This window comes from Amblyraja radiata, chromosome 8, assembly GCF_010909765.2.
Source record: "Amblyraja radiata isolate CabotCenter1 chromosome 8, sAmbRad1.1.pri, whole genome shotgun sequence".
NCBI classification, from domain to species: domain Eukaryota; kingdom Metazoa; phylum Chordata; class Chondrichthyes; order Rajiformes; family Rajidae; genus Amblyraja; species Amblyraja radiata.
In genome coordinates this window covers 35,000,300-35,072,388 of record NC_045963.1, presented here as the reverse complement: position 1 = coordinate 35,072,388, position 72,089 = coordinate 35,000,300, and the positions used below count along the sequence as shown (strand labels likewise).

Genomic DNA, 72,089 nt, shown 5'->3' with positions numbered 1-72,089 from the left:
AGATAGACATATTGGTCTCTGTGGTCCTTCACCAGGTGTGCATGATTGTCTTTATACATTGCCAAAGCAGGCCTCACTCTCCAATTAAAGTAGTTTAGAATGTGCATACAAATTTTACATCACTACATGTCCAATGGGTTCCACGTGTGCGGATATCACATGCAGAGTAGACCTTGATCTTGACCATGGAAATATGTTAACCGTGATCAGATTTTAGATAAAATTAATTCACGTAGCACATTTTAAAAAAAACCAACCCACAATACCTAGAAGAATTTAGACCCCATAAACCTCAGCATCTACTGTAAAAAATCCAAACAGTAAATATTATAAGTAATTCAATAGCTCAGGAAGTGTTGAGGAACGTTCTGCAAAACCACAATGTAACTTAAAGTGTTGCTGTTCACTGCTTCTCTAAAAGGACTAAACCACGCTTTCAAAGTAAGATAAAACAAATTATATATCATTTAGCAATGACCTGATTTGCTGTCAATTAATTTGCTATCACTAAAATTTGAAGCTCATTCATTACAATCAACATTTAGAAATGTAACTTCTTTAAAATGAATCACGAACTCCAAATTATATATTTCAGGCTGAGCATGGTTCATAAAGGAAGTTGGAACCACTGCAAAACATTCCATTCAACCCCTTAGTTTCCAGCCATAATATCTTTGCAGCATCCCTCTCCAGTATTGTCAGGTCATTGAACATGGACAGGTGACATCTTGGATCGAGACCATTAATGTCTCGACCAGAAACGTCACTTGTCTATGTTCACCAGAAATGCTGGCTGACCTGCTGAATTAATCCAGCACTTTGTGTCCCTCTGTCCGTGCTGCTGCCAGCCTTCCCCTGGTGGGACAACTCCTACCTTCTCATCCCTTCCCCTTCCCCCCATGATTCATCCCTCTGCAGGTAGGTTTTCTGTGGGAAATTGCAAAGCAGTAGATCAGGTCAGAGATACTTACTCCAGGCTTTCAAAACAAGAACACTGCAACCTCCTCCTTGCCCATAGTTTAGGATAGGCCCTTGAACATATATGAGAATGGTAATTGTCATTTCTTTTTTCAGACAAATGCAACATCAAAGATGAAAAAGGACTTATCTAATTGTTACATTCATTGCATCTTTTTCTTTCCACAGCGCTTGATAACAACGTATATATACAAGAATATCATGACCTTTGGTGGCTGTGGTGATGACTTTATGCTTATAGTTGGAAAGCCAGCAGAAGGTGCCTGTACAAAAGACAAACCATTGCAAAAGCTCCTGTTTGCCTTGTCAAAACCAAAGGTTTGTGTATTAAATTTTCACGCCAACTGTGCAGGAACCCACTGATGTTTGTGCCCAACTAATGTGCTGTAGTAATAAATCGGTCATCCATCTTATATTTTTGAAAAACATATGAATCTATCCAAACAATTGACATTTATTCAGCACCATTAACTTGACAAATAAAACCCAAAGTATTTGACAGGGTACGAGGATTACCCATGGGTAGCCCTTGCTACCCCTATTTGAGGTGAAATATCAAAGCTATGGCCAAGAAAGCACACCATTGGGCAAAAGGTATAGAAGTGTGAAACGCACAGCTCCAGATTCAGGTACACTTTCTTCCCAGCTGCTATCAGGCAACTGAACCATCCTACCACAACTAGAGAGCAGTCCTGAACTACTATATCATTCGAGACCCATCTGCTTTCCATCATTTTGATGATTGAGAATTGACTGATTTGATAGTAAATTGCAGAAGCAATGAACTGCAGAGGTTGGTTAATACAGAAAAGGACACAAAGTCTGAAGAAGAGTCTCGACCCAAAACGCCACCGATCCATGTTCTCCAGAGATGCTGCCTGACCTGCTGAGTTACTCCAGCACTTTTTGGCCTTTCAGTAGTAAGTTACTGGCTTGAACTTTCCACATCCTCCACTGGGGTCTCCAGCACAACATCCATACATCTCAGGGTGGATAGGGCGGTTACCGAATCAGTCATCTTCTCCATATTTAGACACACATTGAATGTCATAATGTGAGACAGACACGTGATACACAAGGTCAGTACAGTGGCGTGACTGGCAGAGCTGCTGCTTCATAGCACCAGAGACACAGGTTCAATCCAGATCTCAGATGCTGTCTGTGTGAAGTTTGCATCCTCGCTCTGTGACACCGTTGGTTTCCTCTGGCTGCACCAGTTTTTCCCCCAACATGCCAAACATGTACAGGCTTGTAGGTTAGTTGGACACCATGCATTTGCCCCTAGTACGTAGGAAGTGGTTGCGACATGAAACTCGTAAGGTGATCAATGGTCACATGGACTCCATGGGCCGAAGGGCCTGTTTCAATGCTGTATTTTTTATACTAAACTAAACAAAACAATTTTCCCCACATTGTAGCACACTAACTGTTCCCGAGATTTTTTTTTAAATCCACTATTTGCAATAGGTAGGCACATGTGCACAGGGACATATTAAACGGATTGTTAGGATGTTTGTTATTCTTAATTAGCACTCGGGACTGCAGCAAAAATAATACAGCCATATATTTATCACTTGTTCATAGCAATAGTTATATTAGAAATAAAGGCAGACAAAGACACAAAGTGCTGTAATTCAGTGGATCAGCAGATGGAGAACATGGATAGGCGACGCTCGGGATGGGAACCTCCGTCAGACCCCATGTGTTCTCCTTCAAACATGTTCTCTGGAGATCCTGTGACCCACTGAGTTACTCCATCATTGTGTGTCTTTTTTTTTTAAAGTCAAGCATCTGCAGTTCTTTGTATCCACACTCAGAGAAATAAAGGCAGTTTGCTTTGGTGCTAACACTTGGAATGTTATAGCTGGACAGTATTATTCATTGAGAAAGTAAATGTTGTCATTAACTTAGACTCATCAATTTTAATCTTTATTTTTACAGATCCTAGAAATGGCTTTGCTCATAGTCAGTTACATCAATAGTTTCCAATCCCAGAAAGGGATTGTTCACCACATGTTGCTTCCATCTTCGCTTTCTGCCCAGACGGCAGGGCAAAAATTAAAGGACATGGGAAGTCAATCGTTACTTTCACACGCCAGGCCAACCAAAGGACCAACTTTGTTATAATGATGATAGTAATGAACCTATTGATATTATCTGTACAAAAGTATACTAAAATGCATCTTTAGCTGCATAGAAAAAACGTTTTAAAGGGTTTTTTTGCACAAAATGTAGCTGCATGTAAAGATTTAATTAACAACATTAAGGCCTTCAGTATACAAGCATTTGAACAACAAAGCAATATTCTATTAAAAAAGGCTTTTGCCCACATGGATAGATGGCAACCTATTCAAGTGTCCAGCTGTGCACATGACCACTGAGCAACAGTTACATTCACTGTTAAAATAATTAAGGGATTGCTCAACATTAACAGTTATTAAGTGTTATTAAGATTAAAATTGATATTATTTATTATAGTTTTTTAATAGATATATCAAATGACATTTGGTGTTTTTTGGTGGTCAAGTTATTTAAACCAAAAGTAACAGTTTCTGTGTTGTCAAATAACCACTTTCTATCTTTTTTACAGATTTATTTTTATCTTATGACCATTCAAATAATATTTTAAAGTGTTTGCATTTTCATCTCTAGCCATAAAGTATATCTTTGTTTAATAATAAGCAAAAAATTGAATTAGACAATAGGTGCAGAAGTAGGTCATTCGGCCCTTCGAGCCAGCACCGCCATTCACTTGATTCAGCTTGCACCCTATATCCAGGCTACTGTTTGGGGGCCTGTAGATAAGTCCCATTAGGGTCTTTTTACCCTTACAATTCCTCAGTTCTATCCATACTGACTCTACATCTCCTGATTCTACCCTCACAAGGGACTGAATTTCAATTCCTTACCAACAGAGCTACCCCACTCCCTCTGCCCACCTGTCTGTCTTTTCGATAGGAGGTATACCCCTGAATGTTCAGTTCCCAGCCCTGGCCCTCTTGCAGCCATGTCTCTGTAATTCCCACAACATCACACTTGCCAATTTCTAACTGGGCCTCAAGCTCATCCACTTTATTTCTTATACTTTGCACATTCATATACAACACTTTAACTTCGGTATTCACCTCCCCTCTCACACCAGTCACTATTGGCCCTGACCTTACTCTTTTATCCCATCTAGAACTTTACTTCCCATTAATACGGGAGTCTTTTGTAACTTTTCATGTACTAACATCCCCTTTAACTCCATCTTCATACTTCAAATTTGTCAACCCCTCCCTCCTGCTTTTTAGTTTAAACCCACACGTGTAGCACTAGCAAACCTGCCGGCCAGAATGTTGGTCCCATTCTAGTTAAGGTGTAACCCATCCCTTTTGTACAGGTCACCCCTACCCCAGAAGAGATCCCAGTGATCTATGAATCTAAATCCCTGCTCCCTGCACCAGCCCCCCAGCCACACATTCAGATCCCCCATCTCCCTATTCCTGCCCTCACCAGCACGAGGTACAGGAAGGAATCTAGAGATAACCACCCTAGAAGTCCTGCTTTTCAGTCTTCATCCTAACTTTCTAAACTCGCGTTGCAGAACCTCCTCCCCCTTCTTCCCGACGTTGTTTGTGCCCACGTGCACAACTACTGCCGACTGTTCACCTTCCCTCTCAAGGATGTTCTGAAATCGGTCCGTGACATCTTGAACCCTGGCACAAGGGAGGCAACAGACCATCCTCGAGTCTCGCCTGCCGCCACAGAATCTCCTGTCGGCACCTCGGACAATGGCGTCACCCACCACTATGGCTCTGCCCGACGTCGGTCTCGCCGGTCGAATGTCATCGCTAGGATTGGAGCCGCCGACCTGTCCGCCGCTCGGACTGGAGGTGTCGTCTGCCCCGACACCTCCCAAGAGAGTGTACCTGTTTTCATGAGGCACACTCACCGGGGTCTCATGCACTCCATGTTTACTCCTCTTTCTCATAGTCGCCCACCTTCGCTATTCCTGTATCCTTGGCGTGACAACCTCACTGTAGGTCCTGTCCAGTTAACTCTCATTTTCCCGGATGGCCCTGAGGTCATCCAGCTGCTTGTCCAGTTCCCCAACACATTCATTCAGGAGCTACACCTGGACACAATTTCTGCAGGTGTAGTTTCCAGAAGCTCCAGCGGCGTCCCTGACTGCCCACATCCTGCAGGATACACATTGCCCCAACTTGTAAGAAGTATAAGTAACACTAAGTCGTATAACTTCATAAAAGGTACTTTATTAAGAATACATGCAGAGACCATTGCATTGGCATCTACAAGTTATGGCATCGTAGATTAAAACTGAGGTATTAGCTAATCGCACACCACCAGATGGTATAGTGGAAACCCGGCATGGATTATGGATCGGGTTGGCAATAGTAAAACCAGACATGGATCAAATCAGCAATAGTGATTGATCTACATCTCCTTAGGCTTTTGCCTCAGAAGCTAAAATCTAAGCATGCAAAACATCATATATATATATATGTAAAAATTAACTACAAACTACAGCGGAGCATATAATGTAAATTATGAGAAAGTAATGTCAGTTAGAGTCCAAAGATTGCATCTTGACATTGTATTTGTATCTGGGATTTGGTTTACTGACCCGTCCTGCACACGCCGGTACAGCCCCTCAGTGGCATAGTTTGCAGGTGAAATTGCTACTGGTACAACCCTCGCAGGGAGCTTCTTCACAGGCGATGACTCAACCAGCACAGGTTTCACGAGGAATTTCTCAACAGGCCATACAGGAGATTTCACCATCGGCACCGGCCCCACTGGTGGTTCTTTCACTGGTGTAGAGACAAATTCCTGATCCCGGAACTGTCTATTGTTACATGTCCATCCTTTAAACAAGCAGTTCCATCTTCTGTCCACAACACGTCATCTGGGTCGTCATATAGGACTTGCTGCAATGGCACCGGTTCATTCATTGACAGGATATGTCTCTGGTTACGTCTATAAAGACCTCCTTCCGACTGAACCAAATAGGATCTTGACTGGGCAAATCTCCTTGACTGTGCATAGGCAATCATACCCCTTCAGGGTCTGCAGCTGGACAGTCTGCCCCTCTGTTAACGGTTGGAGTGATCGACTGGATCGTTCGTAGCACGTCTTTTGAGTCAGCCTGACCAACCTGAGGCTCATACACACGTGGTTGAAGCAATTCCTTTGAGACGGGAAGAGTGGTGCGGGACTGTCTGGACATCAGCCGCTGAGCCGGAAAACCAAGTGTGGAGTCACGCGGAATATTACGGAGATTGAGGAGGTCTAATAATATGTCAGAACCGTCTCTGCTGGACTTTTCTAGGGCTTGTTTTGGACTGCATACAGCGTGCTCAGCCAGTCCATTTGATTGTGGATATTCTGGATTGCTGGTGATATGCTGAAAGTCCCATTGTTTTGCAAAGTCTTTAAACCGCTGGCTCGTGAACTGTCCAGCATTGTCCGACATGAGAGTATGAGGCGCCCCATGGACTGAGAAGTGTCTTCTAAGTTTCAGGATAACTGCCGCTGCAGAGGTCGAGTGGAGCAAATCGATTTCATACCATCCGGAGTAAGAGTCTACCTGAACCAGGTATTGATGACTGCCAGCCAATGTCAGTAGCTACTAGGGACCAAGGCAGGTCAGGGACAGGGTGTAGCAAAAGCAGTTCTTTTTGTGGGTGTGGTGACATGCTGTTGCCTGCCATTTCTTCAGTGGGCAAAAACCACAAATTTCAATCAAGTGTAGCCTTACCTCAGCCTCCTCGCCGAAGACTCTCAAACCAAAGACTCACACTTTACTCACCAAGACACTTCACCTCAACAAGGTCGCTCCTCTACAGCTTCATTTCTTTATCTGTTACCTAATCAACTAATTTAGGGCTAATTTGTAAATTACTCGAACCTGGGGCTTTGCCGCTTTTTAAAAATCTTCTTTCCCTCTGACTCACCTACTTCCAGCCAATACTCACTCTCGCTGCTTCTGGCTGCTGCTTCTCTCTGACCTTCACAAAATTTATGTACCACCCCTGTAGCATATGGTTCTTTCATAAGAAACAGGAAATATGGAAGGCAATACTAACAGGGTTGGATAATGGTCCAGCGTGCAGAGTTTCTGCCTCACAGCTCCAATGACCCGGGTTCTATCCTGATCTTCAATGCTGTCTGTGTAAAGTTTGTATGTTCTTCCTGTGACTGCATACATTTCCTCTGGGTTATTTAGTTTCTTCCCACATGCCAAAAAAAAAAGCAGTTTAGTAGGTCAATTGGGCACTATAAAATGCCCCTAATGTGTAGCCAAGTGATAGATTCTGAGAGGAATTGATGAGCATGTGGGAAGAACAATGTGGCAAGAGTGTAAATGGGTACATGGACCTGATGGGTCTAAGGTCCTGTTTCCATACTGTATGATTCTACAAATATATTTCAATTTCCTGCACAAAGATACTAGTAAAATTTGAATGGATAAGGCAATCTAAAGCATGGTTTCTGTCGATGTTGCAAGCCATGAAATAATTGCTTTTTACCTTATCCTTCAAGGGAGGTCCTAAAATTCCCCCAGCACGGCATCCATTAATTTTGTGAATATTTCCAAGATTTATTTCCACTGCTACTCTGCCTAAACGTTTTTCCATGTTACTCACTCTGCATGAAAAAAATCTTCCTGATATTAAAACTCTTCATTTGTTTAATCTTCCTGTAATATTGAAACTATGCTGTAGATCGCTCTCATGTATCACTAAACTTCTGTATAGGGACACTTTTTGTCTACCACCTGACTTCCTTGCTTCTCCTGTCTTTCCTTGCACTTTGTTGAGGCTCACAACTGTCCCCATTACTGAAGACTCTACTGTCATTTGGTAGCTAGTATTTAAGATGTGAAGTATGGCATAAGGAATATGTGGAAGTATGGCTTCCATCAATTGCATCCTTTTCAATATTCCATTTGATCTGTTGAATAATGCACTGCAACAAATAAACATCTTAATTTTACTTTTTTTTCATATCTTTTGATCATTTTCAACCATCATCTATAATTTTAACTTCAAAAATTGGGTATGCTGCCAATTTAGTTTTTTCTGAAATACTTTCTATTTATTATCTACTAAAACCAGGGTGAAAGGTTAGTTAAATGACAATTGAATTGTGTCATTGTATGTGACATATATAAAAGTTGCACAAATTGTGAAGTTGCACCAAACTTCAAAATATGAGAATTAATATGTTTGCAAGGTACTTCACAATATCATTTTACTCAACCTGTCCTTCACTCCACATTTAATGTATTTGTGCCCTCGTAGATTGGTCAATTATGTTTCCAATTGTATAAGGCATCTCTGTCCCTTCCAATCTATCATCATATCTGGCATACAGCTGGTTTATGCACCAGGTCTAGCTAGACCACATCATGATCCCCTATACAGTGCAAAAACAACCTACTACCCTTGGGGGGGGGGGGGGGGGGGGGGGAGCACTGTTTTCTCCACAAACCCCCATCCTCTTAATCACCTATGCCCCGTACCACGTGTCCTCACACAGCAACAGAGCAATCTGTGAATGTCATTGAGCATGAACTCATCCTTCCAGCTATCCCTGCTATTTAGTCACTTCCCCAAGACAATCTAAGAAAACGTCTGTGCAGCCTCGCTCTGCTCTGCTTCATTCCTGTTTACTCTTTGTCTTTATCTTGTTCCTTTTTCATTGCATCACCCACCTTCCCACAGCTCCTTGAAGCCAACAGCATTCAGAATTCCATTTCTGGCACACAAGCTATCTGACGTTGTAATGTGCTCTGCATGGTTTGTTACGTTTACATTTTGTAATCAGCTTTAGAACTTTATAGATAAAATCTTTTTTCCTGGCTATTGCTACTAATTTATTGTGCGGACTTCTCTCTCAAAAGGCACAGTAGTACTCTGCTGTAGTAGAGCTAATGTTACATGGGTATTATACATATGCTCCCATCTTACACATTCAGGTAGAGGAACAGAATAAGACCCTTGATTATTGTGTCTAAAGGCCTTAAAACCCCAGTGAATAACCAAATACGGGAAATAAAAACTGAGCTAATTAAGGCAGCTTATTACGAATAGTTTCAGAGCTGAAATGTAAACTCTGTTCTTTCTATAGATGTTGCCCAACCTGGCTCCAGCATTTTTTTTGTTTTTATGTCAGATTTTCAGCAAATGCATCTTTTTTTTTCAAAAAGAAATATTGGCCCAAGGTCTGTCCATTTTTTTTACCAGTGTCAACTGCTTGAGTATAAAATGAAGGGTTGACCAGAAATACCAAGGTAGCATGTCAAAATATATACTATAACTTATACCCACATTGCACTGTAGTAAGTTGATTTATTTATAAATATGTCCAAGCATTTTTAAAATTCTGTATAGTAAATATATTTTCCATTGTAAAAAAAATATTTTTATCTCCCGTTTCTTCAATATTATTTGATAGAAAGTATTAAGGTAACAGGATAGAAACCAAATTGAAAACAATCATGGAACTGAAGCAGAATATTTTTTTAATAAATTATACAAAGCTCAGCATAATCATATTATTTAGCCATGTGTTCTGGATCTTGCTATTAGAGGCATTCTGCCAGTCGTATAGCACTTTCTCTAATGCAGTGTAATCGAGGAAAGGTTAACACATACTGACTATGTGCTCAGGGCTTTCTAATGACATGGATTCATGGAGTCATACAGGGTGGAAACAGATCCTTTGGCTCAACTTGCCCACACTGACCAATATGTCTCATTTACACTAGTCTCATGCGCCTGCGTTTGGCCCATATCCCTCTGAACCTATCCTATCCATGAACCCGGCTAAATGCTTCATAAAAGTTGCGATAGTACCTGCCTCAACTACTTCCTCCAGCAGCTTGTTCCATAGTGCACCTTTGCACAAAGCAGTGCACCTTTGTGTAAAAAAGTTATCCCTCAAGTTCCTATTAAATCTTTCCCCCCCTCACCTTAAGCCAATGTCTTCTGGTTCTCGATTCCCCTACTGTGTGCAAGAAACTGTATTTACTCTATTCCTCATGATTTTTACACCTCTATAAGATCACCCCTCACTATTCCTGTGCTCCAAGGAATAGTCCTAGCCTGCTCAACGTTTCCCAATAACTCAGGCCCTCGAGTCCTGGCAACAACCTCGTAAATCTTCTCTGCACCCTTTTCAGCTTTACAATATATTTCCTATAACATGATGCCACAAACTGAACACAATACTCTAAATACTTTAAATGTGATCTCACCAACATCTTATATAACTGCAAAATGACCTCACAACTTATATACTCAATATGACATGTCTCATAGAAGTTCCTTTTATGGTCCCAAGAGTGCCGCCTGTCCAATTAACTTGAGAGGAAGAAAATAACCTCATGCTATTCTTGAAAAATTCCATTTGTTACAGATCACGTTGTCCTTGTTGTCATTCCCACATTTAATTACAGAAATCCTCTGGTATAGTGTGCGATCAGATCGGTTCTTCTACAGCATGGTAACACATGAGCCAGAAATTTGTTCAATTGAGCACTGTACTTCTAAGTAAGAATTTAAATAATTGTACTCTACTTAGTATCTACATTGAACCAACTTAAAATTCCAAGTATTTAACTTAATGGAGAATAATAACTGTGTCCATAAAGTAACTAGCCAAGACATCTTTTGGAATAATTGCTGTTGTAAATATCTTGCCATTAATAGAAATGGAGGAATCATTTAAAGGAATTTATTTTCTTTCATTTTATGTTCTTGTCTTTAGATATATTATCAACATTTTCTGTGCTCCTCTGAGTTTTCAAGCCAAACAAATAAACATCCTTGGAATTTCAATACAATCTCAATACCCACAGACATCTGTGTACAAAACTGAAACTCATTGCAGTTCCTCTCTGTATCTCATCCATTTTAGTTCCACACATCAGCATAATTCTCCCTTACTGGCAGATTCCTTGGGATTTTAAAATCCAATTTTTTTTAATCCTTGGAGCTCAACGAAGCATTCTTGTCCATTATTTAAACATACCTCCTGGCTTCCCTCATCTCTAATAGTACTAAAATTATGGTTAATTATTGTTAAATAATCAGTGTTTCCCAAAACCCAGTCCTTCACTTGGGACCCCACCAAAAAAAAAATGCATTTGCTTATTAAATTAAGTTCTGAAACATGATCAGCTTCATAAATTTCAACACAAGATAAATACTTAAAGAAAATAGAAATTGAATAAAGGTCCCCATCCGAAACATTGCCTATTTATGTGCTCCAGAGATGCTGCATTACCTACTGAGTTACTCCAGCACTTTGTGTCTTAAAAAAAAAAGATATACAGCCCTCTTTTGAGTACTTAATCAATACACTGTAACTGTTTTTACTGTAGGCTAGTCCATGCATATCACTCTCTTGTAAACGCAAGTATTTTCTGACCGCCAAACTCGTTTGTCGAAAAACAAAACAGTCGATGCTGAAAATTTGAAATACATTTTGAAAATGATGGGCATATTCTCCAGGCTGGGCAGCATCTGTAAAGAGAGAAACATAATTAAAGTTTCTGGTGAAAAGACATCAATCTGAAACATGAACTCTCCAGTTTCTTTCTCCAGCTATCCTGCCTGACCTGCTAAGAATTTCTCTGAAGAGTTAATCTAGTTCTCTTTGTTATTGTGATTTAAGATCACCTTCACTCAATAGCTCCACTAATAGCCAAGACTTATCTTGTTTACACTGCATGGCTGAAACTTGAATGTTCTTGCCTGAAAGAGGAGTTGGCACACTTTGACCTGCATGTGTGCACTTACCTACTTGTTTGGCATTTAAATCTGAATATACCAACAACAGTATTTTCACTGCAAACATACTTAGATAAATCATTATCAATTTCAAGGATAAGTACACTTTAAACCAATGCATTGGATATAACCTTAGTTTAAAGTCAAGCAGGACTAATGTGAAATTCATTCTTTGAGGAATTGTGACCGGATTTTCAGTTCTAAATGTGCACTTCTTTAGCAATGATGAATATCAATATTAAATTGTGTAAATACATTCCTAAATCATTTACTATCTTTATTAATCTCACATTTCTGAGCAGTAGAAACACGTTTTCTTCAATAAATACAGTTCTTAACGTCTCTGTTATTTAATAAACTTTATTTGTTTAAGTTCCAGAATCCTTTTTGCTCCAAGGATTTAAGGTTACAGAGAGTTCTAGCAACCTATTGTAGTTTGTAACAAAATACCCCGAGGGTAAATCTTGGAACTTGGCCATTTCATCAATAACAATGTTATGAGTGGTAATAATCCCATAATTAGATCGTTTATTTCACCTTTGCTAATGTCACATAAAAATATTACAATTCTTTCTTTTTAATACAAATTCATAACTATATTGATTTGTGTTTTCCGTGCTTATATTCACAATCAGATGGTACATTAAGAGGGAATTCTTCTTTCCAAAACTTTTGACGTAAGGAATTTTGATATTTTAGAATATCAAAACTTTTTTTATAACATACTATTGTGTTCAGCATTTCTGTCATAATGTTCCATGTTATATTGCATATCAAAATTCATATCACATCAAGATCATAAAAATTCATAACATTGTACCAGTGTGCCAGTTTATTTGCAATATTACTACAAATATTTATGAAAAAGTATAGTTATCTCACCATAAAAAGGTTGCTCATTATCTCCTCTGACCTTTTCAATTTTAAGTTAGCAAAGTAACTATTTTTAAATTATTCTATTAACCTAGTAAATGTCATAATTAAATAGTGCAAGATGATCCGGCATACATCTCCACATAGTAGTATTTTCTTAGAACAAAGATTTTTTTTAAAGTGAGTATTCTATTTAATGTAGAAACGTACAATGCCTATGTTCAGTTATTTATAATGCTATATATTTGAATAAAAAATGTAACTGGTTATTTCACAGAGTTATTTAAGATACAATAAACAATGCACTGTTAACTTCAAACTAATTTCCATTTGTTTTTAATATTCCTTAAAATATGCAGAGAAACCACTGTCTGAAAACAAAAGGTTTGTCCCACTGAGTTACTCCAGCATTTTGTGCCTACCTTCGATTTAAACCAGCATCTGCAGTTCTTTCCTACACATTTTGTCTCAAAACAAAATATACACAGTAGAATTTATTTCATACATCCACAATTCTTTCCTATTTGGCCCATACTTCCTATTTGGCCCATCTCTCTGTTCTATAACACTCTCAGGGCTTTGACATTTATTGTTTGAATGCTGCCCTGGATTAATTTCCCAAAATGCATTACTTTGCACTTGTCGACAAACTACATTAAACAACGTTCTTCCCTGTCCACTATTCCACCAATTTTGCATACTTATTATGTTACCTGCATTCTCATCCAAATCGTTAATATATGACAGACAACAGTGGACCCATCACCGATCCCTGCGGCACACCACTGGACACAAGCCTGCAATCTGAAAAGCAACCCTCCACTACCACCCACTGGCTCCTTCTTTCAAGCCAAATGTTTTTGAAATTTACGAGCACACCCTGTAATCTCTCCTTCTGGACCAGTCAAGGAGGAGTTTTATATTATCCATTTGGTTCATGGTGGGATGCAAGCCATGATCTGAACCAACAGATTGCAAAGAATGGCTGCGTTGTTACCTTGACACACTCTCATTCTCTCTTGCTGCAATGGTGCACCGCAGCTACAACAAGCTGCATGCCCAAATGAAATTGGGTATAAAGGTATTGAGTATAGAAGTTGAGATGTTATGTTACATACAAGATGTTAGCGAGGGTGCATTTGGAGTATTGTGCTCAGTTTTGTGCCCCTTGCAATAGGAAGGATGTTATTAAGATGGCAAGAATGCAGAGATTTATGAGTATGTTGCCAGGACTTGAGGGTCTGAATTATATGGGGAGGTTGGGCAGTCTAGGACTTTATTCCTTGGAGTGTTGAAGGCTAAGGGGTGATGGCAAGATTGTTAAGGGTTTGTACATGCTAGAGGCAGGAAACATGTTCCGGATGTTGGGGGAGTCCAGAACCAGGGGCCACAGTTTAAGAATAAGGCGTAAGCCATTTAGAACGGAGACGAGGAAGCACTTTTTCTCACAGAGAGTAGTGAGTCTGTGGAATTCTCTGCCTCAGAAGGCGGTGGAGGCAGGTTCTCTGGATGCTTTCAAGAGAGAGCTATATAGGGCTCTTAAAAATAGCAGAGTCAGGGGATATGGGGAGAAGGCAGGAGCGGGGTACTGATTGGGGATGATCAGCCATGATCACATTGAATGGCGGTGCTGGCTCGAAGGCCCTTGATTTTTCATTAGCTCTGCTTTGGAGACTAGATGTACATACAGCAAGCACTTCATAGTACTGGACTGTGTATGGTCAGTTTTTCTCCGTGGCCACTTTCCCAGCATTGAGGCCCTCGTCACACTCAGTTGGCTATGACAAGCGCCAGACTCAATTTTGAACTCTATTACAGGAATAGATTAGCAAATAGAAAAAAAGACATGGGGGATTTTCTCAAATCCTCCTTGGAAAAAGGTGCAGCATCATCAGTGACTCCTGAGACTCTGGTTCACAACTCAACGTGGAGAAGCAGCAGTCAAGATGACACTGATGTTGGGTGTCCATGCGTGTGCTCCCAACACAGTCCAAAGGTAGTGAACGGAGTGCACCACCTCCCAAGCTAAACACTTGCCACCTTCTACCCTTGCAAAGGTCTTTCTGCCCTACCTGGTGCAAAATTTGCAGATCCCATATTGGTCGTTTTGGTCACTTCAAACCTACAGAATGACAGTGGAAGCAAATCATTCTAAACTCTGCCTAAAAAGAGGGGACAGTTACATTTAAGGGAAAATTAGATAAATACATAAGGGGTACAGAAATATTAATTGTGTGGAGCAAATAACCTAATCAAACGTTCAGCCTAATGACTAGTTTCTGTGATGCAATATCCCAGTACTCATTGCTTTTCTATTCCTATTCCTTTTCCTTTTTCTCCAGAGAACAGATTTGCTGCCTGATCTGCTGAGTTACTCCAGCATGTTGTGTCTATTGTATCTCTCATTATCAATGTAGTCTCCATATCAACAGTAAAACCAAATAAATATAAATTATTTCAAACTATTCATTTATATTAGCTGTGCCTGTACATTAAGGGGTACAGTTTCAAAATGAACACAATTTCTTTCCAGTGAGTAGCCATAAAAAAGAAGGAAAAAATGAGCAATGCTTTACACTGACTTCAATCCTTTGGTTCTGTCAATGTACCAGCTTCTGCTGCCAAAGTGTGAGGCGATCTTTTCTTCCATCAGGCGGGCTCAAATCCAAGTCCAGCTGATGGCAGAACTGACTGGGGCCATCATCTCTTTTTGCTGCACATAGAAATTGCTACATTTATGCCAATAGCAGTAAGACATTTTTATACATGCAGTTGGCAATCCGTTTGCAAAAGCAATACTGTAAATTAACACTGGTAACTATATCATCAGTGCAGGATTAAAGAACTGCTGATGCTGGTTAATGCAGAAAAGGACACAAAGTGCTGGAGTAGCTCAGAGATAGCGTCTCTAGAGAACAAAGATAGGTGACGTTTCGAATTGAGAACTTCTTCAGGGGTGCGGGTAAGGGGAGGGGGAGAAAGCAGGAAAAGCGAAGTGGTAGAACAAAGGGTGGCAGGTAATAGGTCAACACAGGCAAGGGGGATTTTTTGACAGGCCGATAGTTGGAACAACGACTAAAGATAAGAATAGGTGTGAGGCATGTTAGAACAATGAATGAATGAATACGTTTATTGTCATTGCACAATACTGTGCAACGAAATGCCATTACATCTCCTCCGGTTAAAAAAAATACAAACACGACAACCATTAACACATATGTACACTTATTAGTAAAAAATAAATAGGTATTTTAAAAGAATTTAAAATAATTTAAAAGAATTTGGCGGCATTTCTTGGAATTACATTTTGCTTCCCCAGCGTTCTCTGTTGGAATTTAGCTCTTTTATCGCACATGGGTAGAAACTATTCTTTAGTCTACCGGTGCGAGCCTTCAGAGTCCTGAATCGCCTCCCAGAAGGTAGCAGAGTAAAAAGGTGGTTGGCAGGGTGGGATGTGTCCTGCTTGATATTTGTGGCCCGGCGCAAGCATCGGGCCCTATATATGTCATCCAAGGAGGGCAGTTGGGCGTTTGTAATGTTCTGCGCAGTTTTTATAATTCCCTGCAACGCCCTCCTCTCAGCCACAGTACAGCTAGCAAACCACACCAGGATTCCATAGGAGAGGATACTCTCCACGGCGCATCGGTAGAAGGACAACAGCAGCGGCTGTGAGACGTTTGCTCTCCGCAGAGACCTCAGGAAATACAGCCGCTGATGTGACTTCTTCACGAGAGTGACGGTGTTCATTTGCCATTTGAGGTCCTGGGAGATGTTTATTCCCAGGAACTTAAAGCCAGTGACTCTCTCCACCATGTCTCCTTTGATGTATAAGGGAGCAGGTTCCTCTCTCCTCTTCCTCCTGAAGTCAACGACCAGCTCTTTTGTCTTTGATGGATTGAGTACCAGGTTGTTTTTGGTACACCAGACAGTCAGTTTTTGGACTTCATCCCTGTATGCAGACTCGTCGTTGTTGTTTATCAGTCCCACCACAGTCGTGTCGTCCGCAAACTTGATGATCCTGTTTGTACTGTGTGTTGGTATACAGTCATAAGTGTATATTGTATACAAGATGGGACTCAGCACACAACCTTGTGGCGCTCCTGTGCTGAGCGTCAGGACTGGGGAGTAATTGGACCCCATCCTGACAGTCTGTGGGCGATCTGTTAAAAATTGCGATTGTGAAGCCATGGGGAGGAAAGTAGCGAGGGTGAGGGGTGGAATAGGTGGGTGTCCAGGTGGGCCCAGGGAGGGAAGGTGTTTGACGTTACCTAAAATTGAAGACTTCACCGTTCATTTCACTGGGTTGTAAGCTACCCAAGCAGAAGATGAGATGTTATTCCACCAGTTTGTGTCTGGCCTCAATCTGGTAATGGACGAGGTCTAGGACAGAAAGGTCGGTGTGGGAATGGGAGGGTTAGTTAAAATAATTAGTAACTACGAGATCCAGTAGGTCTTCTTGCAGACCCTGTGCAAGCGTTCAGTGAAATGGTCGCCGAGTCTAAGCTTGGTCTTGACGATATACAGGAGGCCACATCGGTAACACTGGATGCAGTAGATGAGGTTAGAGGAGGTGCATGTGAACCTGTCTCACCTGGAAAGAGTGCTGTGCTAGGGTCCCTGGATGGAGGTGAAGGAGGAGGCTGACAAAAACAGGAAGCATTCAGCAGATTAGGCAGTATCTCTGTAAGTAGAAATAGTTAACATTTCTGATTGATGATCTATTATCAGAACTAGGTAACTATTATCAGAACTTGGTTCATTTTATGTTGCCGTGAGGGTGAATGGATCAATGGAACAGCCAGGATTGTCAGGAAATGTTTGATATTTACAGCTATTTGGTTAATAGGTTAACAAGGGAAGTTAAAGAACAAAGATGGAGACATGTTAAAGCTGTGAATGTCATTGGAGCTGTTGAAGCAATCCTACCTTCTCCCACCCTCTAAAAGCCTTAAAACAAATTAATTCTCTTGCGTTCCTGATCATGATGAATGGTCTCCACTTCTCTGTCCAAAGATGCTGCCTAATCTGTTGCGTTCTAACATGTTATAATTTTAATTTGCGATTTTGAGCATTGAATGAGCACAGCACCAAAAAAAGCAGCCTTCCGTCTACCATGACCGCACCTTTTTGCCCAGTTACATTAATCCCATTTTTGTCATATATTTTCTAGCTTGATACTTTACATGTAGCAATTATATCTGATTCCAAAACTTCCTTTGCTAGAAATAGGTATTGACCTATTCTGTGTAAACAGAAAAACTTTCCCCTCAAATCTCCTTCCTCTTACCTTAAACTCTATGGCCTCTTGTTTTTTTAATATCTCTACAGTGGGAATAAGATTCTGACTACCTACCCTACCTGTCTCGTATAATTTTACATACTACTATCAGGTCACTCTCAGCCTTCTTCGCTGTAGGGATAACAAGCCCAGCATATCCAATCTTTCACCCCTACGAAAGTTCCCACGTGAATCTCCGCTGTACTCTCTTTAGTGCAATCCTATTATTTCCTACAGTGTGGCTGAACTGCACACGATACTCCCAAGTATGGTCTAACCAGTTGCAACATGTAAAGTTGCAACATAACAACCCAACTCCAGCCTTATTTCTCCAAACTACTTTTATATTATATGTCGCAACCTACGAAGGCCTTCTTCACCACCCTATCTATCCATGTTGCCACTTTCAGGGAACTACATACTTAAACCACAAGGATTCAACAATTCTTTGCATCCTACCATTTACTGCAGAATATATGCAGTTTTGGTTTTTTTCATTCAAGGACTTTGTTTAGAGCCATTCCTTTTAACATCTGGTGGTGCATTATTTACAACTTTTTTCTGGTTCACTACCTACACTCTTATTGTGGATTGTGGTCAGCTTTAGGAAGGTATCTGTTTCAGCGGATTATTAATTGATTGGAATGTCTTACATGAGTTACTCTCAAGAGTGATATAAAAAGTGACTGCACATAAATAAAGCAACCAGCTAAGCAGCATATCACTGGACAATTACCATTTCAACTACATTTCCCTTTCACAAAATCAATAATCTTCCAATTTCTCATAATCTTCAAGGGATTTAAAGCAGAGATAGAGGGAAACAATCTCCTGGAGGAAATCAGCAGGTTGAGCAGCATCTGTGGGCAGAAAGTAATGGTCGACGTTTGGGGTCAACGCCCAAAATCATGACTGAGAATGGAGATGGAAGATAGAGAGGGGGAACGGTGAGACAAGCGAGATGTGATTGGTGAATCAGGGAAGGGTGAAGCAGGAAAGGTATGTATAGCCAGCTAGTGGGGGGAAATGGAGTTGGGATACAGCAACAGCTATGGGCATTACTAGGGGCATTAGGTGTAAATTATGTAAGAGCCTCTGTGCCTATGATGATGCTGCAAACAAGGTTTTCACTTTACCCGTACCTCACCATACTTCTTCTTGGTTTCTTGGTTTCTTGGTCCTCCAAAATATGGAATTTAAACTGGAGGTGGTGGAGGGAGGACTTAAGCCAGAAGGGGTTTTTGGGAAGAAAGAGCTACCTTAAATTTAGTTGCATCTGGTTGGGTAACTATGGTAGGGTGGAGATTATTCCATGCTTTAATTGTGCGGGGGAAGAACGAATTGGTTTACACATCTGTCTTGGTAGCTGGAATCACAAATTCCATCGAATGCCCTCGTCTGCTCCTAATTCGTTTGGGTTTGGTGTGGGTCTTGTAATCTATGTCGAGCTGACCATTTAACATTTTGTGAAAACAGGTCAAACAGTGAGCTTCACGTCTGTCTTGGAGAGGGTTCCACCCCAGAGAATTCAGAAGTTTGGTAACACTCGCTTCTCTCTCATAGGTGTTAGTAACAAATCGAGCTGCCTGTCTTTGGACACGTTCGATGGAAGAAACGTTTTTATTTGTGTATGGGTCCCATGCTGCAACTGCACAGTCCAAATGAGGTCTAACGAGGGTGAAGTATAGCTTCTCCTTGACAGAAGTTGAACAATGATGAAAGTTGCGCCTCAGAAAATTTAGGACACCTGTTGCTTTCATCGTTGCATGATGAGTCTGACCATTCCAATGCAGATCATTCTGCAATTTGATGCCAAGATACTTGGTTTGTTTGGATTCTTCAAGGGTGGCACCAAGTATATTGTAAGATGTTTCACCTGGATTCCTCTTTCTGGTGATACGCATGGTTTCACATTTGGAAGGGTTGAGCTGCATGCCCCATTGTTGTGTCCACTCAACCATTGTATTGAGATCATTTTGGAGAGCATCTTCATCATCAGCTGACTTAATTGGACGGTACAGCAAACAATCATCAGCGAATAGTCTGGTCGTACATGCGACTTTTTCATGGATGTCATTTATGTAAAGTTATGTTATGTTATGTATACTTGTTTTACAATAAACACTGGACTTGAGGATAAAATAGATAGAAAATGCTGGAGTAACTCTGTGGGTCAGGCATTATGTCTGGAAAACTCAGATAGGCCACATTTCAGGTCGGGACTTTTTTGAAGATGGTCTGTTGCACCATCTGCACGCTCATGTTTCAGCAATTCAGAAGAGCTTTTGTTTTATGCATAGAACATATAGATTTAGATGATTCAAGCTCAAGCTCTGAGCAATTTAGGATAATGAAAATGTATTCGCTTGACCTTTGACCATCTCTCCTCCAAAGAGCTAAAGCTGTTCAGTCCTTCAGTGTATTCAAGTATACAATTGAAATAAATTTGTAAAGAAAACAAATGTAAATGAGGAGAGGAATTCCAGGTTCTGATGAAAGAGCATCAGCATTGTGATATTAATTCTATTGTTCACGCTACAAATGCATCTTCATTTGTAGCTGAGGATTGAGGAGGAATTTCTTTGGCTAGAGGGTGGTGATTTCTGATGAATACATTGCAACTGGCGGCATTGGAGGCCATATTTGAGTATTTTTAAAACAGAGATTGATAGATTTTTGATTAATAAGGGTGTGAAAGGCTACGGGGAGCAGGCAGAATGGAATTTAGAGGTAGAATAGACTTGATGGGTCGAATGACGCAATTTCTGCTCCTATTTATTATGATCTTGTTGCACGTTCTACAAATTCTGCAGCTTCACTTCCTGAGAATTACTCTTTACAAATGCAGCTTCACTTGTATGAGTGGAGTCAGAGTTCTGGAGTAACATAACGGGTCGGGCAGCATCTCAGGAGAACATGGATAGGCGACATGTGCAGGAAGGAACCCAGCTGAAGGATCCCAACTCCAAACGTCGGCTATCCGTGTTCTCCTGAATTACTGCCTGACTTGATGAGCTACTCCGGTACTTTGTGTCATCTTTTGTAAATAAGTAGGTATGTTATAAAACTTACCTTCAGCGGCGCTGCAATTCTGCCACTGGCCGTGTGCACGATTTTGGTGCGTTTGAGGAGGGGGGGCGGGGTTAAAACAGGGTTTTTTTTTCCCGACCTGGTCCTGAATTATTTGTTGGAGTGCAAGATGTTGCTAAAGAATCGTTCCTACGGCCGTTCTGTGTGGGTTTTTTTTAAATTCACCCGACAAGTTAATCGCTGGAATGATTTTAAAATCAGCTTCTAAAGCCGTCAATGCCGACAACTGGGACGGATTTTATGGAGGACCAGGTAAAAGAAAGTAGTTTATTTTTATGTAAAAAGTGTTTCTTAAGATGTATTTAATTCACATTTTAAGTTGCGAAACGGTGATTTTTTCCCCCGAAGAACTGGCAGTGTATTTGCTGCCGATATGGGGGACTAAATTCACCGGAACCTGGACGTTCCAAATGGTCCCGTTCCAGAAAATCCCACTCGCAAGCTGATTTAAATGGCCATTAATTTACAGGTATTAAACATTCCTTCCATTTGGCCTATAAACCCATGACAATGAGATTTAAAAATTATGTTATATTCTGAATTCTTGTGTGAATGTTATTTGGACACTTAGGCTATTTAAAAATGTTAATCTATTCTTAAGAAATGGATAGATGTTTAGATCTAGTAATTGAATTTTGTAATTAGCTACAATTAGGTAACTAACTAATTATATGCTTTAATTTCAAGTCATCTAAGTAAGATTGTTTCATATTTGTTTCAGAATGCTTCAATCTATAATAACTGAAATTTTCTTTCAGTTCTCTTAAATTTTAAGAAAGTTATCGGCTTTTAAATGTTCTCGATCACAGCTTTTGTGTTGTCATTGAAAAAGCAATAGGGAACAAGATGCCAATTTCCGAGTATGAAAATGGCCATAACCTTTTTAATACTGAAAATATGAAAGTGAATTAGGTGTCAAATTAAACTTCTTTTTATGCTTTATCTGATGGGATAAATTGCAGACTTGATTTTTTAAATCTCAAAATTTTGTAACATTGCTAAAATAAGCATCTGTAGTTCCTTGTTTCAGCATTTCACTTGCTCACTCTATTAGTGCAGCTTAATTTGCTGATTATTGCTCACTCTACAAATGCAGGTTCACTTGCTGGGTATGGCATATTTGTTGTAGTTTTTTACATGTACATTTGCACCACGATTTATCCCAGCTCCCGCTGCACATGCCCTTCCCGGCAACATTCCCTGGGGATGTGGAGATGGGGGCGGGGCGACCGAGCGCCGCTGCCCCGGACACACACACACACACACACACGTGGCAAGCGTGTAATTCCGCCCCGCACGCCAATCACCTGCCGGGGGAGGCGAGGGGGCGGATCTACGTGGGTTCCATGGGGATTCCGCCTCCGCGAGTGACGCGACGCTGAGCTGCCGGCGGAGTAATAACGGTCGCGGCGCGCGGGCGGACGGGGAGCTGCGGACGGCAGAGGGGCGACAGGCGGTAAGCGGGGGGCGCGCGGGGCGACGACGGCGGCCATCTTCTGCAGCGTCCACCACGTCTGTCGCTGCACTTTTCCCCAACGAAGCGGGTTTGGGCGCTCGAGCGTTGTCGGCCGTATGTATTGGCCTGTGTCGTGTGTGTGTTGGTCTGTGTGTGTTGGTCTGTGTGTGTTGGTCTGTGCCGTGTGTGTGTGTTGGTCTGTGCCGTGTGTGTGTTGGTCTGTGTGTGTGGGTGTGTTGGTCTGTGTGTGTGGGTGTGTGTTGGTCTGTGCCGTGGGTGTGTTGGTCTGTGCCGTGTGTGTGTGTTGGTCTGTGCCGTGTGTGTGTGTTGGTCTGTGCCGTGTGTGTGTTGGTCTGTGTGTGTGTGTGTTGGTCTGTGCCGTGTGTGTGTGTTGGTCTGTGCCGTGTGTGTGTTGGTCTGTGTGTGTGTGTGTTGGTCTGTGCCGTGTGTGTGTGTTGGTCTGTGCCGTGTGTGTGTTGGTCTGTGTGTGTGTGTGTTGGTCTGTGCCGTGTGTGTGTGTTGGTCTGTGCCGTGTGTGTGTTGGTCTGTGTGTGTGGGTGTGTTGGTCTGTGCCGTGTGTGTGTGTTGGTCTGTGCCGTGTGTGTGTGTTGGTCTGTGCCGTGTGTGTGTTGGTCTGTGTGTGTGTGTGTTGGTCTGTGCCGTGTGTGTGTGTTGGTCTGTGCCGTGTGTGTGTTGGTCTGTGTGTGTGTGTGTTGGTCTGTGCCGTGTGTGTGTGTTGGTCTGTGCCGTGTGTGTGTTGGTCTGTGTGTGTGGGTGTGTTGGTCTGTGCCGTGTGGGTGTGTTGGTCTGTGCCGTGTGTGTGTGTTGGTCTGTGCCGTGGGTGTGTTGGTCTGTGCCGTGTGTGTGTTGGTCTGTGCCGTGTGGGTGTTGGTCTGTGTGTGTGGGTGTGTGTTGGTCTGTGCCGTGTGTGTGTTGGTCTGTGCCGTGTGGGTGTGTGTTGGTCTGTGCCGGGTGTGTGTTGGTCTGTGCAGGGAGTGTGTGTTGGTCTGTGCCGTGTGGGTGTTGGTCTGTGCCGTGTGGGTGTTGGTCTGTGTGTGTGGGTGTGTGTTGGTCTGTGCCGTGTGTGTGTTGGTCTGTGCCGTGTGGGTGTGTGTTGGTCTGTGCCGGGTGTGTGTTGGTCTGTGCAGGGAGTGTGTGTTGGTCTGTGCCGTGTGGGTGTTGGTCTGTGCCGTGTGTGTTGGTCTGTGCCGTGTGGGTGTGTGTTGGTCTGTGCTGTGTGGGTGTTGGTCTGTGCAGGGAGTGTGTGTTGGTCTGTGCCGTGTGTGTGTTGGTCTGTGCCGTGTGGGTGTTGGTCTGTGCTGGAAGTGTGTTAGAAACAGAAATTAGGTGCAGGAGTAGGCCATTCGGCCCTTCTAGCCTGTACCGCCATTCAATATGATCATGGCTGATCATCCAACTCAGTATCCCGTACCTGCCTTCTCTCCATACCCTCTGATTAACTTAGCCACAAGGGCCACATCTAACTCCCTCTTAAATATAGCCAATGAACTGGCCTCGACTACCCTCTGTGGCAGAAAGTTCCAGAGATTCACCACTCTCTGTGTGAAAAAAGTTCTTCTCATCTTGGTTTTAAAGGATTTCCCCCTTATCCTTAAGCTGTGACCCCTTGTCCTGGACTTCCCCAACATCGGGAGCAATCTTCCTGCATCTAGCCTGTCCAACCCCTTAAGAATTTTATAAGTTTCTATAAGATCCCCTCTCAATCTCCTAAATTCTAGAGAGTATAAACCAAGTCTATCCAGTCTTTCTTCATAAGACAGTCCTGACATCCCAGGAATCAGTCTGGTGAACCTTCTCTGCACTCCCTCTATGGCAATAATGTCCTTCCTCAGATTTGGAGACCAAAACTGTACGCAATACTCCAGGTGTGGTCTCACCAAGACCCTGTACAACTGCAGTAGAACCTCCCTGCTCCTATACTCAAATCCTTTTGCTATGAAAGCTAACATACCATTCGCTTTCTTCACTGCCTGCTGCACCTGCATGCCTACTTTCAATGACTGGTGTACCATGACACCCAGGTCTCGCTGCATCTCCCCTTTTCCTAGTCGGCCACCATTTAGATAATAGTCTGCTTTCCTGTTTTTGCCACCAAAATGGATAATGGTCTGTGCCGTGTGTGTGTTGGTCGCTGTGTTACGCAAAGATGCTTATGCTCTATAATCTTTGGTGTTATGTGCGCTGTGGCGTCGGGGTGGCATGTGACGTCGGGGGATTCCCTGACCGACGCTCCCCTCCCTCAATCGGCGCTGCCGGCGTCATAGACAATGGAGCGGGCGAGCCAATGGGCGAGGGTGTGGGCGGGGTGGATGTACCGGGGAGGCGGGGCATCTGATGACAGCTCATTGCAGCGCAGGCACACGAGTGCGGCGGACTGTTGAGCGTCAGCTTGTGGCCTCTGTGAGTTGTGGCAATAACTATACAGGCAAGCATCACTGGCAAAGGGACTAGAGCATCGCACATGCAAGGGACCAGCTAGGGTTCAAGGGTTTCAAGGTCAGTTTATTGTCACACGTACCAATTAAGGTACAGTGTAATTTGAGTTAGCATACAGCCATACTAAGTGAAAAGGAACAAGACACACAACCGCATCAAAGTTAACATAAACATTCACCACAGTGGATTCCACATTCCTCACTGTGATGGAAGGCAATAAACTTCAAATTTCTTCCTCTTTGTTCTCCTGGGGTCGGGGCAGTCGAACCATCTGCAGTCGGGGCGATCAAAGCCCCCGTCGGGGTGATTGAAACTCTCTCCGCGCAGCATGAAACTCCCAAGTCGGCCTCTTCTTACCATAGGCCGCGGGCTTCACTATGTTAAAGTCCACAGGCCCCACGGTTGGAGCTTCGACCCCCGCCAAAGGGATCGCAAGCTCCGCAATGTTTAAAGTCCCGCAGACTCCCGCGGCTTGGAGTCAGTCTCCAGGAAAGGCTGCAAACTCCACGATGTTAGGCCGCAGTGCGGACGGAGATACGATACGGGAATAAATCGCATCTCCGTCGACGTAAGAGATTGAAAAAAGTTTCCCCCAACCACTACCCTCCACATAAAACAAACCAAGGAACACTAAAACATTCTTTTTAACACGTACTAAAAATAACAACAGAAGAAAGGACAGACAGGCTGTTGGCGAGGCAGCCACTGCTGGTTGCGCCACCTGGTGTGGCAGTGGGGTAACTGTACAGGCAGCATCACTGTGGTAAAGGGAGTGCAGAGCAGTGCCCCAACTCATGCAGGGGACCAGTTAGTGTGAGTTGTGGCAGTGGGATAACTGTACATGCTGCATCACCGTGGTAAAGGGACTGCAGAGCTTCGCCTCAGCTCAAAGATAGACACAAAAAGTTGGACTTACAGGCAGCATCTCTGGAGAGAAGGAATGGGCGACGCTTCGGTTCGAGACCCTTCTTCAGTTCATCGCCCACCTCATGCAGGGCATCGGCCATGGCCGCAGTGTGAGTTGTGGCAGCGGGGTAACTGGGATAACTGTACCGGCAGCATCGCAGTGGTAAAGGTACTTTGGAACTAAGCCAACCCCCATAACAGATTCAATTATTAACCCAAATGTTGGAGTAATTTAAAGGATTGGGACACTATGTTTCTTCAGCCAGATCTGTGATCTCCAGAGATGCTACCTGACCTGCTGAGCTCCTCCAGAACTTTGTGTCCTTTTTGTGTAAAAGGACACAAAGTGCTGGAGGAACTCAGCAGGTCAGGTAGCATGCTTGTTGACATCATCAACCAGTAAACATTGTCTTTTCAATTAACACCTCAGTTAGAGAACGACTCAATTGTTCATTTGGAGAAGGATCCCGAGCAGAAATGCCACCCGTCTATGATATCTGGAGATGCTGCCTGACCAGCTATTAGTATTTTGTAAAACGGTTATTGCAAATTGCTCTGTGTATAGGTGAGGCTGAGGAGAATTGGGAGGAGTTGGTGAATGCAAGGGAGATTAAATTAAAGGATTAGTAAAAGTATGTGGAATAGATGGGACAATGGAAGATAGCACTACCTTTGTTATCAGGAAATATGTTGGCCTTCATAACAAGAGGAGTTGAGTATAGGAGCCTGGTGAGTATAGGAGCCTGGTGAGTATAGGAGCCTGGTGAGTATAGGAGCCTGGTGAGTATAGGAGCCTGGTGAGTATAGGAGCCTGGTGAGTATAGGAGCCTGGTGAGTATAGGAGCCTGGTGAGTATAGGAGCCTGGTGAGTATAGGAGCCTGGTGAGTATAGGAGCCTGGTGAGACCACATCTGGAGTACTGTGTGCAGTTTTGGACTCCAAATTTGAGGAAGGACATTCTTGCTCTTGAGTGCAGTGTAGGTTCACGAGGTTAGTTCCCGGGATGGCGGGACTGTCATATGTTGAGAGAATGGAACGACTGGGCTTGCATACACAGGAATTTGGAAAATACGGATTTTTAAAAAATCAGCCCGACTTCCTGTTTCATCTTGCTGCTTAAAAAATGCAAGGATATAAAAAGTCATACTGTACCTTTAAAAATTATAACAGATTAAATCTATTAGTATTTTAAATTTCAAGATCTGGATGATTATTTTTGTAAGCTTTGATCTGCCTGTCCCGCTCCAGGTTTAAACAGCTGTCAGTTTAGCGCGTGGGAATTTAAACGACGAGCTGTCGGCTACAGCTCTATGGGTTCTAAATATAGCGCTACCGGATGGAGCGCTATGGGCTTTACACATAGGGCTATGGATCACAGACTGTTCGGGGAGGGAGGGAATAAGAGAGGGAGGGAGAAACAAAAGAAGGAGAGAGGGAGGGGGGGAGGGAAAGAGAGGAAGGAGAGAGGGAGGGGGGGAGAGGGAGGCTTCCAAAATGGCTTGTACATCATCATATGGTGCTAAAAGCAGGAAGCAGCCGTTCAAACAGCAGTATACAAAGAGATGGCAATGAATGCACTGTCAAGAAAGGTGCATAGAAGACATGTCAATTGGTAGCAAAATTATGCATTCTTATACTCTTACATGGGTATGACCACATTTTAAAAAACTTTTTCAGCAAAATGGCACCGCGTAAAAATACTGATTTCCTCTGCAAATTACTGATTTTCAGGTACTAGAATACTGAATCGCTCTGACAAAACTTGGCAGTTCTGACATTATCTATTGTCTACTCTAACCTTGTTCACCAATTCTTTGCAGGATCTTATTGAAAACCGTTTGAAAATCCAAATGCAGCACATTCACTGGTTACTTTTCATTTTCTCTACTAAATGCACCTTCAAAAATCTGTTGCAGATTATCTTTATCACAATTTATAATAGAATCCAGCATCTTCCAGTAATTTATGTCATATTAACATTAATATTCAGTTGTCCTTCTGTATCTTCTCCTAACTGTCCAATCTGTGTCAACTATTCCAGAGCAATAGAATTTTGGAAGCTGAACAACAGAGAATCTATTATTTCCATATCCATTTCTTTCAATACTCCGGGAAGTAGATTATCATTTTTCAAGCTCATTGTCTTTACTATTACTTTATTTCCTCATTTGTTCTGGACTGTTCTCCGGTAATACTGGGAGGTGTTTGTGCCTTTCATGGACACTGCTTTTTAATTCCTCTGCCATTTATGTTTATTCCATCAAAAATTATCCAGTTTGTTCCCAAGATACCCACATTTGCCTGTAAGACACAAAGTGCTGGAGGAACTCAGCAGGTCAGGCAGCATCCCTGTAGAACATGGCTAGGTGGTGCTTTGGGTCAAGACCCTTTTTCAGACAAGTTGAGACACTTCTCAAGTGCGACTTCTTATCCATTTTTCTATTTTAAATTAGTAATAGTAAAGAAGAGATAATGTAGATTGTAATAATTGAGATTGAAATAGACTCAAACTGGGACTTCGGTCAGTCACTTGAACTCTGCGCACCTCTCAGCTTGGTTGAAACGCAAGCTTTGAGTTGTGTCCACTATTTCTGAGTTTGTCAGTGCATGCAACAATTCTATATGGCCTTGTGTCTTTGGGGGGGAAAAAACTATGACCAAACATTTTGGTCAACAGTTCAGCAATCATTTTAAGAAACTCAGTAACACTCGTGTTTTAAAAGTGCTATTGAAGTGCTATTGATACTCACATTATCGTTAATGCAAACTGAAATAGTAAACAAGCAAACAAAATGCTGATTGGTAAGAAATTGTACAGATTTTATCTTGCAGTGCTATCAGGGTAATTTCAATTAAAGAAAACTTTAAGCCATTTGCAAGTAAACAATCAATTCCCTTGTGTTTAATATAATTACATTTTTGAAAAGTAATCAAACAGAATTCTCATCTTTGTTATTTTTTTTTAATTGAGCTTATGCTTTGTGTTATCTATTACAATATATCAGTATTTAATCATCTGCACAAAGTTAAAGATTTCAATTATTCAATATCCCTTATTGAAATCTCCATTTTTATGCAGGTTTGTCATCATGGAATACAGCAATAGAATTGCAAGGAGTTGTTTCATAGGGTTTGTGTGTCTTGTACTGTCAGGCAGGCATAACCTGGTGTCAGTTCGATCTCAAGCACATCCACCACATGATTCTGAAATTACTGAGGGTCATCGACCAAACATTCGTCTGGATAAGAACCTTGTTCAAGATAAAGAGTACGTATCTCGCTTTCTGCAATTAGGCCAAATATGTTAAACTAAAGCAGTTTTCTCTCATTGTAATTCCTTTCTAATTTACTAGTTGTGCCTAAATTTAAACTTTTTTTTACATGTAAGAAGTGTGCAATAAGTTGGAACTTTGCAATTTGTTTTGATGTGATGTCTTAAATAATTTGCTTCTCCCATTGTAGCATTTTTTTGTCCCCATTCAATTCCCATGCCTTATATAAGCAGACAAGGAACAGGACTGCTGCTCAGTCTTTATTTGTTGATGTAAAGCCATGGTCACAGGCACTTTATAATTGTTCTGAAGCATGACGTGCACATTTTGAACTTAGCTGTATTTTCCATTTTAATGCATGATTGTTGCAGATATTTAGTCCCTAGTGCACCAGATATATTGGCCATCACCGAATGAGAACATATGGTAGGAACATTTCAATCCTTATTAAGGTTGCTGAAACTTCACTCCCTCTAGCAACAGGCTATTATTATTCTGGCTTCAGCAAATGCCAGAATAATAAAAGTGGGGGAAGAAAAAGAAACAACGTGCTGGAGTAATTCGGGTCAAGCAGCATCTCTGACGAACATGGATAGGTCACGTTTTGTGTCGAGGCCCTTCTTCAGAACTAACCCAAAACGTCATCTATCCAGGTTCTCCAGAGGTGCTGTCTGACTTGCTGAATTACTCCAGCACTGCATTATTTTGTAAAGCAGCATCTCTAGTTCCTTGTTTAACATAGTAAAAGTAAATGTCGGACTCCAATCCACTGTCCTTGGAACACAGGAAAAGAGACTGCTAACTTTGTTTCCCCCTTAAATACAAGGGAGACTCTTTATCCCACACTCTATATTAAATTCAAGTTCAATTATCACTCAACCAAATAAATTGACTTTATTGTTCAGGTTCATAGCTTAAATGCTGTTTTAAAAATGATTGGGTCAACTGTTTTTTCAGATTTTTTTCTTGTCAATATTTCTGTGATTAATTGGATCTTTGGATTTGTGACCTTTATTTTTATCCAAACCAAGTTGCGTCACTAGGACTGGTTTCAACTTAATAAAATGAATTTCAACTACTAAAAACCCGAGCAAACGACTACTTTATTATTATACTTATGTTTGGGGGAAAACCCAAATGTCAGATACATGTGGATGCGAATCATTTTTGAATTTTATTTAAAACATACCTATTGAATATTGTCAGTGCCTCTTACCTAAATATTTAACTTTGTAGGATTAGCATTGTGGCTATTAATTATGCTTTGTAATGTTGCACCTCTGTATTAACATTGTCCTGACTGTGCTTGTCTGAAGTAGCTGGAGCGATGATAAATAGGTATTGGAAGCTGGGAAATATTATTTCCTTTGCTTTTCTATGATGAAGGTATTGCTAGTGTATCATTGGAAGTCCATACCTTGGAACTCCTGATGAAATGTTGATGTTTTTCCTGCGATATTTGAAAATGTTTTGTTGTAGTCCACTGAGAAAGCTATTTGTTTGCAGTGTATCGTTCATTTTAAGGTTGGCTCTGGAAATATCAATCTTTCAAACAATAAATATGTTGTTAAGTCACTCTATTTTAAATGGATCCAATATTTGTAACAAATCGTTTCATTAATTTTACAGTCATATAATGGAGCATTTAGATGGTGTGATAGACAAACCAGAATCTGAGATGACGCCACAAGAACTTCAACTTCATTACTTTAAAATGCATGATTACGATGGGAATAACCTACTTGATGGATTGGAACTAATTTCAGCCATTACGCATGTACACAAAGAGGTAAATATTCAGTTTTCATCAATAAGCGAGTTTGGTATCTCGATAAACGCAAGGAATCATGGGATTTGTCAAATGTCATTCGGGATAAAAATAAAGCGAACGCAGTGCTGCATAAACTGTATATAAGTTGTTAACTATTCTACCAAGGAATTAATCTAGAATTCTGTCAACTCAATTCTGTCAATTTCCTTTCTTGTTCTGCTGTTCACACACTAATTACACAGTCCCAGTTCTAGTTCTAGTTCAGTTCATTAAACTGCAATTATGAGATATTCAAAAAGTTAAAGAATTTATTATTTTCATTGAATGCTTAATGTGTTTGCTACTGGAATAAGAACATGTGTTTGAAACATTTTCTTATCATTATAAATAAATTATTCATAATTTATGTGTAATAATATATTTAATCTGAGGAAGGCAGCAACTGCATCAGTGTGATGTGGGCTGATGCTTTATCTACAGGTGGTGTGAATGTACCGTTAAGGCAAAGATTACTCTGCGAGGAAAACTGAGTACAGGGTTGGCCCTGTGAAGGAGCCGCCAATCCGATATAAGACATTTAACTGTGAAATGCCTGCCCTTTAGTATTGGATAGATTGAATAGAGGGTCTGTGCTGTTCCAAGTTTGCAGTGGTTGTGGTGCGTATCCCCCAGCCATCTCGCCCATTGCATGTTGACTAGCACAGTTCGCCTGCCCTTGTTTGCAGAGGCTCTTTGTGCAGGTGTTCCCCGAGTGGCCGAAGGGCAGATTTTAATGGGTCGTTATTAAACTGTTCCGTCTGTGCGGCATCGCCATCTCTCCCAGATCCCCCACCCCAACTGTCGACAAAATCTGACTGAGAAAATGCTTCCACTGATATTACGGGTTGGCTCCACGTTTGCCCACTCGCTGAGGCAGGCGGCACCTCCTTCAAAGAGAGCGAGAACAGGTCCCGTCAGCAGGGGAGCTGTGACCCACTCCTGAGTGAAGCCTCTATTTTGGCTGCGGTTCAAATGGCTGGCCCTGACAGACTGGAACCAGCCCCAGAGGTTAAAGCGACAGCATCTTTATTTAAGTCAACCTTGAAAGTTTAACCAGCCTGTTCAAATCCAATCCGAACACAGCACATTCTCATTGTTTCCTTCAATCCAGGAAGGTTGTTTAGATAGGAATGTAAGGGCTATATCAAATTAGTTGACCACACAACTTGTAATTCATGTAAATCAGTATCAAATTTGAATGGCTGTGACTTGGGCTAATGCCAGGGATTTGATAATTGACAGGTTCGTTCCAGGCATTCCTGCGTTTTCAAGGCTCGTGTTGTATTGAGTCAATAATTTAAATGGATACAATTGTGGATTTGTGCAGCCTGAGAGTACGCTGTGGCCAACTGCTGACATATTTGACTGATAAATTTATTTATAAATCTCATTGAAATGAATACGCAGGTCTGTACACGCACACATACAGTAGCTCAGCTGGCGAGAATGTATATCCCGACTGACCTATGACCTGGGCATGCACAGTTGTAATACTGAACTCGTTTATTATCTCTGGCTTAGCTGATGAGCATTATACTGATTGGAAACTGGTACAGTAAACCCTGATTTTAACCGACCACCGTATAATAATGGATTTTGGTTATCACGGACAGACCTACTGATGCTGCCACGCCCACTCTGCAAGGTGTACCAGCGAGCCCTTCACCAGCTGCCCACACCATCTGGCTGATACAATACAATACAATACAATACCTTTTATTATCATTTGAACCTCACATGAGGTTCAAACGAAATTTGGTTTCTGCAGCCATACAAAAAAAGAACCAAGACACACACCAACACAATTCAATTCACATAAACATCCATCACAGTGAGTCCTCCTCACTGTGATGGAAGGCAAAACTTAAACATATCTCTCCCCTGCACTCCCCTCTCCCCCCCATGTCAGAGTCAAAGACAGAGTCAAAGCCCCCGGCGGGCGATGTTAAATGTCCCGCAGCCACTAAAGCCACGCCGGGCGATGCAAGGCCACGCACCGGGTCTTGGTGTTGGAGCCCCGGCGGGCTCTTGGTGTTGGAGCCCCGGCGGGCGCTCACAAAGTCCCGCGGCCATTCCAAGCCGCGTGGGGCGGTAATGTAAGGCCCCATTCCAGGTAATCTTCAACCCCGCAATTCGGGCGGGAGAAGTCGCCGTTGCAGAAGCCCCGAAAAGCGGTCTCCCACCAGGGACCCGCGGGCTCCCGGTATTACTGTCCACAGACCTGCGGTAGGAGCTTCCGAATCTCCGGGTGTCGGGTCACAGCAGCGCTCCACCACAGCTCCACCCGCTCCGGACTCGGCCAGCTCCGTGATGGTGAGTAAATCCGCAGCTCCGCGACTGGAGCCCCAGGTCATTCCTGTTGGAGGCCGCTCCACGTTGCAGCCCCAACGACAACGGAGACCCGACAAAGAAAAGGTCGGGTCTCCCGTGCAGGGGAAAGACCTTAAAGTTCCCCCACCCCACCCCACCCCCACACACATACCCCGACAAAAAAAAACAATAAAAACTACATAGAACAAGACAGAAAACAATAAAAAGACAGACGGACTGCAGAGGCCGCTGCTGACAAGAGTCGCGCCGCCCACTAAGGTTTTGTCATGGTTCCCGGTGTAACCCTCGACAGGATGTGCTCGGTCAACATGTGGCTTCCTCCCCACTCACCAGATGCTACTACTTCCTGTTGGCTGTTGCTTTTTCCACTTGACCCCCTCCCCCCCCCCCCCCCGTTCCACACCACTGCCGTTGCTCCTGATGTTTCATGCACTCCGCCTCTACCCCCACCACCACCTGCTCCCATGGGCTTGTCAACTGTCTTTCCGGCCCCTCCACCTCTGCGGCCTCCTCTTTCTCCTCTGGAGTCGCCGACATATTCCACCTCGGAAGATGTCGGCCACTATGAGGGAGACTGAAGGAGGCGGTGGTGGCGGAGTGGACAAAGTGATGGTAGGAGAAGGCGGCAGAGGACAAAGCGACAGGAAGAAGCAGCAGCAGCAGCACCAGCAGAGCGGAGGGAACCCCACGATGACTGAGCGTGTGTGGCAGTGGCCTGAAGAAAGCTCTGTCCCCAGGAACTACAACGTGAACCGCAACAAAAGCCCCGTCAACCAGAGTGTGCGGCAGCTGGTGACGAATGGCTCGATGGTGCAGACTAGTGGCATTGGCGTATAGTTCCTGGTGAAAAGACGTAATGTGCTGGAGTAAGTTAGCAGACTGAATCAGTCCGAGAAAGCGTCCCGACCCAAAACGTCACCTATTTGTGTTCTCCAATGATTCTGTCTGACATGCTGAGTTACTCCACCTGTTTGTGACCTGTGTATTAACCAGCATCTGCAATTGTTTGTTTCTCGTAAATACAATGATGATACCGTACTTGGTTATAGTGGATAGATGGCAATAAAGGACACCATACCCCACTCATGACTTGCATTGTAATGAACATTTTATGGTGTTTTATATTGAAATCATAAATGATGAGATACTTAAAGTACTTGCCTGCAAATTGTAAATTAATGAAACAAAAGTAAAATGAGCTTATTAGTTAACATCTGTAAAGGGAACAAATTCTTCCACAGAATGTATTGGTGGTGAGGTTGAACCATTAAATACGTCATCTCAATACGTCATCTCAATTAAAATTTTCCACTGTTTAAGCATTGGAGTAATTTCTTTTTATAGTATGGTTTTCACACATAACACCCTGTCTGATTTGTGTTGTCTTTCTGTGCAGGAAAATGGTGGCCAAGGACAACCCATGAATGAGGAGGAAATTGTTAGCTTGATTGATGATGTTTTAAGGGATGATGATAAAAATAATGATGGATACATCGATTACGCTGAGTTTGCAAAATCACTAGAGTAAAAAAGACATAATTGAGTTAGTTTCCATTCTCTGACAGCCATTGAGAGTTTATTTTTTACTTGGTTAAGGTCAGTTAACTTTATTTTCTAAACAACTGAGCCAATCATAGTTTACCAGCCTCTCTGAACCAGAATGTTTTAACTTTTCTGTACAGAATTGTAAACTCAATTTTTAAACTTCACTGGATATGTATGAATTTTTTTGTGCAATTTCAAAGTGAAATATGTAAAGGAGAGTATGTTAACCTTGCTGTCCTATTATTGCAATATATTGTGACATTTTGCATTAGTCACATTCAGTTAATAAACATAATGAATGAAATATTGACATGAAAAGTATAACAATATAATTTATATTGGGGGGGGGGGGGATGGGAGGGGGGGGAGAGTCCATGTTAGAAAACAGATGGTATCAGTCCCTAGTCATGAGTGCAAGTTCAGTGACCTGGAGGATAAACTTTTACTTTAAAAATAAAATCATTATTACATGTTATAGGTCATGAGACACCATTTTGGATGACCAATTAATTACTTTTGTTTGTGCTATTTGACTTTGTGTATAATGCTATAATAGGTATGAAATGGAGCATTCTATACGTTAAATGTATTATTTCAAAAGCCTACTTATGCAACGTTGTAATAGAGAAAACGTTTGTATTAAGGTACAATTTTAAACTGCTCTGGGCCAGCAGTGAAATACTATTGGTATGCCATTTGATATGGTAATTCATATTTGCACTGATCATTCTTCACATTTCCTAATATCTGTTGTGCTGTATAAATACACACGATAGAGATTATAGGCTTACTGAAACACAGTGAATAAATTCTGTGGTAATTTGGAATAAAAATATAGTTGATGTTTTTTAAAGCTACACTCATGATAGCTGTTGCTACTTCCCGTATTTAAATACATTATGCATTTTGAAATCTGGCTTATTTTAATGATATTCTGCCTTTTCAATAAGTTGGAAGTTATTCATATTAATGGGACTATCTTGGACTTCAGTAGACCTTTTGGTGAAGGGAGAATACACTGGTCTTGAAAACCCATTGTTTAGGTTTCAATGTATATGTATTATAACAGTGTTCTCTATTACAACAAGTATTACATGAATTAAAGTAGAAAATCAAGTTTATATTGTTTGTACAGTTTCTGCTTGATCAAAGAATGTTTGCAACTTTTAAATACACCTGGGATTAAATTGAAATACCAATTGAAAGATTAAATCATAACTTAATGGATGATGACTGTCACTATGGCATGATACCTTTTTAATGGTTCATCGTATGCTAATTCAGATCAAATGGCAAGTGAAGGATAGCAAAGTAACATAATGTAAATTATCAAGCTGCTGTTCTTTTACGTATAAATTACTGTTTATGTATTGTTGCTGCTATTAAAGCTGGATAACCATCTGCCACTAAATTATACAAGAGTCAAGCATGATAAAAGTATATCCAGAACACACTGATTTCTCCTCCATTGTGAAAACAAAGTTGGCACATAACTTACTCAAGCAGTTTCCAGAGGAATTGGCTACACCTAGTAGAGGGAGATCAATATAAGGAATAAATTATCTTACCATCTCCAATCTGTCCACAACACAAGTATCTGTCCATCTCATTGGTGTCAATATGACCGGTGCATAATCCTCACTGGATGCTGTATGTTGTTCTAAACAAGTTAAATTCAGGACATCTTGCAGCTCTCATTTTATTCCCATACAATTTGTAACCTTGTTGACTGGCATTTCTTTCAGTCCATGTTTAAATGAGTATTGCAGCAAAGCATTCCAATTATATTTATCCGACAGTTTAAAGCCTGTTTGTTATTCTATTCACGTGCGGTTAAGGACAAGTGAATGGAAGGTGAGATATACCGCTTTTTATACACATTCAGTAATAGGCATACATTTGTCTGTTTTGACTTTTAGCAGTATTCTTATCACTTGGCTATGGTTAATATAAAAAATTCATCAACTTCCTGAGGCACAAGAACCACAACTTTTAATAAATCATTATTTTTATTTTCATAATTGATTCCCAAACGTTATAACATGAAATATCTTGCATGATCTTTATCACTAATGAACAAATCCTTGATTTGGGCACATTTGTTTAAATACAATTTTCTAAATTAGTGCACGGCTAGCAGATAACCAGGGGATATTGTTACATAATCTACCCGGATTTTACTTTTGAAAACGACACCTTTTCATTTAGCAATTAGCTCCAGTGTGTTTGTGGATCCAGACCTGGCATGGGTCCCAGGGCAAGCATTGATGGGGGTAAGCCAGCTGTGGGAGAGTTAATGGAGCGTAGGGGACTGTACCAGTCCTCATGCTGCCTGGTTGCAGGTGGTGCAGAGGCCAATTGTGCATGTGTACTAGTGTAGGAGAATTGGCTGACAGCTGAAGGGGAACCATAGGCACTTGCCATCGTTGAGAAGCGTGACATATGATTTATAGCATGAGGGTACTGGTGGTATGGTCTGGCTGAAGTAGACATTGGGCAAACAGCAGGTATCAGGCCACTACAGGCAGAAATAACAGTGGGAGGGATCGACTTCTGAACAGTGCGTTCTTGTTTCCGATGCTTTGCACGTCGGTTTTGAAACCACACCTAGAAGAAAAGGAATTAATTCAGCAAGAACCATGCAATAAATGTGCCAAGTGGTACAATGTTTTATTTGCAAATACACTGGGTCCTCCCTGGGTTACGGCAGGGTTCTGTTCTTGAGATCTCTTGGTGACCTGGATAGTTTGCAAGTTGGAAATGTGGCCACGATTGAAGCTACCATACGGCAAAGGATACATGCAGATACGGCTTGTCCCACAGGAATAGAAAGCTGGGAGAAGCAATTTAAATCTCATTTTGCCATTCTTAATAATAAAGCTGATACTAACAAAGCATGGCAGGTCAGGCAGCATTTGTGGATTGTGGAGGGAATGGATAGGCAACATTTTGAGTCAGGACGCTACCGCTGAGAAATTTATCCTGAGCTTATCACACTAATAATGATTTTTTTTTAAATTGTATGTAAGGTTTTAGATCTTGTCATTGGAACAGAATTAGGCTATTTGGCCAATCGATTCTGCTCCGCCAATTGATCATGTAGGTATGTTGCAAAGCCTACCTGAAGCGTCTTTGAAAATCTGCCGCTGCGGGTGTGCACGATTTTGGCGCCGTTTAGAGGGGGCGGGTTTAAAACGCGATTTTCTCTAGGCTGTTCAAATCGAAGATGTTCAGCCTAGTTAATTATTAACGAAAAATCGCTGGAAGACCACGTCGCAAAAGCTATTATTAGGTTTAAAGGCCTTGAATAATAGTTATAGTAGTTTAAAAATCAATCTCTAAACCCGCGACCGCCAGCAACCGCAGGGTCTTATAAAGCAGACAGCTGAAGGTAGGTTGTATATTTTTACATTAAAAAGGGCTTCTAAAGATCCCTTTATACAAAATTTAATATTGCGAGTAGCTCATTTTGGGCCCATTATATCGCGCAGTATTTTTCTGGGCATTTGGGGCACAAATCTACCGCAATGTGAACGTTCTAAACCAGCGCGTTCCACAGAGACCCACTGGAAAGCTGATTTAAATGGGCATTTATTTACAGCAATTGAACACTGAATTCCTTCCATTTGGCCTATAAATTAATGTAAATGAGATTTAAAAATCATGTTTTATTGTGAATTATTTGTGAATATTATTTGGACATTTAGGCTATTTAAAAATGTTAATCATTTATTAAGAAATGGATAGATGTTTAGATCTAGTAATTGAAGTCTGAAATTAGCTACAATTAGGTAACTAACTAATTATATGCTTTAATTTCAGGTCATCCAAGTAAGATTATTTTATATTTGTTTCAGAATGCTTCAATCTATGATAACTGAAAATTTCATTCAGTTCTCTTAATTTTTAAGAAAGTTATGGGCTTTTGACTGTTCACGATCACAACTTTTTTGTTATGTCCATAGAAAATCAATAGGGAACAAGATGCTCATTTCCGAGTATGAAAATGGCCATAACTTTTTAAATACTTGAGATATGAAAGTGAATTAGGTGTCAAATTAAACTTATTTTTATGCTTTATCTGATGGGATAAATTACAGACTTGATTTTTTAAATCTCAAAATTTTGTAACATTGCTAGATCATGGCTCTCCTATCTTTCCTCTCAACTCCATTCTCCTGCCTTCTCCCGGTAACTTTCAATGCCCTTACTAATCAAGAATCTATCAACCTCCAATTTAAACATACCCAATGACATGGCCTCTGCAGCCATCTCTGGCAATGAATTCCACAGATTCACCACCCTCTGGCTACAGAGATTCCTCCTCATTCCACCCTTGTTTCAAATGCTATTGACAGTTTTCAAAATGATGCTATTGCTGATGTGGATGGTCTCTAGGTAGAATTTGCAAAATGGATACCAACATGTTAACTGGAATGTATTCTTCTTGGGTTCAATGTCGTAAAATTCCAGCTAGTGCCAAGTCATCTGCAGCACTACACCAACCACAAATCCATCTGTCAAATGCTCTGTCATATGTATGGGCTGTACATAAGTTGGGTGTTCCTAAACTGGAGACGATCTGCAGTCTTAAAGACCATAGAAAATAGGTGCAGGAGTAGGCCTTTCGGCCCTTCGAGCCAGCACCGCCAATCAATATGATCATGGCTGATCATCCATAATCAGTACCCCATTCCGGCTTTTTCCCCATATCCGTTGATTCCCTTAACCTGCAGAGCTAAATCTAACTCTCACTTGAAACATAAATTAAAGACAAAGACAAGCATACTTTTGGCACTCCACCATTTTTTAATTGGTTAAATTCCAGCAAAATTCTTGGGAATCCCCAAGTCAAACCAAGGCAGGACTTTCACAGTGAATAGCGGGGACTTGGGGAGTGTTATAGAGCAGAGGGAGGCATATAGATGTACACGTACATATTTCTCTAAAAATGGCATTACAGGTAGATAGGGTGGTGAAGGAGGCTTTTGGTATGTTGGCCTTTATCCTTAAGGGAATTGGGATGTTTTGTTACCGTTGTACAAGACATTGGTAAGGCCACCCAATTCCGGTTACCCTGCGATAAAAAGATGCCATTAAGCTGGAAAGCCAACCAGGTTTATTATATGACCGTTATATTACCGTTGTACAACCATGTATTATCTAAATGGTGGCCGACTAGGAAAAGGGGAGATGCAGCGAGACCTGGGTGTCATGGTACACCAGTCATTGAAAGTGGGCATGCAGGTGCAGCAGGCAGTGAAGAAAGCGAATGGTATGTTAGCTTTCATAGCAAAAGGATTTGAGTATAGGAGCAGGGAGGTTCTACTGCAGTTGTACAGGGTCTTGGTGAGACCACACCTGGAGTATTGCGTACAGTTTTGGTCTCCAAATCTGAGGAAGGACATTATTGCCATAGAGGGAGTGCAGAGAAGGTTCACCAGACTGATTCCTGGGATGTCAGGACTGTCTTATGAAGAAAGACTGGATAGACTTGGTTTATACTCTCTAGAATTTAGGAGATTGAGAGGGGATCTTATAGAAACTTACAAAATTCTTAAGGGGTTGGTCAGGCTAGATGCAGGAAGATTGCTCCCGATGTTGGGGAAGTCCAGGACAAGGGGTCACAGCTTAAGGATAAGGGGGAAATCCTTTAAAACCGAGATGAGAAGAACTTTTTTCACACAGAGAGTGGTGAATCTCTGGAACTCCCTGCCACAGAGGGTAGTCGAGGCCAGTTCATTGGCTATATTTAAGAGGGAGTTAGATGTGGCCCTTGTGGCTAAGGGGATCAGAGGGTATGGAGAGAAGGCAGGTACGGGATACTGAGTTGGATGATCAGCCATGATCATATTGAATGGCGGTGCAGGCTCAAAGGGCCGAATGGCCTACTCCTGCACCTAATTTCTATGTTTCTATGACAGTTACATTAAAAAATGATGAAATCATCATGTCGTTACAGTTTTTGCCTTAAAAATAATTTACTGAACAAGGCCACCATCCAGCCTAACCTTGTTTAAAATTGCTTTTTCAGAGTTCAACCCAGTCAGTTGATATAAAACAAAAAGTCTCGAGCGCAGGTAGGAGGGACTAGTGTAGATGGGGCATGTTGGCCTGCATGGGTTAGTTGGGCCAAAGGGCCCATTTCAATGCTGAATGACATTATGATTTTATGATGCTATGAGTTGTAATTAATCTTTTGCAGGAATATTTTCTGTTCATTGCAATTTTAAATTAAGGAATCTTAAATTTAGTAATAATATTTCACAAAGATAAATGGTAGAATTAAAAGGTGACAATACATATAGAGACTTAGTGGAATAGAAAACCACTTCATAATAAAATGCATGTGCATCATGCATTTTATCTTTTTTAGTTTCAAACGAAGAATTGAATGCCCTTAACCTCTGACCTGGATGCGTGCCTCATTCAGTTTGGTGATCTTGGCCAGCTCCTCCCTGCAGTAGATGTCTGGATAATGGTTCTTACTGAAGGTGGCCTCCAGGTGTTCCAGTTGCTCCTGACTGAAGGTGGTCCGATGACGTCTGCGTGCAGGCGTTGGGTAGTGTGGTGGTCCGTGCAAACTGACTGGCAGGCAGGAGTTGTCACCCGAACTTGAGCTCTCAGGGAACTTGTAAATCCTGCTGTCAACTGAAATCAGAAACAAATTTTTTCAGAAACAAAATGTCTAAAATCAAATCAAAATGTGGATATACTAGACAGGCCACGCAACTGGGAAATAGAAACATAGAAAATAGGTGCAGGAGTAGGCCATTCGGCCCTTCGAGCCAGCACCGCCATTCAATATGATTATGGCTACGAAGACACAATGCCCTTCAAAGCAATGGATACTCATTGACATGAAAATGGTGCAGTATAGATTTGCATTATTAGGGGTGGCACTGTGGCGCAATGGTAGAGTTGCTGCCTTACAGCGCCAGAGACCCGGGTTCTGACTACGAGTGCTGTCTGTACGGGGTTTGTACGTTCTCCCCGTGACCTGCATGGGTTTTCTCCGAGGAGCTCCGGTTTCCTCCCACACTCCAAAGGCGTACAGGTTTGTAGGCTAATTGGCTTGGTATAATTGTAAATTGTCCCTAGTGTGTCGGGGATAATGTTAATGAACGGGGATCGCTGGTCAACACGGACACAGTGGCCCAAAGGGCCTGTTTCCATGCTATATCTCTAAACTAACCTAAACTAAAACTAATTTTAAAACGCTATTGCATGTAGTTTCAAGAGCATTTAATTGTCATATGCAACTGGAACAGAACACTGAATGTCACTACTGGAGCTTTACAGGCACATAAAGGCAACAACACAAAAAAAAAACCAATAAATAATAATATAATAAATTGTCCGTTATACTAGGTGACCAGACCCTAACAGTCCAAGCCAAAGTATGCACTACAGCCTACAAGTCCATAGTAGTACATTGCTGAGGTAGAATTGTGGTTTAGATTGTGCAGTGTGGTTCAAGAGCCTGGTAGTTGATAGGAAGATTGATGGGACAAAGCTGTTCTTCAACCTGGAGTTCACAGTTCTCAGGCTCATGTACCTTCTTCACAATGGGAGCACCAAGCTGTTATTGGTTGCTTTCTTGAGGAAGCACTTCGAATTGATGGCTTCATCGGTGGGGAGATCAATACCAGTGATGATCAGGGCAATGTCTTCCACTGTCTGTGACCATTTCCGAGCCTTTGAGTAAACCAGGCCAAGATGCAACCAGTTGAGTGATAGGTCATTCAGTCACCACACACTATAATAATCATATAGATTTTTCTTCCCCAAATGGGAGATGTGTTCACATGATTTAAACTGTACCTGAACCTCACCATACGTGCATATGACAATTTGTCTTAACTTGAGTTGAATCTAAAAATGCACACCACTAGATTCGGGGACAGTTTCTTCCCAGCTGTTATCAGGCAACTGAATCATCCTGCCACTACAGAGAGCAGTACTGAACGACTACCCACTGTACCTCTTTCATGTCCCTCGGACTATCCTTGATTGGACTTTGCCGGCTTTACCTTGCACTAAACGTTATTCCCTTCATGTATCCATACACTGTAAATTCTGTAGATCGATTGTAATCATCAATTGTCTTTCTACTGACTGGTTAGCACGCAACATAAGCTTTTCACTTCACCTCGGTTCATGTGGCAATACACTTAACTGAAACTATGTGGAATAAAAGGCAGCAGATGTAACAATGAGGTTCAGAGCCCAATCTGTCAAAATGTTACTTTCCATAGCCATTTTCAGGGCTATGGATGTCTTTCTACATATTGTTCCATTTGTGTAAACTTTTTTTGACTCGCTGCCATTATTATCATTAAGATTCTTTGCATAAGTTTATAAATGTTAGTACTAATTATAAATTTGAATAATTTGCAACCGTTTATTATTTATTAATGTTGTGTTGCATTGGATTACAAAAAAATAGAGCTTGTTACATTTGTGGCAATGAAGTAAATTTCTTAACTATTAAAATACTTGGATCAGAAGATAGAACACAATATGTTGACATGAAGTGCCCTGTATGGAGCCGGCATGAAGGTATCAATTAATTTTTGGGCAGCAAGAATGGATTAATAAGAGGAAAATCCTGAAACTGTGCAGTTTAATTAATGGTTAATGGTTTGAAGAGATTCTATTATATTAACATATAAGTTAGCTCATTACGGTTTCCATTTTGGTGAAACTTTATCTTTAAAAATACTCACCCTCTGGTATATTCCAACTTTTTCAACTGGGAAATAGTCTCTTCAAAACAATTATTTATGACGAAAGATACATTTCAAACACCATTCATTTTCTATTATTGCTATTTAGAAGCCTAAGGATCTAAATATGTCTAATTAAAGTAAAAGTCTATTCAGGACATTTCCAAACTCCATTTCCATCTTGAAAACAACTGAAGATTTGGCAGAGCAATACACTTTCTGATTGTAAAGAGATACAATGGAAAGCTTGATTTCTTGTTTTCTCTTTCCTTTGTAAGTTGAATAACATGAGCATTAAGATGTATAAGCTTTGCATTTGACAATAGGTCAAGCCCTGGCTTCAAGAAGCAGAACAGAAACTGGCCACGTTCTGATTGCTCAACCAGTCGTGATGCTGGCAGTGGAAGCGTCATTCAGCCTCTGGATCCAGGGATTAGACTTCACCATAGCCATTATACCAACCCTACTGGGAATGTGGAATCTGATAATCACTTGGTCTTACTTCATATAATTTAATATCGTGAGAAAGCGAACAAGACCCACAGCTAGAATGCTCAGATAGTGAGAACAAAACCAACAAAGAGACTAATTTGTCTGAAACGGACTATGTGCTTACCAGCACTACTGATTAGCAAGGAAGTCAAGTGACTGTGCCTAAGTAACTGGCCTTAGAATCAGAATGTAATACTGTACTTCAAGCTTTGTGCAAACTCATTAGTGAGCTTTCTAACTTTATGCACACTGGTCAATCTTGGCTCAGTCAAATAGTATTTCTTAGGAACCGGTGGTCTTAAAGAACACAAGTAAAATTTTCACATGCGTAATGAAAACTTTGTTTTGCAGTATTATATCTCCTTAGCCAGAAGATGTCTGGCTAATTCAGAAATTTGATAATACCCTAGAACAATGGTCCTAACCAACTTCTAAAATAAATCTTTAATTTCCATTTACCAGCCATAAAATTCATTTTCCATCATTGTAGCTACATATCCCATCAAAACTTAAATAAATAATTTAGCCTCAGGTTGATAAGCACCATCCCCTCAATATCTCTAGATATAGGGTGAGAATGTAACCACCTAAAATGGCACAATATGCTCGAATAACTTGCTGCAATGTTCCTGCAGCTGGGTAATTGTGATCTGTTTATGTTTTTTTGTATTGGTTGGGAATGTGTGGAGCTGAATGGGAAAGACAATAATCAATGAAACATTTACTGTAACCCAGTGGCTGGATCTCGATGAAATTCTAACTTGCATTGATGCTTGCATTATCAATTTCAAAGAGCCTTCCCAGCCAGTTTCCCATTCTATCTTTTCCCGTATAATTCTATAAACCAGTTATAGAGTCATACAGCATGGAAACAGGCCCTTCGGCTCAACTTGCGTACGAGGTTAATTCCCGGTATGGCGTGACTCATATATTGATAGAATGGAGCGGTTGTGCTTGTATACTCTGGAATTTAGAAGGATGACAGAGAATCTTATTGAAACATATAAGATTATTAAGGGTTTAGACACGCTTGAGGCAGGAAACATGTTTCCGATGTTGGGGGAGTCCAGAACCAGGGGTCACAGTTTACGAATAAGGGGTAAACCATTTAGAACGGAGATGAGGAAAAACGTTTTCACAGAGAGGGTTGTGAATCTGTGGAATTCTCTGCCGCAGAAGGCAGTAGAGGCCAATTCTCTGGATGCTTTCAAGAGAGAGTTAGATAGAGCTCTTAACGATATCAGAGTCAGGGGATATGGGGAGAAGGCAGGAACTGATTGTGGATGATCACAGTGAATGGCAGTTCTGGCTCGAAGGGCCAAATGGCCTACTCCTGCACTTGTCCATTGTCTATTGTCTATTGTTAAACCATCATGCCTCATCCACACTAGTCCCATCCGCCCATTCTTATCGCATAATCCTCCAAAATTATCCTATCCATATACCCTCCCAGATGTCTCTTAAATGTTATGATAGTACATGCCTCAACTACCTCTTCTTGCAGGTACACAAAAATGCTGGAGAAACTCAGCGGGTGCAGCAGCATCTATGGAGCGAAGGAAATAGGTGACGTTTTGGGCCGAAACCCTTCTTCAGACTGATAGGGGGTGGGGGGGGGGGGGGGGGGGGGGAGAAGGAAGGAAAAAGGGGAGGAGGAGGAGCCCGAGGGCGGGGGGTTGGGAGGAGACAGCTCGAGGGTTAAGGAAGGGGAGGAGACAGCAAGGGCTAGCAAAATTGGGAGAATTCAATGTTCATGCCCGCCGGCCGCAGGCTACCCAGGCGGAATATGAGGTGCTGTTCCTCCAATTTCCGGTGTTGCTCACTCTGGCAATGGAGGAGACCCAGGACAGAGAGGTCGGATTGGGAATGGGAGGGGGAGTTGAAGTGCTGAGCCACCGGGAGTTCAGGTAGGTTCTTGCGGACTGAGCGGAGGTGTTCGGCGAAACGATCGCCCAACCTCCGCTTAGTCTCACCGATGTAAATCAGCTGGCATCTAGAGCAGCGGATGCAGTAGATGAGGTTGGAGGAGATACAGGTGAACCTTTGTCGCACCTGGAACGTACCTCTTCTTGCAGCTTGTTCCATATTCCCACCATCCTTTGAGTAAAAATAATACCCCTCAGCTTCCTTTAAATCTTTCCCATTCGATCATAATATTAATCCTCTAAAGATATTTTCTCCCCTTTGGCCTTAGGTTCTCTCACCAACATTTCTTAATCTATGCCCCTTGGTTACTGATTTACTTACCTAAGGATGCTATTTGCTCCAATTTTCTAGTTTCCCCAATATTACATAATCTTTCTTTGTATTCTATCCAAAGATATGACTTATATCTCAAATGCAGTGTCTAGTTGGCACGCAACATTCCAGCTGATGCCAAGCCGATATCTTGTAAATATCTACCATCTTAACTTCTTATTATGTTATTCGAATGCCATGTACAGTATAGCCAACTCTTCAAATGCTGTTTCAGTTTAACCCATATCTCGCAGTCCCCCTCTATTCTTGCTCCTCTTTCAAAATAATTCAGATTTGACCATGGTCTGGTGCACTTAATAGGTTTAGCAGCAGTTGTGAAGAGAAAAATAGAATTGTGTTTCAGGCCAAAAATTCCCTCGCCAGAAAAGGAGAAGTGAGAAAACAGATGCATGTTTTAAGTAGCAGAAAGGGGAATTGGTGGCAGCATAGTGGCCCAGCAGTAGTTGCTGCTTCACAATGCCAGAGAACCGGGTTCGATCCTAACCATGGGTGCTGTGTGTACAACGTTTGAACATTCTCCCTGTGACCACGTGGGTTTTCTCTGGGTGCTCCAGTTTCTTCCCGCACTCCAGAGACGTACATGTTTGTAGGTTCATTGGCTTTGGTAAAATTGTTAGTTGTTCCTAGTGTGTAGGATGGTGCTGTGGTATGGGGATCGCTGGTTGGCACAAACTTGATGGACCGAAGGGCCCGTTTCCATGCTGTATCTTGAAAGCCTAAAGTAAGGTCTAAAGGTGGAAAGAAGGGAGGGAGTGCCTACGGTAAGGACCAAACCAGAGTTCCCATGGTAACCAACACTTTAAATGCCAACAGTGAGAGAAGAGAAAAGAAACAAGGGAACAAATTTGAAAATGGAACATCCAGCAAAGAAAAAAGCTGAGTTTACCTGGCAGCATTGAATTCACCATTGAGTCAAGTGCTGCAAGTAAGATAGATAGATAATGATAATGATCAGAAAAATAACGAGGTACTGTTCCTCAAGCTTACATTGGGCATCATTAGAATAGTGTCAGAGCCCTAAACTAGAGAGTCAGACTGGGACAAACAATTAAAGTGACAGTATTGATGAACCATGGGATCTTGGGGTTCAAGTTCTCAGGTCCCTAAAAGTGGCAATACACATTGATACAGTTGTGAAGTAGGCACTTTGCATGCATGTCTTCAAAGATTGGGGCTTAAAGTTAAAAAAAGTCAGGATGTTATGTTGCAACTTCACACAATATTGGTTGGATCATTTGGATTATTAGGCACAGTTCAGGTCACCAACTATAGGAAGGATGTGACTACCCTAGAGAGCATGCCAAGGATATTCACCAGGATGTTGCTTAGATTGGAGAACGTTAGTTATGGGGGGAGATTCGATTGTCTGTGCTTGTTGTGCCTGGAGCAAAGGACACTGAGGGGTAATCTGATAAAGAGGTGTATAAAGTTAAAAGATGCATAGGAAGGTAGATAGAATCTTTTCCCCACGGTCGGGGTATGAGAAACAGGAGGGCAGAGGGTTACGGTGAGAGGAAGGAGTTTTAAAGGATAATTGAGAGATAAGCTGTTTTAACATAACACGTGCTTGATATCTGGAACTGACCTGATCTACAATCACCACATTTCAAAGAATTTTAGACAGGCATTTAAATAGTCATGGCTTAGAAGAATATAGACCTAATGAGGTCAAATGAGACAACATAATGGAGATGGAAAGCCAAAGGCCCAGTCTCTTTACAGTGATCAGATTTGTTAATAGATACCCCTATAGCTTTCAAGCTATTATTTGCATTAGTCCATTTCATAGAAACATAGAAACATAGAAATTAGGTGCAGGAGTAGGCCATTCGGCCCTTCGAGCCTGCACCGCCATTCAATATGATCATGGCTGATCATCCACTCAGTATCCCGTACCTGCCTTCTCTCCATACCCTCTGATCCCCTTAGCCACAAGGGCCACATCTAACTCCCTCTTAAATATAGCCAATGAACTGGCCTCGACTACCCTCTGTGGCAGGGAGTTCCAGAGATTCACCACTCTCTGTGTGAAAAAAGTTCTTCTCATCTCGGTTTTAAAGGATTTCCCCCTTATCCTTAAGCTGTGACCCCTTGTCCTGGACTTCCCCAACATCGGGAGCAATCTTCCTGCATCTAGCCTGTCCAACCCCTTAAGAATTTTGTAAGTTTCATATCAAAACATTCTCCATCCCTTTAATACCAAGAGTGGCTTAGTTTGTGGTTCTGCCTCATAACGCTAGAGACCCAGGTTTGATCCTGGCCTTGGGTGCTGTCTGTGTTTGTACATTCTCCCTGTGACCACATGTGTTTTCTCCAGGTGCTGCAATTTCCTCCCACATCACAAAAACAGGTTTGTAGATCAATTGGCCTCTGTAAAATTGCCCCAAGTGTGGGAAATGGATGAGAAAGTGGAATAACATAGAACCAGAATGGGTGATCACTGATTGGTCTCAGTAAGCCCAAGGTCCTGTTTCCATGCTGTACATCTAAACAAAGCGAAACTGAACTGAACTAAACTAAACTAAACTAAAGTAAATTAAATTAAACTAAACTAAACTAAATGAGCCCACCTGCTTCTATTTTCCAAATCAATCTTTTATATGTGACTTTATTGAATATATAACATGTACTGTGCTTCTTTTTAAAGTTCTCCATAATTTAATCAAAAGGACTCTGATAGGTTAATCATGAACAAAACTCTCTTGACAGAACATCCAGTTATACACACGATATTATCACTCACAGAAGTGTTTGTCCAGCCTATGTCCATAAGAACCTTACACACTGTATTACCCATTGGTTATCCTCCTTTGCATCAAGATATTCTTCTAATTTGGAACACTGTAAAAATGAACATAACGTTAGGCCCATAAACCCTCCAATGCCATCCTTGGAAGAACAGGTGGAAACTAGAACTCACAGTCTCGATTTGAATATTAGAAGCTATGCAGTGGTATTGATTGCCTTGCTGCAAGGTCCTGGGGAATAAAGCAAACAGCATGCACTGGTGGCCATCATTGATTCCGCAAACAAGGATTTGGCTACATTAGGCAACATTGATTCCAACTCTGCTAATCTAGTACAGTTGAAGTTATGCACATGTGTAACAGAACACCAGAAATCCAAAAAGAATATATCAAAACAGAATGAGCAAAGCACAAAAAAGGTGAAGGCAGAGTAGATTTTACTCACAAATTGCTTAAAGACAATTATTTATTACATTTTGAATTAAAATGTCTGCACAAACATTGGAGAGAATCTTAAATTGTGAGAATATAACTGTAATTGACCATTGGATTTTTAAAAAATCATCTAAAGTGGCCCCTTTGAACCTCATTAGTATTTGTTATTTTGGTCAATGTAACATTTAGCAATTTGTCTTCCATTCCAATTTAATTTTCCTGCCTCATTATTTAGACATCATTGCCGAATAAAGAAAATTGAAAAAACCAGCACACATTAACTTTTCAGTAATTATTAAAGAGCACATATAATGATGCGACATTAGATGATTTGATTGAATTTATGCCATGCACTCCATTGCTAAAATGGGGGAAAGGAGAGGGGGGTGGGTGGAGAGGGGTAGGTTGGTGGAGGGGGGGGGGGGGGGGGGGTGCAGTAAAGAAATGACCAGCAGAATTTACTCTGTAAGTTTAGGACTTGCACGTTTGTGTGGGTGCTCTGAAGGTTAGCAACAATTATGCTGCAAAATGCTGCCATTCACCAGTACATCGTGCAGTTGCCAACAAATTTAAAGTATAAAGTAAATTATTTACATAACTATTATCAGACATGTACATTGGCATAAGAGGAAACTCTATGCTTAGTTATCTTAATTTTTACACAGGAGATATTTTAACATTATGTTGAGAATTTGTGTACCCACTTCCCACAGTGGTCACATAACAAATGAAACAAAATATTAACTCTAAAATAAAATATTTATTTTGTTTCCCGATTATAAATCTAAAACAACATTTGGCATATCATTACTGTTTCAAAATTTGATGGGTGAAAATATTTCTCCCATTACTTATCACAAATATTTCCATAAATCTATTATAGACCTTTCAATAATAAACTGAATACATTGATTACATCCAGTAATGATTGACAATGTCAAGTACTTAGTATTGTTTTTGGACATTTACTTTTTATTACCAAAATATAAACAATGTCCCTATGTGTGGAAGTACCCAATTGTCCACTAAGCACTAAGTATTTCTAAATACAAGTACTGTATATTTGATTAAAAAATGTTGATTGTCAGTATATTTTAATGTTCAAATGTATTTAAAAATATGATAAATATATACGTTCACATTTTTAAACAAGTAGAAAATGCATTGTAATGTTATTAATGCAAATATCTTTATTATTTTAGTGTGTTAAAATAGAAGATACATAGTGTTTATAAATTACTCATTATGTAACTGCATATTTCCACATATTATAATAATATTCTTTCTAACTACATTGTCCATTTTATTACATTTACCAAAGACCTAAATACACTTGAAATTAGTTTTACAAGTGTAACATAACTTGAATACTTGCTATTCTCTTGCTGATCGATGAATATCAAAAACAACATTTTACCCCCTTGATAATGGGACACAAATTTAAAAAATGATAATGCCATCAGTTTTACCACATTGGAAAGTCATTGCACAAGTCAGGTTGCCGGACTCGGGAAAGGAGCAGCATAATCACTCCAAGGTTCAAACAATGGCTGTCAGTCTTACAATGGTGTTTAAGGAGTCCATTGACACTTCCGACGATTAAAATATGTCATAACATGAGAAATAGAAGCAGAATTAGGCCATTCGACCCTTTGTGTCTTCTATTCCATTCAATAGATCATGGTTCAGGAAATGGAGGGATATGGATTATGTACAGGCCAATGAGATTTGTTTAACTTGGTATCATGTTCAATGTGAACATTGTGGGCAGAAGGGCCAATTCCTGCACTATACTTTTCTATGTGTTATGGTCAATGTTTTATCTTTTACCTAAACACCAGCATTAACTATATTCCTTGATTCAGTTAATATCTAAAGAATTTGCACGTGCCAACGCAATGCTTAAGAAACATTTAAACAGGTACATGGATATAAGTTTTTGAGGTTTAGGGGCCAACACATGCAGGTGGGACTAGTGTAGATGGGACACGTTGGTCAGTGTGGGAAAATTGGGCTGAGAGACCTGTTTCCACGCTGTATGACTATGACTCTATCAATCTGTGACTTAGAATCACAGAATACCATTTCAGATCATTAGACAGTGACAACGGAAAAAGTTAACTAAAGAGTTTTGCTCTTTCCTTGCAATACTGCAGATATAATTGAATTGATGCAGGCAGTTGCCAAGGAAGGATGTCATCTCCGGTCCCACATATATTGCGGGATTTACATCCAATTAAAAATAAAATGAAATTGTTTGAGGGGTGTTTCAGATTACTGATAATGATAGTAATGTGCGAGGCTCCATGCCAGCGGTTTTAGTCACCTAACTCTGCCAGAAGAAAAACAGATCTATCATTTCTAATACAATCTCTGTGCCTGCAGAGTTATCACCTGGTCCTGAAATTGGCTCTGAGATCTAGGCAGCAAACACACAAGTTCTTGCAAACAACCTTGACCTGCCACATCTCAGGTGGCAAGCAAGTAAAGCACTATTACATTGCATGGGTCTATTGTGACCAGCCGTTTTGTTGCACTGGTCAAGAACAAGCTTTTGTGTCCCTATCAACTTGCTACCAACTGGTAAAAGATTAGATAGGGAAAGAGGGATCTATAGAATCCATTCTCACTAAATATATAAACTGAGACAAGATAGGTTTAAAAATACCAATTGTTACCAGCACAACGGATTTGCTTTCTGGGTGCCAAACCATTTCATTTCAGAGTTCCACAGAGAAAAATTGTGGTGCCAGATAAATAATATTTGATGTTATTTTTAAACAGTATGGGCAAATCGAAAGAAGCAGTATCTTGATCAAAGACCAATTGGTATTTGGGTAAACCCAAAGATTCATTTTATATTTTGAAAATGGGGTGCTTAACCTAATACGGTCGAGACAGTTTTCTAAAAAGGAAGTAATTTAAACTTTCAATAATATTGCGACATTTTAAATAAATTAAAAACGATCTACAAACATTTCATACAACATCTGTGAAGATTTGATTGGCCAATATTCTCTTCTGATGCATTTGCTATTATTTAAGATATAATTCTTCCCATTTGGGTATCGAAACATTTCCTGTTAATATCCGCAAGTTGAGGCGATTGGTGGTAAAGTTTGATCGCGTACACAATATATTTGGGCAAGGTGTGTCTGTCCCAACGCTTTTGCTCGAACCCTAGTGAAAATAAATGCAGCAATATCCCACAGCATCTTGCAGATGTAAACGCACATTCTAATTTCAAACAAATAGCGTCTCTTTCTTACAAATCTGGTGCTAATACATTTATTTATCACAACAGAACATTGTGCGGCTCCTTGTGCAATAGGCGCGACATACCAGCCTGGCAACTCTCATCCAGCCTTCAGATGCCTAAAATTGAAATGACGATTGGCGTATCGTTTGTAGAATTTTTTTATACCAATGAGAAGATATTGAATAAATACGCCATGCAGGGGGGTTTGGAGAACATGCGAATTTGAGGTGCTTCGGTACAATGGATAGTTTTATTTTGTGATGGCGCATGGATTTGCAAGCTCCAATTTACGGAGCAAAAACTACCCTTCATCCGAAATTACAGACACCTAGTACATTCCATTTATTAAATATTGTTGATAAAATTCAACGTCAATTTTCGCCCTACAAGTCAAACATATAAAGAACAGTATATATATGATATTGCATCGTTTACCAACAGTTAGAAGCTTAGATATTGAAAAAAGGGCCAAACATAACCACTAAATTCGTTTTCAGCATTTTCGTTTTGAGGACTTTAACCAATAAACGGGGTTTTAGTTTTGAGACGGAGTTCGGAGCAAGGGGTAAAACGTGGGCGGCAAATATGTTTTAAAACCGACATCATTTCGAAAATAAGATGCTTTAAAAATATATATTCTCCATTAATTTTTCCTGTTTATGGACTTGACTACATGATCGTGAGGTATACATGTGTGTAATTGCACAACGTGTAATTGAACGAACGTTACATACCCATGCTCTTTGCATGTCTCCCTGTATTATCACAATTCTGATTGTAGGTATCACACTGATCACTGGAGCGTCACATGCAGGGTCCTAGCCCACGCGTGTTTAAACCAGGGAATATGTAGCTGTTTTCCTGTGATTTACTCACCCACGGCAGAATTGACAGGATTGACGTGATCTGGATAAAGGACTAGGAATTCGTCAACTTTCCTTTTACCTCCCCGAGCGCTGGTGGACTGCATTTCTTCTGCCATTTTCATGATCTAGAGGAGCAGCCAGATGCGGTGAAATCTTGCTCTTCCACCTCCCAGGAATACACCTTCCCCACCTCACTTTGACAAGTTTACCTGGTGACACCATGACATCACCAGGGCCCCACTGGGGCCGAACAGCCAATCGTCGGCCAAGGCAGACTAATGAGAGGTGGCTGTAACCAACAATGGGAATACAGTGACCTCTTGATTACAGACAAGCAGTGGCAGACATTGAAGGGCGAGTGAAAAGGGACTCGTGCTTTAACTCGAATAATTAAAGATCGCTGGAGTGAACTGGGTGGCATGGGAAGTCAGGGGGGGAACTCGCCGTGGGTGGCTGTATGTCAGGGCTGTGGCCGACAGGCCTGAGCTTTAAACTAAGCATCCTTTTTGTGAAAAACTAATTCAGCTCTAAGAAGAAGCCAGATGACATCCTTCTACCCGACGGCACCTACGAAATGAAACGCTCCAACGAGGCCGAGCAGCTTCCCAAAGAACAAAGAGTAAACTTGGGATAGATTGGGACTTCGCTTCGCCAGCTCCCCTTAAATCCTCTAATTTATACTGTAATTATGAGAACAATAAGCCCCGACGTTGTAATCAAACATGTAATTTCCTCCGGTTCTTTTCACGAAAGAAAACTTCTGGTTTCTAAAGATGCATAAGTTGTAAGGTTCCATGAAATGGCCCAGTACCAGTGAGATAGCAGTGGAACACTCCATGGAATGTGTTTGCTACAAGAATATTATGATCCAATTTCTTTAGTATGATTATAATAGTTATATCCGGTACATTTCAGCCCATTAATTCCTTCACCGTCGTGACAACACTGCACCCATACAGATAGATATACCGCGAAAACATCTTGTTCGAGCAATGAAATATCGACCCGGATTATTTCATGTTCTTGAAATGTTCCGCATCACATGCAGAATTCGCAACTAATTCCTCCCTTCTGCATTCGCCGTTGTTATTGTGTATTTGATCAGAGTGTAACGGCTCAACAATACAAAGTGGAATGGAAACAAATGCAGATAAACTTTCCTTTAAATTTTAACGACTTGAGAGAGATTCATTAAGTGTTTTGATTTTGCTGTTCGGCAGAAGGGAAATAGCGTTTGATCATTAATTATAGAGCAATTACTGGGAGAAAATAAAGCTAATTGCTTCTGTATAGAAACTGACGATTACAATTTAAAAAACCGTTAAATATAAATCGATTGAAACGAAGTTAAAGGACTGAGAGAATTCGACAGTTTGCAATTAACACGGTCCAATCCAACAACAGCCCGAAGGCAGATAGGGTAAAGGTTGGGGACGATAAAAACAACTTAATAAATATGTTGTGCTCAAAATGCAGAGAAAAAGCCGTCTTCATGCGTTACTTTGGAAGAATGCATGAATGGTCAAACGGGATAGTAAGAATACCAAATCTAACATGAATACTAATCTAAGGGTGTCTCTCCCAAACCCACGGTGTTCATGACAAGTTATATGTGCGATGTAGACCAAAGGAGGTTGACCCTTTGAAAATTATTTTGGAACTTGATAGAACCTGGGGGGAAGGGGAAGGGGGGGGGGGGGGGAGGGGGAGGGAGGGGGGAAGAGGAGGGGGAAGGGAGGGGGGGGGGGGGAGGGGAGAGGGAAGGGGAAGGGGAAGGGGAAGGGGAAGGGGAGGGGGAGGGGGAGGGGGGAGACTAGTCTATGTTATTTGTATATCCCTGGCCGGAATAAAGTTGTTATAGTCATAGAATCTTACAGTGTGTAAACAGGCCCTCCGGCCCAATTTGCCCACACCACCCAACATGTCTCATCTACACGAGTCCAACTTGCCTGCATTTGGCCCATATCCCAAAAGTTGTTACAATAGCTGTCCCCCACAGAACAGGGACTGCAGCAACAGTTGGACCTACTTGATGAGTACTGCCAAAATTGGGCCCTGGCAGTAAATCTAAAGAAAACCAACATCATGATTTTTCAGAAAAGACCCAGATGCCAGGAAGATAAATACAAATTTATTCTCAATGGTACTGTTATCGAACACACTATGAGCTATACTTCCCTTGGTCTAACTATTTCAGCATCAGGGAACTTCAATATAGCAGTGAATGCACTAAAAGAGAAAGCTCGAAGAGCTCTGTATGCAGTAAAAAGAAGATTCTACAACATTCAAATCCCAATTAAAATCTGGCTTAAAATATTTGACAGTGTAATCCAGCCTATTGCGCTTTATGGTAGTGAGGTATGGGGTCCGCTCAGTCACCATAGTTATAGTAAATGGGAAAAACATACAACGGAGGCCCTGCATGCGAAATTTTGTCGGAACACCCTCCGTATCCAAAGGAAAACACCAACAAACGCATGTAGGGCGGAACTAGGCAGATACCCACTGATAATAAATATCCAGAAAAGAGCACTACATTTTTGGAATTACCTTTAATCTAGCCCCCCAGATACCCTCCTGTTTAAAGCCCTTCAAACACAAGAGGGGAACCCAGAAAAGAGTTCCCTGTGTCAGTTGGTACTGAGACTAACTACCCCTATTCAGTTAAACCCTATCCAGTTAAACCCTGACCGGCCCCAGATCAATACTGGCCCCCAATCACCAATTAGAGTGAACCAAATTATCAAACAATGTAAAGAAACGTACTTGGAACATTGGGATAAAGAAACCAAAAGCCAAAGCAGATTAGAATGTTACCGTTCCCTAAAAAGAGACTATAAATTGGCAGACTATCTCTCAACTGTTAGAGACATAAAGCAGAGACAGACCCTCACCAAATACAGGTTAAGTGACCACTATTTGGCAGTTGAAAAAGGAAGACAGAAGAGATTCTGGCAACCAAGAGAAAACAGAATATGCGGCCACTGTTTGACAGATGAGGTTGAAACAGAGGTGCGCTTCCTCCTAAAATGCAATACATTTGACAAAACAAGGAAAGCATACTTTGACAAACTCGTTCAAAAAGGAACTGCTGATGCTGGAAGATCGAAGGTACACAAAATTGCTGGAGAAACTCAGTCTGAAGAAGAGTTTCGGCCCGAAACGTCGCCTATTTTCTTCGCTCCATAGATGCTGCTGCACCCGCTGAGTTTCTCCAGCAATTTTGTGTACCTTTGACAAACTCAGTGTGGCAACCCCTGATTTTAAAGAACTAGATGATACATCAAAACTAAGAATAATCCTTGGCGAAGGAAATACGGCACATCTTGGTGCACAATACGTAACAGCATGCCATAACCTGAAAGACAGTGAATGACCAACATGCACATATGTACGCACACACTAATCGACATTAACTAACACTAAGAAATGAATACTGAATTGCTAAACTTGCTATTGTGTTGTACTGCTTACAGCTACAAGAACGTGTAGCAATCAATAAAGGGCTATCGGCCTATTGCAAGTTTATGTACAGGGACATATCTATCCATGCACTGTATACTTGTATTTATACTTATGCATTTCAAATATGTATGTCACGTTTTATACTTTGGCAATATAACAATGTTTTTTTATCATGCCAATAAAGTTTTTAAATTGAAAGTGAAATTGAATTGAATAGTGTCGGACTTTTCAATGTTTCATAAACATATGTAGTGATAGAAATGGGGATGGGAATATATGAGGAGTCAAAGCACTTGAAAGGTAATGGACGATATATCGCTGACCCAAAGCGTTTTATAGTTCTTTGACATGTAACCAACCGCATTAGCAGGCTGAGAATAACAGCATCCAATTCGGCACAGAAAAGCAAGACAGAATATAATGATAATGATCACGTAATTATTTTACTAATGCACGAAGATCATTATGGCAGAAAAATGCAACTTTGCAGAAACCTTTTTGCTTTTCAAGAAATCAAATGTTGCAAGATTCCTTCATCATTGTTTAAAAAAAAACACTCTTAAAAGGCTGCGAAGAGCCCCAATTCGAAATGTTGCCTATACATTTCTTCCACATATGCTCTCTGGCCTGCTGAGCTCCTATAGCACTTTGTGCTTTGCTCTAGAATCCAGTATCTGGAGTTTCTTGTGTCTCCTTATAAAAGGCCCTGTCTGGTTTTATGAAGTAATGGTGAGAAAATGCAACCATGTGCTCTCTGAAAACCTCTTAGAGTCATAGAGTGATACAGTGTGGAAATAGGCCCTTCGGCCCAACTTGCCCACACCGGCCAACAATGTCCCAGCTACACTAGTCCCACTTGGCTGCGCTTTGTCCATATCCCTCCAAACCTGTCCTATCCACGTACCTGTCCAACTGTTTCTTAAACGATGGGATAGTCCCAGCCTCAACTACCTCCTCTGGCAGCTTGTTCCATACACCCACCACCCTTTGTGTGAAAAGTTACCCCTCAGATACCTATTAAATCTTTTCCACTTCATCTTGAACCTATGTCCTCTGGTCCTCGATTCCCCTACTCTGGGCAAGAGACTCTGTGCATCTACCCGATTTATTCCTCTCATGATTTTGTACACCTCGATAAGTCCCCCCCCTCATCCTCCTGTGCTCCATGGAATAGAGACCCAGCCTATTCAACCTCTCCCTATATCTCACACCCTCTAGTCCTGGCAACATTCTCATAAATCTTTTCAGAACCCTTTCAAGGTTGACAATATCTTTCCTATAACATGGTGCCCAGAACTGAACACAATATTCTAAATGCGATCTCACCAACGTCTTATACAACTGCAACATAATCTCCCAATGCCACCATAGTATCAGCCTCCATCGCCACAACATGTTCCAGGTCCTCACCACTCTCTGTGTATGAAAAACTAGAGTTAGATATTTCCACCCTGGGGAAAAAAGGTTCTGAATGTCTACCCTATTCATGCCTCTCATAATTTTATATACTTATATCAAATCTCTTCGCAACATCTGACTTTCCAGATACACCAATCCAAGTCTAATCCAGGCCGCATTCTGGTAAACTTCCTCTACACCCTCTCCAAAGCTTCCACATCTTTCCTGCATCAATACAAACAGTGGTGAAAGAAATTGATCTAATTGTAATTGTAATTAATTTATTAGCCAAGTATGTAAAAACATACAAGAAATTTGATTTGCCATACAGTCATACCAAAAAAACAACAAGACACACAACTACATAAAAAATAACATAAACATTCTCCACAGCGCCCTGAGACGGAAGGCAATAATGTATTATCTTCTTCCCTCCTTTTCTCCTGCAGTTTGGGCAGTCGAATCATCCGCTGTCGGGGTGATTATAGCTACCGCAGCTGGCGATCGAAGCTCCCGCGTCAGGGCGATCGAAGCTGCGGTTGGAGCTCCCGAAGTTGGTTCCCAGCAAAGGGACATCCAGCTCCACAATGTTAGGCCACAGTGCGGACGGAGATACGATATGGAAAAAGTCGCATGACTGAGAGAGAAGTATGAACCCCAAATCTGAGGAAGGACATTATTGCCATAGAGGGAGTGCAGAGAAGGTTCACCAGACTGATTCCTGGGATGTCAGGACTTTCAAATGAAGAAAGACTGGATAGACTCGGCTTATACTCGCTAGAATTTAGGAGATTGACGGGGGATCTTATAGAAACTTACAAAATTCTTAAGGGGTTGGACAGGCTAGATGCAGGAAGATTGTTCCCAATGTTGGGGAAGTCCAGGACAAGGGGTCACAGCTTAAGGATAAGGGGGAAATCCTTTAAGACCGAGATGAGAAAAACATTTTTCACACAGAGAGTGGTGAATCTCTGGAACTCTCTGCCACAGAGGGTAGCTGAGGCCAGTTCATTGGCTATATTTAAGAGGGAGTTAGATGTGGCCCTTGTGGCTAAAGGGATCAGGGGGTATGGAGAGAAGGCAGGTACAGGATACTGAGTTGGATGATCAGCCATGATCATATTGAATGGTGGTGCAGGCTCGAAGGGCCGAATGGCCTCCTCCTGCACCTATTTTCTATGTATCTATGTATCTATGAACACAAGTTTTGAACATGAGAACATGAGGATGAGAATTTTTATTTTTAGACTTTGGATGTTAGAGAGCTGGTATGGAATTTCAATGATGGGGATGCTGGTGAGGGAGGCTTATGGAAGATGGAATACCAGCAAGACTGGTTCAGGATGAACTGAACCGAAAGATGGAGGATCAGAGGTGTGTAGGAAGGAACTTCAGATACTGGTTTAAACTAAAGATAGACGCAAAATGCTGGAGTAACTCAACGCAACAAGCAACATTTTTGGAGAGAAGGAATGGGTGACATTTTGGTATCAAAAAGGGTCTCGACCCAAAATGTCATCCATTCCTTGTCTCCAGAGATGCTGCCTGTCCCGCTGAGTTATTCCAGCATTTTGTGTCTATATATGGAGGATCAGAGGGCAGGAGAGATTTTAAGTGGCTTATTATGGAGCTGACAATGGTTGAGAATTTCAGTTGTAATTAGATGGAACAGCCATAATGGTTGGTAATAATGCTGATATGGAAGTTGACATTATTGTGCTTGAGAGGAAGTGAGTTTGAAAGCGGAGTTCCTAGATTGAATGTAGCAACTTGGCAGCCAAAGTCATTGGAGTAATCAAACGAGATGATGGAGCTGTAGAACTGGGACATAAAGTCATACACTGTGGAAACAGCCCCTTCCGCCCAACTCATCCATGTCAGCCAAGGTGCCCAATCTGATCTAGTCCCATTTGCCTGCATTTAGCTGATATCCTTCTAACCCTTTCCAATACATGCACTTGCCTAAATATAATTTAAATGTTATTGTACCTGCCTCAATTACTTCCTCTGGCAGCTTGTTCCATACACCCACCTATTCCTATTAAAACCTACCCCTCTCACCTTAATCTTGGGTGTTGGCAAACTACAACCTATACTTGAGGTTATCAAGAACAGACTGTAAAAAAGAAAAGAATGAGCCAAGAGTTTTGTGAACCTTTGGATTTAGCATTACAGGGCTGGGATGATAAGTTATTGCTGGAGTCTGGATTCTGGTCATCGATAGGCAGGGAGCGAGGGCAGGAATATTGAGAGAGAAGATTATTCATTGCATTTAGAGCAGGTACAAAGGATGCAACAGCCTACCTGATATATTTTCTGTATTTATATGTTTCTAAGCTTAAATTACTTGAATGACTGTAAAGCAGTGGACTGCTTGTTAATCCATTGTGTTATAAGGAAGGGTATTTGTTTTATAAGGGAGGTTATTTGAGGTTATAAGGGAGGTTATATAAGGGAGGTTATTTAAGGGAGGTGACTTGAACGAAATATTTCTTTTTTATGATTGATTTTTTTAATGTGTGAATAGGCAATTTGAGCTAGAGCGGCATTAAGCACAAAATGCCATTGCAATAGATGCACCCATAGGGACCATGAATCAATTCCAATCATGAAGATGACTAGTGAAAAGTGAGATGGACACCTGTGCCTTGTTTAACTGTTTGGGAAATCAATAATTTTCCCCTCTTATGGTAGGAAAGAAAGCCTGGAGATTAGATTGCCACCAAATAGTAAGATTAAACGAGAACTTACCAGTTCGAAGTTTGATCGTTATTTTATGAGGAGTACGTTGAGGGAATACGTGAAGAACCCCGCCAGGACGCATGCGTGTCATTCTTCAAAGCAGCGGTGTGAAATCACAGATAACTGTAATGACTGAACATAGTAAGATTAGAGAAGAAAATACCAGTTGAGTATATGATCAAGGGTGGGAGCGGAGGGCACGTATTCCCTCAACGTACTCCTCATAAAATAACGATCAAACTTCGAACTGGTAAGTTCTCGTTTAATCTTACTATTTTACTTCGGAGTCACGCGAGTGACTACGTGAAGATTTCAAAGCTCTGTGATTTCATGCCGTGGAAACGAGTCCATGCATCACATCTGCCTTAATTGACTGTGGGAGGAATTGTATTAACATGTTTAGACATGAATCCAACATTGAAATCCATGATAAATTGTTAACAACTAATTATAGCCCCTATTTATGGGGTGAAATTATATTACAGAATTTAAAATTGGCTCTGCAAAGTTCCAGTTTAACTACTGGTTTGTGGTAGAATAGTTGAAACATTTTCCCCTGATCCATCCTGCTGTCTCGAGGATTTGGTTCATTGGTACATCCAACTCCATAGCTGCTGATGTAGTTGCAGCCCTGGTGGAATAAGATTTGAATATGTTAGTATCCACCCCAGCTGTTGTTAAAACCTGTTTCAGCCATCTGGAAATAGTTTTAACCGACACTTTTTTGTGGGTTTGTTTGTGGCTGATTAGTAGTTCCATCTCATGGCCTCAGATGTTTTTGGTGTTCTCCATATTGAACAATAATTGTCTTATTATACAGAGACGATATCTGTAGGGTAATCCCTAAATTCTATTTTGAGGCCTGATGATCCCGGTCTGTTCTGTTTGACTAATTCGTAATATGAAACGTTATATTCCTGTTGAAGAAGTCATGTAGTCCAGCCTTAACTTATGTACGACTGTACCCTTAGTGCCGTGACCAAAGCCATCAGCATGACTGTTTTGTGCGTCAGTCTTGCAGGGACAGAGCTGTTGCTGGAGACCAATTCCTTAGCAACGTTATGGCAATACTCATATCCCATTTAGAGAGTACCTGGTTCTTGGGGGATTGATATTAAAAATTCCCCTCATAAGTTTGGTTACCAGGGGTGAGTCCCAACAGAATGACGCTTTGATCCTCGCCATAGATATGTTGAAAGGGCACTTCTGGCGCAGATAATGGCACTGTAACTGAGCCCTTCATCATAATGGAGGCCTACCAGGAATTCGAGAACAGACGTTATGTTCATCGAACTGTAGGTGATGTTGTTTCTGTGACAATATATCTCCCATTTCCTGATGTATACCAGATATAGTTTTTGGTGGACTGTCTGTGGCCTGCTGAGATAATGTTCAATATTCGGTCCGCCAGTCCCAGTTCCAGTAGAGGTTTCTTTTAGACTCTACAAATTGATAGGTTTGTTGTTTTTGACATGGATGGGTTCCCCTGTTACGGGATGAACCAATAATCTGGTTGTTTCAGGATGGTGATGCATGGTTAAAACCCATGTTGAGTATCACAGGGAACCATGGTTAAGTAGGCCAATCGGCACTACCAATTAACAGACGCTGAGTCTTGTTGTATTTTCTCGTAATACCCGACTGATGATGCAGAAAAGGAGAGAATGCATAGATAAACAATTGCCCCCTCAATGCAGTGAAAAGCATCTGTCCCTGCTGTCCCAGGGTCTGGTTCCCAAGAAACACAGTTTGGTAACTGGTGATTAAGTCTTATTTTATTGAATTTGCGTGACCTGATGTCTGTCACTGAATGTTGGATTACCTGGTAGGTAAGTAGCTGATATTCCAATATTTCTCTGGATACACCATTACCAAATTGTATTAGTCAGATTGTCACTCTGTAGTCTGACATGCTGGTGATTTATCCCAGAGCAGTATGACTTTAGGCCATAGAACGCACCCAATATTTCCAAGTAGTTTATGCCCAGTGTCTGTGATAATGATGACTCCTGTGCCTTTCATCTACCTCCACAGATGGAGATGGAAATTGGTAGTACCCCAACCAAGCGCACTGGCATCAGTTTGTAGCACCACTAAGGGTTTGCTGATAACGATAGGGTTGGAACAATGCCGAATGTTATCCCTCCATCATTTTAATTCCATAAGCTTTGATTGGTGGCTTATTGGTCTGTCGAAATGACCAGTATTAACTTTGAGTGTTTGTATTTTTGCCCTTTGTAGATTTTTGGTAATGCAAAGGTTCAAATTGTGTGGCTGGAAAGGCAGACACTATATGACAATTATACTTGCTACCAATCTGATAGACAGTTCACTGATGTCAGTGGGGTTGTTGCAGGCCTCAGTTAAGACTGTAGCCTTGTCCTTTGGTAAAGTCACCGACATGTGAGCTGTCAATAGTGAACCCCAAATAATCCATTATGTTGGTATGGCGTTAGTTTAGATTTAACTGGATGGATGATAACCCCAGTTTTCACCCAATTGTATGGTGGCTGTTACAGCTGGTTAGGCCAACTCCAAAGTTATGCCCACAATTAGTATGATCATATGATTATGTATTTGGTAGAGCTCTATACTGCCAGAGCTGCTCCATTCAGTTGAATTTTTTAAAATAACGTTTGTGATCAGTCCGTGTAGGCACTGAATAGTAAGCATCTTTTAGGTCGATGCTAGCCATGGAGTAGCCTTTGGAAATCAGTCCTTTAGCAGTTACCAGTTCCCATTTTGTACTGAATATATAGTACAATGTATTCAATTTGGTCAATTCGATGATGATGCGACTGTCACCATCTATTTTGTTTTTGGTAAAGATATGAGACACAAATTCCAGCCAATTGTGTTGGGTTTACCCATTACCCCTTTTGCACAATTCAATGGTATATCCCTGGATACTGCTTAGGATATAAGTGTCTGTAGTTAATATACACCATGTATCCAAAAGAATGTAATCTCCCACCAATGTGTGTATTATCCACTCTTCCTATAATTTGTAAGGGACCAGACCCACCTACCTCCATTGTTACCAGTGGAAGTTTGCTTCTTCTGTGTGGTCTTCGTGGAGGTTGAGGCGCCCGTGTCTGGGTTTGTTTTTGGGTTGGGGGTTTGCGCATCTTCCAGAAAGGCCGGTCTGGGCTATGGTCTAAAAGACCGCTGTCCTGTATGCCCGGCCTTTGAGCTTTCACCAGCTTCTCTTGTTCTGCTGGTGGGTGCATAAGGGTGCTGTCTTTGGCTGTAGGAGATCCTTAATGTTGTCGCCTTTATGAGCCCCAGGGCTTTCCTAAGTCCTGCTCCGACATGTTTCCAGATGCTATTTCCACGACTGGAACATTCAGTGATGCGCAGTTTCCTGGTCCCAAGTATTTTTGCAGTGGTGTCCATCGTGGTCTGGCTGTATGTATTTGGACATCATGACCAGTAGATTTTGCCTTCCTGCACCCCCTGCACACTTGTAGTTTTGTTCGTCAAAACCCCTCTTCAGGGTCAGCCCAGAATTGACCCCCCAGTACTCCCCTCTGACGAGGGAGATGCACTGTGCAGCCCTACGTAAGGTGCTGCTGTGGGTGTTTTTTATATCCCCACGGTGACTAGACTCCATCTCCCGGAGTCTGTCATGTTGGAGCTCTGCTCCATAAGCCGCTCCAACCGGCTCCAGGGCTCACGGTCGCTGGCCGCTCGCGGCTGATCAAAGTCGGACTCATCAGTCAACGACTCTTTTGGTTTTCTTCTTGCCTTCCCGCCCAGACGCAGTGTTTAATCTGTCCGGTGCGGGGGCGAAGTCGGGTACAGCTGTTCCCTTACGGGTGATTCCTGTGCCGCCAGCCGCTGCTGGCGTCTGCAACTCCGCGGTCTTCCCCCGCCAGCTTTGTCGCAGCTCTGGTCGACTTCTTTGCCTTGTGCATGTTTCCTCCACCTGTAGAACAGTATGGGAACAATAAAGACCGCAGTATCACTTACCTGCAGGTCCAGGCTTAAAACTTGCCGTTATGGGGGAACGTCCTTCCACCCCTCCTCCTGCCGTTTTGACTTGTTAAAGCCAACGGCTCCGTTCTGTATAGTCTCCCGCCCAGCCATGGTGTTTAATCTGGCCGGTGCGGGAGCAAAGTCGGGCACAGCTGTTCCCTTACGGGTGATTCCTGTGCCACCTGCCGTTGTTTGCACAGCTCTCCATGTTTCCCCACCTGTGAAACAGTATGGGGAGAATAAAGACCGCAGTTTCACTTACCTGCAGGTCCAGGTTTAAACTGTCGCAACGGGGGAACGTCGTTCCACCCCGCCTCCTGCCGTTTCGGCTTGTCAAAGTCGACGGCCCCATTCTGAATAGTCTCCCGCCCGGCCGTGGTATTCTGGCCGGCGCGGGACCAAAAGTCGGCACAGCTGATCCATTACGGGGCTTGTGCCTTCAGCTGCTGCTGGTTCCCGCAACTTCGCGGTCCTCCCCAGCCAGCTTCACTCGCAGCACTTGTGGACACTATTTTGTCCATTTCCCCCCCCCCTGTGTAAAAACAGCGCGGGGACAAAAACTACCGCAGTCAGTCACTTACCTGCAGGTCGCGGTTTCAAACTTACCGCTGCGGGGGAACGCTCCACCCCGCCTGTCGTTTCGCAAGCGTGAAAGCGATATGGCACGCATGCGTCCTGGCGGGGTTCTTCACGTAGTCACTCACGTGACTCCGAAGTAAAATCTTAGATTAACAGAGGTTAGGTGTTCATTTGAGGATTCAGTATTACTTCAGATTACTCTTAATGGCAATAGGGCAGAGTGAAGGAGTAGGAAGTTTTGATCTTCGTGGATTAAAAAAAAAAAAGTTTTATCAAATACTAGACTAAGTGGGACCCGTTGGGTCCCATGTTCACACGGGGGGGGGCTGGTCCCCCAACGCAATGTTCCACCTTTCCAAGCAGGGTGCAAGGCCACCAAATTCAAGTGCAGTTTCATACCACTTCAAGTAGGGTGCAAGGCCACCAAATTCAAATTCAAGGGGTAAATAGCATGGGACCGGGGGTCAAATGAGATGGAGGAACTTAGTGAAATCCAGGTTAGTCAGGAAATGGTGTTAGGTAAATTGAATGGATTAAAGGCCGATAAATCCCCAGGGCCAGATAGGCTGCATCCCAGAGTAGCCCCAGAAATAGTGGATGCATTAGTGATAATTTTTCAAAACTCTTTATATTCTGGAGTAGTTCCTGAGGATTGGAGGGTAGCTAATGTAACCCCACTTTTTAAAAAGGGAGGGAGAGAGAAAACGGGGAATTACAGACCAGTTGGTCTAACATCGGTAGTGGGGAAAATGCTAGTCAGTTATTAAAGATGGGATAGCAGCACATTTGGAAAGTGGTGAAATAATTGGACAAAGTCAGCATGGGTTTATGAAAAATTTTCGAGGATGTAACTAGTAGAGTGGATAAGGGAGAACCAGTGGATGTGTTATATCTGGACTTTCAGAAGGCTTTCGACAAGGTCCCACATAAGAGATAAGTATGCAAACTTAAAGCACATGGTATTGGGGGTTCAGTATTGATGTGGATAGAGAACTGGCTGGCAGACAGGAAGCAAAGAGTAGGAGTAAACAAGTTACCCAACCTATCCAAGTCAACTTGCAGCCTCCTTACATCCTCTTCACAGCTAACACTGCCCCCCAGCTTTGTGTCATCCGCAAACTTGAAGATGTTGCATTCAATTCCCTCGTCCAAATCATTAATATATATTGTAAATAGCTGGGGTCCCAGCACTGAGCCTTGCGGTACCCCACTAGTCTCTGCCCGCCATTGTGAAAAGGACCTGTTTACTCCTACTCTTTGCTTCCTGTTTGCCAGCCAGTTCTCTATCCACATCAATACTGAACCCCAAATGCTGTGTGCTTTAAGTTTGTATACTAATCTCTTATGTGGGACCTTGTCGAAAGCCTTCTGGAAGTCTAGATACACCACATCCACTGGTTCTCCTCTATCCACGCTACTAGTTACATCCTCAAAAAATTCTATAAGATTCGTCAGACATGATTTACCTTTCATAAATCCATGCTGACTTTGTCCAATGATTTCACCACTTTCCAAATGTGCTGCTATCCCATCTTTAATAACTGACTCTAGCAGTTTCCCCACTACCGATGTTAGACTAACTGGTCTGTAATTCCCTGTTTTCTCTCTCCCTCCCTTCTTAAAAAGTGGGGTTACGTTTGCTACCCGCCAATCCTCAGGAACTACTCCAGAATCTAAAGAGTTTTGAAAGATTATTACTAATGCATCCACTATTTCTGGAGCTACTTCCTTAAGTACTCTGGGATTCAGCCTATCTGGCCCTGGGGATTTATCGGCCTTTAATCCATTCAATTTACCCAACACCACTTCCCGACTGACCTGGATTTCACTCAATTCCTCCAACTCCTTTGACCCGCGGTCCCCTGCTATTTCCGGCAGATTATTTATGTCTTCCTTAGTGAAGACGGAACTAGGTGTGGTCTCACCAAGACCCTGTACAACTGCAGTAGAACCTCCCTGCTCCTATACACAAATCCTTTTGCTATGAATGCTAACATATCCTTCGCTTTCTTCACTGCAACGTTCCAATCGATCGCGTTCCAGAAGCAAGGTGATTAAAATGCCCAGTTTTTTTTGGATATAAGCTGTCTAAATTGACTATATTTTGTCTTATTCTCTCTCTCCACGATCGTTATTTTAAAACTAAATATTCACAACAGTTTGAGTCACATGTATTGTGCAAAAAACTATATTTTGATTATATTTTGGGTGGATTTCTAGATTAATTTATGGGAATTCAATATTAAATTCCTTCCATCTGGGATATAAATTCATGACAGTGAGATTTAAAAATCATGTTATATTGTGAATTCTTGTGTGAATGGGATTAGTTTGTTATTTGGAAATATAGGCTATTTAAAAAATATATTTTTATTTATTAGAAGTAAATGTACAAAAATAGAACCAACGGCATATAAAATTATACAGTTATTGTACAGCTTCAATTTTAACTTTTTAGCTTTGAATTAGAAGAAAAGAAAGGAGAAAAATCAAGAAAAATAAAAAGTGAGATGTGCAAAGATAGAACCCCTAGACTACCAAAGTAGTGTAGCCAAAGAGTGAATAAAAGAAAGATAGAAGCGAGGAATAGAAAAAAATAAAGGGACAAAAAGAAAAATAGAGATAAAAGTGGTGGTATACCTGCCTCTCATCCCTCCCCACCCACCTCACCCAACCCGTAATTAAATTTAAATCCAAGATGTGTTGCGCCATACTATCCTTGTAATAAATCAACGAATGGTGTCCATGTCTTGGAAAAATGATCTGTTTTTTCTGCCAAGACAAGCCAAATATTTTCAAGATGTAGTGTCTCGGACATGTTTATAATCCACATCTTAAGAGTAGGGACTGATGTATGTTTCCAAATTTAAGTTCGTTTTTTTCGCCGTTATCAGGCCATAATTAAGGAGACGTCTTTGAAATAGTGATAGGCCAGAACAGGTTTCTGACGTACCTAGAGTGATCAGTTCCATGTCGGGATCCAATTTTATTTTCAGTGTTTTTGAAAAAAATTTGAAAAATTCCTCTCCAGAAATTATGTGACTTTATACAAGAGGCAAAGGAATGGGTTATAGTTGCTTCCTGAAGAAGACATTTATCGCAAATAGGAGGTACATTTGGAAAGATCTTATTCAGTTTAGACTTTGAATAATACAGTCTGTGCAGTATTTTAAATTGAATTAACGAATGCCTAACGTTAAGCGAACAGTTGTGTATATATAGAAGGTTTTCCGCCCATCTGTCTTTTAAAATTTTTAGGCCAAGCTCATCTTCCCAAGCTCTTCTAATTACTTCTGATGATGGGGTTTATATATTTAAAAGGGTGTTATACAGATATGATGTTAACTTGTTTGAGTCCGAGTTTCTATTCATACATTCGTCTAGTATGTCTGGCAACATAGATTGATAGTCTTGGATATATGATTTCAGATAGTCTCGTATTTGAAGGTATCTAAGATATTGGCTACCTTTCAGATGATATTTCGACTGTAATTCTTGAAATGAGAGAAGAGTTCCCATCTCATAAAGACATCCCAGTTTTTTAATTCCTAATCTTTCCCAATGTGTGAACATTTTGTCTAAAATAGACGGCTTGAACGAAGGGTTGTTGGCAATTGGTGAGAGAAGAGATAAATTTCTCAGTTTGAGGGTTGACTTTATTTGTTTCCAGATTCATAGAAACATAGAAACATAGAAAATAGGTGCAGGAGTAGGCCATTCGGCCCTTCGAGCCTGCACCGCCATTCAATATAATCATGGTTGATCATCCAACTCAGTATCCTACACCTGCCTTCTCTCCATACCCTTTAGCCACAAGGGCCACATTTAACTCCCTCTTAAATATAACCAATGAACTGGCCTCAACTACCTTCTGTGGCAGGGAATGCCAGAGATTCACCACTCTCTGTGTGAAAAATGTTTTTCTCATCTCGGTCCTAAAAGATTTCCCCCTTATCCTTAAACTGTGACCCCTTGTTCTGGACTTCCACAACATTGGGAACAATCTTCCTGCACCTGCATCAATCTTCTAAATTCTAGCGAGTACAAGCCGAGTCTATCCAGTCATTCTTCATATGAAAGTCCTGACATCCCAGGAATCAGTCTGGTGAACCTTCTCTGTACTCCCTCTATGGCAAGAATGTCTTTCCTCAGATTAGGAGACCAAAACTGTACGCAATACTCCAGGTGTGGTCTCACCAAGACCCTGTACAACTGCAGTAGGGTACTGTGGATAATCGGATTTTTCTCATATTGTGTTTTCTTCAAATTTATTGGAGAGCGAAGAATCGCGCTTATATTAAAAGGCGAACAATCCTCTCTCTCCATTATTAACCATTTTACCTGGTGGCATGTGTTGTCCAGCCAATAGATTACATTTTTAAGATTCGTTGCCCAATAATTGTATTAAAAATTGAGGAAAACCAATCCACCAATTTATTTGGATTTACATAGATGTCATTTATGGATTCTATGTGTTTTATAATCCCAAATAAGGTTATAATCCCAAATCAGAGAGTAAAAAAAAATAAAAATTTAGAAAGATAAATCGGTATTGATTGAAATAAGTACAGGATTTGTGGAAGGAAGATCATCTTTATGGCATTTATTCTGCCTATGAGAGACATCGGAAGCGTTTTCCAAAATTGAGTAAGGGCATTTAGTTTTGTAATTAAGGGAGGAAAATTTGCTTGGAATAGAGAAGTGTATTTTCTAGTTACGTGAACTCCAAGATATTTAAATTTTTCCGTAGCAATTCTAAAAGGGAATTTTATGAGGTGTGTCGGCTCTTGAGGTTTTATTGACATGATTTCACTTTTCTTCCAATTTATTCTATATCCTGAAAAGGAACCGAATTCCTCTATAAGATTTAGTATACTTGGAATGCTAACTTGGGAATTGGTGATATAAAGTAATACATCATCTGCGTATAATGATATTTTATTATTGGAATATTTAGTGTTATAGTCATGAATATTCGGATGTACTCTTATACTTTCCGCCAAAGGTTCAATCGCGAGGGCAAATAACAGAGGTGATAATGCACAACCCTGTCTATTGCCCCTGGATAGCTGAAATGTAGGTGAGAGTACATGATTAATCAGTAGTCTGTCATATAGCAATTTTATCCATGAAATAAAATTTTCTCCCAACTGGAATTTTTGCAATACTGTAAAAAGATATTTCCATTCTACTTGATCAAATGCTTTTTCTGCACCTAATGAAGTCTTCCTTTATCGTTCTGTGTGAGTACATTATATCAAACAGGCGTCTCAAATTGTTAAGCGAGTGTCTCTTGGGTATAAACCCAGTTTGATCAGAATCTATTAATTTATTAACGTATTTACTTAATCTTCTTGCCAAGGTTTTAGCTAATATTTTCTGATCTGTATTTAACAGGGCAATTGCTCTGTATGATCCCGGGTCTTCCAGATCTTTATCTTTTTTGGGTATCAGTGTGATAGTTGATTTGGCTAAGGTTTGGGGTAGCGTCTGTTCTTTAAATACATGTATATAAAGGTTATGTAAACGCGGGGAGATTACCTCATAAATTTTTTTATACAATTCATTACTAAACCCATCTGGGCCTGGTGTTTTGCCATTCTTCAATGAATTGATAGTCTCTTCCATTTCTTTAATTGTAATCTGTGCTCCTAATTCATCACGATCCGCCACATGTTGGAAGATTACAGTTATCATGGAAGTTTGTAATTTTTTTTTTTTAAATTAAATTTAGAAGTAAGTACAGTAATGTGGCACCAAGGTGCCTAATATATATTGGCATGTTACATTTTATGTACAGCTTCATTTTTTAAAAAATAATAAAAGAGAGAAAGAGAGAATAGATAATAAAAAATAGAAAAATGTGTGATGTATGGTGTGTGAAAAGGAAAAGGGAGGAAAGAGAGAAAGTGAGAAAAAAAGAGAAATAAAAAGGAGAGAGAAAGAGAAAGAGTAGAAAGTAGGAGATTATAGGAGATAGGTATTTATATTCTTGACCATCCTTCACCCAGTCCTGAAACAATTGGTTTTTACGATTTTGTTGCACCATGCTTCCAAGAAGTCGATAAATGGAGACCAACTAGTTAAGAATTGGTCTGGTTTATCTATTAGGAGGAATCGCATTTCTTCAAGATGCCGTGTCCAACATGTTTAAAATCCACATTTTAAGCGTTGGTATGGGTGTATTTTTCCAAAATTTAAGTATAAGTTTTTTTGCATTATTAACCCATAATTAAAAAATGAATTTTGAAATGTGTTCAATTTGTTCCCGTCTCCCGTTACTCCAAGTATAATCATTTCAGTGTTAGGCTCCATTTTTATCTTGAATAATTTTGTAAATAT

General features: G+C 41.3%; 3 protein-coding genes across 5 annotated transcripts in view; 2 read left to right on the top strand and 1 right to left on the bottom strand.

The window, feature by feature from the left end:
- plekhh2 (pleckstrin homology, MyTH4 and FERM domain containing H2) overlaps positions 1-3,479 on the top strand; it is an 85,614-nt gene extending 82,135 nt beyond the window's left edge. For both annotated transcript variants that reach the window (XM_033025545.1, XM_033025546.1), the window contains exons 29-30: positions 1,147-1,296; positions 2,920-3,479. In XM_033025545.1, coding sequence (XP_032881436.1) covers positions 1,147-1,296; positions 2,920-3,105 — 336 coding nt within the window. In that variant the 3' untranslated portion in view covers positions 3,106-3,479. The remainder of the gene's footprint in view (positions 1-1,146; positions 1,297-2,919) is intronic.
- Positions 3,480-22,331: 18,852 nt separating this feature from the next.
- mcfd2 (multiple coagulation factor deficiency 2, ER cargo receptor complex subunit) lies at positions 22,332-36,209 on the top strand. 2 transcript variants are annotated; one of them, XM_033025543.1, is made up of 4 exons: positions 22,332-22,477; positions 28,920-29,108; positions 30,742-30,901; positions 34,650-36,209. In XM_033025543.1, exons 2-4 carry the CDS (start codon positions 28,930-28,932, stop codon positions 34,779-34,781), a joined length of 471 nt encoding a protein of 156 aa, XP_032881434.1. In that variant the 5' UTR covers positions 22,332-22,477; positions 28,920-28,929; the 3' UTR covers positions 34,782-36,209. The 2 variants fall into 2 exon arrangements, with proteins under 2 accessions (XP_032881434.1, XP_032881435.1); XM_033025544.1 differs by lacking the exon at positions 22,332-22,477 and adding an exon at positions 22,483-22,591.
- A 566-nt stretch (positions 36,210-36,775) lies between these two features.
- LOC116976485 (homeobox protein prophet of Pit-1-like) lies at positions 36,776-41,453 on the bottom strand (the record flags this gene model as incomplete). The annotated part of the gene is made up of 2 exons (XM_033026379.1): positions 36,776-37,405; positions 41,211-41,453. Coding segments are annotated over 2 exons (639 nt in total), but the record flags the coding sequence as incomplete, so codon positions are not given.
- Between the last annotated feature and the right edge of the window lie 30,636 nt (positions 41,454-72,089).

Coding starts and splice junctions, on each gene's coding strand:
- mcfd2 (XM_033025543.1), top strand. CDS start 28,930: ATGGAATACAGCAATAGAATTGCAAGGAGTTGTTTCATAGGGTTTGTG. Junction 29,109..30,741: donor AACCTTGTTCAAGATAAAGA/GTACGTATCTCG, acceptor TTAATTTTACAG/TCATATAATGGAGCATTTAG. Junction 30,902..34,649: donor TTACGCATGTACACAAAGAG/GTAAATATTCAG, acceptor CTTTCTGTGCAG/GAAAATGGTGGCCAAGGACA.